The sequence below is a fragment of the Lactuca sativa genome, chromosome 3 (genome assembly GCF_002870075.4).
Source record: "Lactuca sativa cultivar Salinas chromosome 3, Lsat_Salinas_v11, whole genome shotgun sequence".
Classification (NCBI taxonomy): domain Eukaryota; kingdom Viridiplantae; phylum Streptophyta; class Magnoliopsida; order Asterales; family Asteraceae; genus Lactuca; species Lactuca sativa.
In genome coordinates, this window is record NC_056625.2 from 116026701 (window position 1) to 116098789 (window position 72089).

At 33.8% G+C, this 72089-nt stretch overlaps 2 protein-coding genes across 2 annotated transcripts; one reads left to right on the forward strand and one right to left on the reverse strand.

The window, feature by feature from the left end:
- The first annotated feature begins 18028 nt into the window (after positions 1–18028).
- On the forward strand, positions 18029–21725 carry LOC111892376 (uncharacterized). Its single transcript, XM_052769387.1, is given in 6 exon segments — positions 18029–18220; positions 18222–18253; positions 18426–18470; positions 18552–18812; positions 18888–19120; positions 21430–21725. Coding segments are annotated over 6 exon segments (858 nt in total). The 5' UTR covers positions 18029–18071; the 3' UTR covers positions 21568–21725.
- A 23182-nt stretch (positions 21726–44907) lies between these two features.
- On the reverse strand, positions 44908–45369 carry LOC122197148 (secreted RxLR effector protein 161-like). Its single transcript, XM_042900648.1, has 2 exons — positions 45217–45369; positions 44908–45135 (listed from the first exon to the last, which is right to left on the reverse strand). Exons 1-2 carry the CDS (start codon positions 45367–45369, stop codon positions 44908–44910), a joined length of 381 nt encoding a protein of 126 aa, XP_042756582.1.
- Between the last annotated feature and the right edge of the window lie 26720 nt (positions 45370–72089).

The following is a 72089-nucleotide window of genomic DNA, read 5'->3' on the forward strand; positions in this document are numbered from 1 at the left end:
AAGACAGGGGCGGAGTTGGTAGGAGTAGGAGTAACAATCGCCTTACCCTTAAGACCACTTTCCGCGGTCTTTAAGAGTCCTTGAAGTTTGCTGAGTGTGACCTCTTCCTTGTTCATGTGGTATGTCATGCGGAATTGATCATAACATGAAGGTAAGGAGTGCAAAATGATATCTATTGCAAGCTCCTCCGGGAAGTTCACATTAAGCTTCAACAAACGGTCCACAAATCTTTGCATTTTCTACATGTGGCCCATGATGGGTTCACCATCTTTCATGCGAGTTGTTATCATGGAGGAGATGATTTCATACCTCTCTTGACGAGCACTTTGATGGTATCTTTCCATCAAGTCTTGGTGCATCTCATAGGGGTAGAAATCTTCATAGGATTTTTGGAGATCCGCGGTCATAGTGGCCATCATGATGCATGCCACCTTGGTGGCATCCCTTTCATGTGCCCTAAACTCAGTGATCTCTTGAGGAGTAGCAACTGTCTCATCAATCTCCTTAAGCTCCTTATCGAGGACATATTCCTTGTCCTCGTAGCGAGTGATCATTCTGATGTTTCTGATCCATTCATTAAAGTTGGATCCATCAAAAGTGACTTTCCCACACAAGTTCATAAGAGAAAAGGAGTCATTAGGATTAGAGCCAGAAGCAGCAGTTTTTGCAGACATCTGAAAAGAAGAAAAGTTTAGTTTAGATATAGAGATAGTCCTTAATAAAACACCCAAATGTAATATTAAGGCTAGGACCCAATCACCATATATTATACTTAGAAGAGGTATGCCGTAATCTAAGTAAGAACATATTTGAAAGGTAGGTGAATGACGGTTCACCAATTTCCACCAAAAACGAAATATTAAATATTAAGTTTTAATTTGGTACTTAGAAATTCCTAGATTCTTTTTGAGATTCAATGAACCTTTCAAAGGCATGTTTCAATCTCGAGTGTGCCCTCCAAGTTTTGTGACTGGGATGCCGAGGATCACAAAACGAGGTGTGAAGTAACCATGCAAATTACTGGGTACCCTTAATGTATAACCCTTCAATCGATGTGCCGGTTAACCACACACGCTCCATCGATACTATGATAAACATTAAGTCACCCTTTACCTACCTTGTTAAGTTCAAGTTGGTGTGCCGGTTAACCACACACGCTCCACTAATGACTTAGACAAAGTGTAAAGTGTAATTTCATGGATTAGCACCTTATTCACATTTTTCCTAAAGTAACTAAGATTGGGAATTTAATAAAACATTTAGTTACTTTATAATATTCATCATACTTTTAATGAGAATTTATAAGTCCTTGTCCTACCCGTTCGGCTAACGACCCTCCACCAGTCAAGCAAGCGGTGGGTGAGAGTGGACACCCATTAACTTGCCATTTTATAGGCAACAACCTTATACCCACCTTATAGACTAGCTTTGTGAATGAGGCATACTAGCGGTAAGACGACTTTGATCTTATACATATATATATATATATATATATATATATATATATATATATATATATATATATTATTAACTTATAATATTATAAGTATAAGGGTTGAATTTTAACTTTTAAAATTCTAAGGGTTGGAACTAAAGTTTTTAATATGACTTTACTTGTTCCGAAACTTGAGGGAATGTTTTGTAAACTTTCAAAACTTTTCATTTCTTGTAACTTATGAGTTAAATAGAGTAATAAAAATGAAGACTCTTCATTTTTCTAACTCTTGTGTTCTTTTAATGGTTTTAATTCAAGTGTGACTCTTGGTTTTTCCATAACTTGAGGACAAGTTATGGACTCCATTAAAACACATTATGATCAAGAATTAAACTACCAAGTAGGTTACAAGTAATTCCTATGATCATCTAAATTCATAAGATCAAGAACATGAATATCCATATCAAAGTTTCAAGATCATATGAACAGATATAATCATGAAAAATTGATATTAGCCATTGTAAATGGATTAGAACAAACATTACACCATCTAAAACAAGTTTTATAACACCAAAACAGTTTAGGGTAATGTTACTAGTCCATTTCCAGCAGCAAAAGTCGAAAATCTGCATTCTGTGGCTCCTACTTGTCGAGTGCATGAACCTACTCGCCGAGTAGGATGAAGATACACATGAACTCGTCGAGTCCCCCCATGGACTCGGCGAGTTCATCAGGCAGACAACAAGTTTTTCGACTTTTTCCAATATTTTGTCTCAAGTATCAAACAAACAAGCCTAGTCTCTGATACCACTGATGGGTTTTGAGCATTCTAACACTTCCTAAGTGTACATGCAACCCTAATAAACCTTGGATCTATGTTTGTCTAAGATACATGCAAATATTTATTTTTCCAAGGTTCATATCCTAACTAGCATGACATGGGGAACTTGAATCAAATAAAGCTAGTAGAAATACTTACCTTGTAGTTGTAGTTGATTCCTTGGAGTTTTAGAGCCTAGCACCAATAGTGTGGATGCCTCAAATGGAAATCACAAATCACCACAAACTTGGAACTTTGAGAGAATAGTCACTACTATCTTGAAATCGGCCCTCTTGCTTTACTCACTCAACTAGTGTGATTTGAAGAACCAAAGCCTCCTTTATATAGTGTGGTGGATTAGGGTTACATCCATGTAAACCCTAATACCCATGTCTCTTCATTTCCATGAGATCCATGGGTTAAAGCTCCATTGAGTATCCATGGACTTTCCATGCAAGCCTAGCCCATTCCAAATAAGCATTAGCCCACACTATATAAATGTAGAAGCCCATATTTAATTAGTAATACTTTTGATCTCTAAATTAATCCTATATTAATTATAGATCAATACTAATTAAATAATATGATCTTATATTAATATATTAGAACTTATAATATATTAATAAATCATAACTTATACTATTCTCAAAAGATTATCCATAAATTGTTGGGGTGAAATGCAACCCAAATGGACCATGACGGGTCGGGTCAAGCACATACCAAATATAGTTATGGACTTAGACACTATATCCAACAGTTACAGGCTTAGACACTAATCCAATAGTCTCCCACTTGGATAAGTCTAGTAACTATATATAAGCAAAATCCAATTAACAATCGTAGCTCTCAAAGACGCTATCAAACTCTGATCTTATCAGTAACCTGTACTTTAGTTAAGGGATCGTATAGTCCTCTGTTCTAGATATCGTGCGGACAATCACATGGAACATAGTCATACTTATTGTCCAACAGTTTGTTTCTTGATCTCAGATTCATTTGACATAGAAATTAATTGAACACATCAATTCAGTCCTGATTGGGCCCTGCACATAAGTCAAATCCAATCATCGAGGGGCCCTGATATCGCTTTTATCCTCTTAGGATAAAAGGAACAAATAAACTTCGACTTATATGCATTTACTATTTACTAATCAAATCATACACAACAATGTGTTTTATGAAATCAAGTTACTGATGTGTTTTCGCATTATCAATGCACAACCAATCAGCAAACAATAAACCATATATCTATGTTTTAATACCACATGATATTATCGTCTTGCGATCACTCGTGATAAATTCCATGAAGTGATTCCAACAAGTGTGGGTTTATTCTAATGCTCAAAACTTTTTCATAAGCACTCATGAACGTTATAGCAAACCTTTGATATGTCTAATACCTTTTAGACAATCTACACACCTATTCATCACAGTCTTCATTCATACCTACTTCCAACATATGAACGACTGTGGACCGTTCGAATAATTCGATTATTCCCAAATAATTCAATTATTCAGGAAGTCAAAACATGCAAAGTGAACAATAGTTAAACAATTAACATAAGACAATAACTTTACTTATAAACGATACTCCTTTATTTAATCATCAAATTTCAATTACATTTATCTATTACATGTTTCTAAACTATCTAATCTAAACTAATATCGTCCTTCAGCCCAATGCTCCTAGCGTGCTGCAAGTGCTTAACCCTACTCAGTCCCTTCGTTAGCGGATCTAGTGGGTTATCCTCTAACGATATCCTCTTCACTACGAGGAGTACTTCTTTTACCTGATGTCGAATAAAGTGATATTTTCTGTCGGTATGTCGAGATCTACCATGATCCCTTGGTTCGTTGGTCAAGACAACCGCTGCTTCATTATCACAGAAAATTTCCATGGGCTCCTTTATGGCAGGCACAACTCCAAGGTCTCCAATGATGTTCTTCAAGTATATCGCCTCCTTTGACGCTTTGCTCGCTGCAATGTACTCTGATTCACACATTGAATCAGCTACAGTTTCTTGCTTGGAACTTTTCCAAGTCAGTGCTCCTCCATTAAGGGTAAAGACCCAGCCCGACTGCGAACGGTAGTTGTCTCTATCAGTCTGAAAATTGGCGTCACTATAGCCTCGCACCTTTAAGTCATCACTCCCACCGAGGACTAGAAACCATTCCTTGGTCCTCTGAAGGTACTTAAGTATGTTCTTGACTGTGGTCCAATGTGCTTTGCTAGGGTTCCCTTGATATCTACTGACCATGCACAAGGCGAAGGCCACATCAGGGCGAGTACAAGTCATAGCATACATGATCGAGCCAACTGTGGAAGCGTAAGGTACTCATCTCATCTCTACTATCTCGGCTTTGGTACTTGGACTTTGAGTCTTACTCAACTTGGCATTACTTTGGATTGGTAACTCTCCCTTCTTTGAGTTTTCCATACTAAAATTTTTTAGTACTTTGTCCAAGTAAGTATTCTGACTAAGTCCTATTAGGCTCTTACTTCTGTCTCTCACTATCCTTATTCCCAAAATATAGGAAGCCTCTCCGAGGTCCTTCATAGCAAAGCACTTTCCGAGTCAGGACTTAACCTCCTGTAGTGTCGGGATGTCGTTTCCTATGAGTAGTATGTCATCGACATACAATACGAGGAAGCTAACTATACTCCCACTGGCTTTTACCTACACACATGACTCATCCTCGCTTTGCAGAAAACCAAACTCTTTGACTTTCTCGTCGAAACAAAGATTCCATCTGCGAGACGCTTGCTTAAGTCCATAAATGGACTTCTCAAGTTTGCACACTCTATTGGGATGCTTCGCATTGACAAAACCCTATGGACGAGCCATGTAAACATCTCCAGTCAAATTCCCATTAAGGAAAGCGGTTTTGAAATCCATTTGCCATATTTCATAATCATTAAATGCAGCAATGGCCAGCATCACCCTAATAGACTTTATTTTCGCAACTGGTGAGAATGTCTCATCATAGTCAACTCCGGGAGTTTGAGTAAATCCCTTCGCAACCAATCGCGCCTTATACGTGTGCACATTCCCATCCATGTCGGTCTTCTTCTTGAAGATCCACTTGTACCCGACCATCTTACGTCCGGGCACATGGTCAACCAAATTCCAAACTTGGTTGTCGTACATGGACTGAATCACGCTGTCCATCGCCTCTTTCCATTTTGCAGACTCCGGGCCTACCATGGCTTCCTTATAGCTGTTAGTTTCGTCTAAATTTATTAGTGTACTATCACTAATATACGTGTCCCCTTCTGTAGTAATATGAAAACCATACAACTAGGGTTGAACTCTAACTCTTTCGGAACGTCTTAGAGGTAAGGACTCGTCAATCGGTTCAACCGAAGTTTCCTCCTCGGGTTGAGCGCCAGCGTTAGAGGTTCCTTCATTGCCCGACTCTTGAATCTCTACAAGCTCGATTTGCCTCACACTATCCCCTTGGCTTATGAGTTCTCTCTCTCGGAAAACCCCTCTCCTCGCAACGAAGAAAACATTATCACTCGGTCTATAGAAGAGATATCCAAAGGATTTATATGGGTAGCCAATGAAAATACATCGCTCACTATGAGGTTCAACTTGTCGTGAGTCTCACGTCTTACGAAAGCCTCACAACCCCAAACCTTGATATGTGCCAACGAGGGAGCTTTCCCTGTCCACATCTCGTGAGGTGTTTTGGCAACCTTCTTCGTAGGGACTAAGTTAAGGATATGGGCGACAGTCTCTAAGGAATACCCCCAGAATGAGATAGGTAGTGAAGCATGACTCATCATAGAACGAACCATGTCTAAAAAGGTTCGATTACGCCTGTCAGCCACACCGTTCAACTGCGGTGTCCTAGGTGGCATCAATTGCAAAACTATTCCGCATTCCTTGAGGTAGTCATGGAATTCAAGACTTAGGTACTCTCCTCCTCGATCGGATCGAAGCATCTTGATTTTCCTGCCTAATTGATTCTCCACTTCTTGTTTAAACTCTTTGAACTTTTCAAAGGTTTCTGACTTGTGCTTGATTAAGTAGATATACCCATATCTACTATAATCATCGGTGAAAGTCACATAGAAGCGGTTTGCATCCCTTGTGGTGGATCTAAAGGGCCCACACACATCGGTGTGTATGAGATCCAGTAGACCCTCACCTGTTTCACAAGTGCCAGTAAAGGGTGACTTGGTCATCTTTCCAAGTAAACAAGACTCGCACATGTCATCTTCCCTAAGGTCGAATGACTCCAACACTCCATCCTTTTGGAGTTGGGCTATGCGTTTCTAGTTGACATGTCCAAGACGACAATTTCACAAGCATGCTTTATCTATACTATTGGAAGAATCCACACACAACACATCATTTCCTAAGTTATCTACAACCATGACAGTTTCATAAATTCCATTACAAGGCAATGCTTCGAAATATAAAACACTATTTAGAGAAGCATAAATAGAACCTTTCTCATTATCAAATTAATATCTAAATCCTTGTCTAGACAAACCATGAAATGAAATGATGTTTCTTGCCATATCTGGCGAATAGAAACAATTATTTAAATCTAATCCTAATACATTACTAAGCGCTAGAAAATACACTCCAATCTTGGTGACAGGCGACGATCTTCTGTTCCCTATGATTAGATTTATGCTTCCACGCTCCACATCCTTATCTCTTCTTAGTCCCTGCAAATCAGAACATATGTGAAAACCATATAATGTATCAAGAACCCAAGAAATAACATGTGATGAATCATTAGATTTAATCGTGTAAATACCTACGAAAGATGGCTTGATCTTCCCATCCTTGATGGCTTGCAGATATTCCGGGCAACTTCTCTTCCAATGCCCTATATTGTGGCAGTGGTGGCACTCTGCCTCCTTCGGGTTAGAGTTGGGCTTAGCATAACCAACTTTGGTTCCACTAGAAGAGGTACCATCTTGGGATTTTCCCTTGTCGTGGCTCTTTGAAGGAGCCTTCCTCTTCTTACCCCTCCCTTGCCCAATGGCCAAAATAGGAGCAGCGGTTGGAGTGGGAGTTGATGCAAAAGACTTGTCCTTGAGATTTCTCTTAGCAATCCTAAGCAATCCTTGAAGCTTGCTTAAGGTGACCGCTTCCTTATTCATGTGGTAGGTCATGCAGAACTGGTTAAAGCAGGGAAGCAAGGAGTGAAGGATAATGTCAATTTCTAGCTCTTCATCGAAGTTAACATTCAACTTCAGCAAGCGATCAACATATCTCTGCATCTTTTGCAGATGAGCGGTAAGGGACTCTCCATTACCCATTTTAACAGTGATCATCGAAGTGATGATCTCATACCTTTCATGCCTCGCACTTTGGTGGTACTAGTCCACCAAGTCTTGATGCATCTCGTAGGGATAGGAGTCCTCAAAGGACTTTTGTAGTTCAGCAGTCATGGTCGCCAGCATGATGCAATGGAATTTCGTGGCATCATACTCATGGGCCTCAAAGGCAGCGATTTCTTTGGGAGTAGCAATGTTGACGTTCACCTCCTTCAGCTCCTTATCGAGGACATACTCTTTGTCCTCGTAACGAGTGACCGTTCGGATGTTACGGATCCAATCATTGAAATTGGACCCGTCAAAGATAACCCTCCCACACAAGTTCATGAGTGAGAACGAGCTGGATGAGGTGTAATCTAATTAAACACCCAAAATGAGAAATTAGGGCTAGGATCCTATAACATTATTTACATATTAGAAAAGGGATGCTGTAATCTAACATGCAAATAATTTAAAGGTAAGTGAATGGCGATTCACTAATTCTCCACCATGGAAAAACAAACAATAAAATTCAGTTTTAAATGTATTGAAAACTCCTAGATTCCTTTGAGATTCATTGAACTTTTCAATGGCATGTTTCAATCTCGATATGCCCCTCAAGTTTGTGACTGGGATGCCAAGGATCACAAAACGGGTGTGAATAACCATGAAAATGTACATGGTTCCCTCATTGTTATAGTCACCTATTCGATGTGTTGGTTAACCACACACGCTCCATCGAACTATGACAAATAACAAGTCACCCTTTGCCACCTTTGCTTAGAACCAATTAGTGTGCCGATTAACCACACACGCTCGAATAACTTCTTAGCAAGGGTACAAAGTGTAATTTCATGGGATTGCATCAATTCACTTTGCCTAAAGTAACTAACATTGGGAATTTTGTAAAAACGTTTACTTACTTTATATTATACTTTTAATGAGGAAAGGTTTGCCCTATCCTACCCGTTCGGCTAACAACCCTCCACCAATCAAGGAAGCGGTGGTTAAGAGTGGACACCCATTAAATGACCATTTTATAGGCCATAACCTTATATCCCCCTTATAGATCGGCTTCGTGAATGAGGCCTACTAACGGTAAGACTAGCATTTAAGTTATATATATATATATATATATATATATATATATATATATATATATATATATATATATATATATATATATATATATATATATATATATATATATAGGATGAGGTTCAATAGAGAACCATAATTAACCAAGGAACCAATCTTTTTTTCAACTTTTAGAACTTATTTTTTATAAGAAAAAAAAACTAAAAATACAGAAATTTATAAATTTTTATCATTTTTTCAATGATATAAAATTCGAATTTTTTTACCTCAAATTCACAATGTGAATCTTCGAAAATTCACAACGTGAATCCGGATTCACACGGTGAATACGAAAAATATTTTTCACATTCACAATGTTAATATATGAATTTAGATATTTTTAGATTTTTTTTTTCGATAAAGAATAAGTTCTAGAAATTGAAAAAAATATTTGGTTCCTTGAAGAACCCGTAATTATGGTTCTCTATTGAACTTTTCCTTATATATATATATATATATATATATATATATATATATATATATATATATATATATATATATATATATATATTAATCTTATAATATTATAAAGTATAAGGTTGAATTATAAACTTTTAAAATTCTAGGTTTGAAATTTAAATATTTCAAATTAAACATTTTAATCATAAAATTTAAATTTCAAAACCTGAGGACAAGTTTTGAACTTTTTCAAAAACACAAAGATCAAATAGAAAATAATTTTCAATTAAGCATTTAATTTAATAATTATCTAAATTTGACCTAGTCAATATTACTTGCAAGATAATTCAACAATTAATTTAAATAATCAAGTATTATCAAATAAGGAAAATATTATTTAAACAATTGGTAATTATCTTTTGTTTTGATGAGGATACTTATAAAAAGGTAATAAAATTCGGATTTTATTAGTCTAAAACAATTTAGGTAGTTATCCTTAATCAAAACAGCAAGAAATCCCGAAATTCCCTCTGTCTGACGCTCCGACTCGCCGAGTCCCCATATGGACTCGTCGAGTTCATCAGGCAGAGAGCAAGAAAACGATTTATTAAGCAAGAATTAAAGCACAAAGCATCAAATTCAAGAGACGCCAATCAAGGCTCTGATACCACTGATGGGTTTGAGCCATAAGAACATTCCTATGTGCACATACAAACCCAAAAGCTTGGATCTAGGTTTCTCTAATGAACATGATTTCATCCAAGACTTGCAAATCCTAGATCTATAATATAGAATTCGAAATTGACAATCTAAAAGAGATCTAGATGATTACCTCTTCTTGGAAGCTTGAATCTTGTTATCCTTGGAGCTTAGAGTCACAATTGTCACTCCTCTAATGGCTTACAAACACCAACTAGCAAGAGGGTAGTATTTGAGAGAGGGAGGAGGCACACAAAGTCGGCTCTAAGGTTATAGGAAAGCAAGTGGCCGACTTCTGTAACCTAGGGGGTCTATTTATACTGTGAGTAGCTAGGGTTTCAGTCAAAACCCTACTGGACAATTTAAACATTAAGCAGCCCATAGAACCTTCTGGAATTAGGCCATGGACGAAAATATGATGGACTCCCATCATAATTTCGTTCACCCCTTAGTCCATTAGGTTTCCCAACCCAAAAGACAACTATCAAACATTTGACAGTTTAAGTCCCCTGTATTCAATTAATCTCTCTTAGTCACCAAATTAATTCCTTATTAATCTATGACTAATATTAATTAAATAATATGATTTCTCCTTTAATATACTATTCTTATAATATATTAATAACCATAATATCTTCTCTCTCTCTCTCTCTCTCTCTCTCTCTCCATAAATTACCCTGTCAAGTTGCTGCTGGATATAGTGTCTAAGTCCGTAACTATATTTGGTATGTAATTGACCCGACCCGGCATGGTCCATTTGGGTTGCACTTCACCCGAAGAATTTGGATAATCTTTTGAGAATAGTATAAGTTATGATTTATTAATATATTATAAGTTCTAATATATTAATATAAAATCATATTATTTAATTAGTATTTATCTATAATTAATCTAGAACTAATTTAGAGATCAAAAGTATGACTAATTAAATATGGGCTCTTGTATTTATATAGTGTGGGATAATGCTTATTTGGAATGGGCTAGGCTTGCATGGAAAGTCCATGGATACTCCATGGAGCTTTAACCCACGGATCTCATGGAAATAAAAGACATGGGTATTAGGGTTTACATGGATGTAACCCTAATCCACCACACTATATAAAGGAGGCTTTGGTTCTTGAAATCACACTAGTTGTGGTGAGTAAAGGAAGAGGGCCGATTTCAAGAAAGGTGATTACTATTCTCTCAAAGTTCCAAGTTTGTGGTGATTTGTGATTTCCATTTGAGGCATCCACACTATTGGTGCTAGGCTCTAAAACTCCAAGCAATCAACTACAACTACAAGGTAAGTAATTCTACTAGCTTTATTTGATTCAAGTTCCCCATGCCATGCTAGATAGGATAAGAACCTTGGAAAAATAATTATTTGCATGTATCTTAGTCAAACATAGATCCAAGGTTTCTAGGGTTGCATATACATCATAGGAGTGTTAGAATGCTCAAAACCCATCAGTTGCTATGGTGAAGGCAACCCAAAAGGACCATGCACAACCGGGTCAAGTACTTACCAATTATAGTTACGGGCTTAGACATTAATCCGACAAAATTATGTCATCGAGTGATATGTTTTTTGTATGATTTATTGGAACTATATGATAAAAGCTTTTGGTTTTTTAGTGATGGATATATGTGTGCACACGAACTCACTAGGCCCTAGGCTTACCCTTTTAGAGACTTTAATGTGCGCAACCTAGAAAACTATTTAACAAGTGGCAGAGAAAATTCCAAGGAGAAGGATTGATCTAGAAGACGATAGAGGAATTCTGCAAAAACGTAACACCCGAAGTTGTTCAATTGAAGACTATATTTTATTATATTTTGCTTCCTCTATAGTTTAGTCTATAAGTAAGTTCAGAATTGATCTTGGGAGATGTTCAAACGATTATTTTTCATTTAATCCATATTTGAAAATTGGGGTGTTACAAGTTGGTATCAGAGCGATGTTTAAGTAGATTAGGTGTTTGCATAACAACTTAAGCTTAGACGGAAGGAATAAGAGGTAATCAAACGACTAAATTAGACCACATATCGCTTTTAGGTATCATATCTTCAAGGAAATCTGGAAGCTTTGTTAGGGTCACCCCAGAGGAAGAACGTATCCTAGTTGGAGCTTATGTTAGAGCACTTGGAGATGTACAGGAAATTCTGTTGATCCCTAATGCGAGTCGTGGACGTGGCCAAGGAAGAGGAGGAGGGAGGGGTAGAGGAAGAGGGTGAGGAGCTGTAATAACACCGATAGATGCACCGTCTGGCCAGGGTGAATCCGGCTCCCACCGCAGTCGAGGTCGAGGTCGCGGAAGGGGTCGTGCGACAAACATGATCACTATAGAAGAGTTGGTTGATGAGAATGCTCGGGCGATACGCGCCACCTTGCCAAATGTAGTTGCTCAGGCATGAGATGTAATAATGAGTGAGTACCAGGGTAACTTAGGCGGAGGTGAAGAAGACTACGAGTATAGTACACCAAATTCAAATCCTGACCCAAGCATTGCACAACCCTTAAGGCATAACGACAACCACGATCGGCGGGGTTGTAGTTACAATACATCCATGAATTGTAGGCCACCTACATTTAATGGAGAAATTGATCCCATTTTTTCATCAACATGGATCATGGAGATTGAGGGAGCATTTGATACTAGCAAATGTGCGGATAAGGACAAGGTAATTTATGGTGCGACAATGTTAAAATTGGAGGCAATACAATTGTGGGGCTTGGTGAAGGAGGTTAGGGGCGTGAGGCTGCCAAGAAGATGTCTTGGGATGAGTTTCTAAGAATCTTTAAAGAAACGTTTTGCCCTCGAACGACAGTTAAATAGCTGGAGGAAAAATTCTTGAGGTTGTAACAAGGGAATATGACTATGGGAGAGTACACCACTAAGTTCACAGAGAAAGAAAGTTTTGCTGAATTTTACGTGTTTACGGAAGAAAGGAGGGTGGAGAGGTATATTTGGGGACTAAAATCTGCCATTCGTGGATTCGTAGAAATTCAGAAACCAGGTACCTTCCAGTCTGTTGTAGACGCCGCAGAAGGTCGAGAGCGGGAAAAGAATCGTCAGGGTGAGAATAAGGATTCGGGAAAAAGGAAATTGGAAAGTCTAAATACAGAATCAAAGAAAGGCAAGACTCCTATTTCAGATCATAACTATGAGCAACAGTCTGGGATAGAACAACATAATTAATGCAAATGATTCCATAATGGGGAGTGTAATATGAACCAAAGAACTTGCTACAAATGTGGAAAGATAGGACATGTCGCTTCATATTGTAAAATAGGGAAATTATGTTACGGGTATGGGTCCCCAGATCACATCAGGTCAAACTGTCCTCAGAATAAAGGTAACAATAACAAACGCATGATGTCAGAGAAAGGGAATCGGTCGGGAGAAGAAAAGGCGGAAATGGCAAGAACAAAAGGAAGAGTTTGCCATATGATAGCTCAGGAAGCTTAGGATACCCCGATATAGTGGCATGTACTTTCTTAGTAACTCTATATTATAGGTGCTATTGGATGTAGTTGTAAACATTTTTTTCATTACTTTTTGTAAGTGCCTAAATATGAGTGCAAAAGCTTTACAAATAAAGACTAATGATGTCAATTGTGTAATCGTAAGAACGAAATTTGATGGTTACTTGATTTAAATAGATAGTTGTTTAGCACCACTAATACTAATACCCATAACACTATGAGATTTTGATATTGTAGTAGGAATGGATTGGTTGTTGAAAACCAAGCTAACATAGATTATAATAAGAAAGATATCCAGGCGTGGGTACAAACTAGGAGAACATGATATGACACATATGCCAGTTGTAAGGGGATTCTCAAGAGTACTATTGGTTAGCACCAACAAGGATGAAAGGGTTTTTTTTAATAGTTGTAGGACCTGATTGAAAAGGATGGGACGTTGTAGATGTGCATGGATTACCAAGAGTCAAAGAAGGTGTAAGATCTTTACTGATTATGGAAGGTTAACGTTGTCACTTATACACCAAGTCATAAGCTAAGGAAGGAATCAAGTAAGATTCCAAATGTTGAGAAATGATGTAATTGTCAAGTTATTGGGTGGACCGAAGAAGAGTAAGAAAGAATCTATCGCAGAGGATAAGTGGAAAGTTTTGAGATTTGTTTAACTGGTGTATGATGACACATTTAATGGGGACATAGATGTATGATAGTCGGAAACATAACATCTGTGTTGTGACCGACGGGGATAGGATTTGATATGTTACTCATTTCCTTGGATATTTAAATGCTTGAACACAAAGGAAAAGTGGTGCCAAGTGGGAAGGGAAGCAGAACATTGGTTCTCTTTCTGGATATCTAAAATGTTCCCTTATATTGTGTCATTGGGTGAAACATACTTGTGGGAAAGTTATTAATGAGATTGTTCGCTTGTTTATTTATCATCAGAACCTTAGTTTTATGTCATCATTTTGGAAAAGTTTACAATGAGAAATGGATTATCTGGTCAAGAAGTTAAGGAATGTGGAGATACAACTCATGAAAGCTCAGTAAAAGTAACATAAAGGGTCAAAGGTGACATGGGAAAACGTATGAGATAAGAAGACCAAATACCCTTAATATGTTGTTTAGTTCAAATTCCGAGGATGAAATTTTTCGAAGGGGGGAAGTTTGTGATAACTCAAATTAAAATAAATATATAAATATATGGTCTAAATGTATTATTATAATTATGATTAAAGAATTAATTAGGAGTAAATAGAGAAATTATGGAATTTTAATTCCAAAACCCATCACTTTGATTGGAGTCATAAATTTAGACTTTTGGGTTAACTAGAAAGATTACAAACTTGGGTATTATAAAAGGCATGAGAAATAGAGTGGAATGCCCACAAAAATTGCAAGAAAGGTTGGAGAAACAAGGTATAAATCGGGGTTTGAAGTTCGTGAAGGTTTTCAGAGTTATTTTAGAAATTAAGGTATGTCTCTTTGATTTGAGCTTGATTAAGTTGTTTGAGTAGATTTATATGAACCCATTACGTATTTTGGTTCAGTCATAAGTCTCTCTTCAGCCAAGGAATAATTGAATTTGATGAAAAACAAATGTTATGTTTTGATAAAAGAAATGGTGAATTTAAACTAGCTTTATAATAAATTATTCAATATTTAGTATATGAATATTTAGAATGAAATTCAGATGATTAATGGTGGTTTTATAAATTTTATTTGGCAACAGGTTTTAAGTTTTATTGTGAAAAAATGGCCAAAAATGTTTTACTGTTCGGGTAAAGAAGAAAAGAATTCAAATCTTTCTGCTGAAACGGTTTTTTTGATGTTTCAATTGATTAAAATGATATTTACGTAAATGGTCCCACTATTGTTGATAAGTTGGAAATTTTAGTTTTCACAAATAGGTAACAAATGTGTTACTTGTGAATAATAACAAAAGATATAAAAATAGCCCCTTCAGTATTTATAATTTGGCAGTTTATAATTTTCTACACCATCACATAAATGGTCGTTATTTTAAATTTGCTACTTATTGATGTTAATATTACTTATTGGTATTATTCAAACAAAGTCTTTCTTTTAAGGTTTAGTTATTTTGACATTTAAGTATTAAATCTTTTACGGGTTAAACCTCATTAAATGGGAACGATGACATGAAAGAAAAGAAAAAAAGAAAAGATAATAATATTTTTATTAAAATTGTTACGAACATTTTAATTAACATGATGAAATAACTATTGGTTGGCCGAAGGAAACATATGTGTGATGGAACCGAAACGAGTACGTAACATGTTTTCTAGGACGATTGCCTTAGAAAATTTGTTCGTGGAATGTATGATGCAAATTAATAATAAAGCTTCGGTTAAGACTTATCTGTTGCACAGTGAGTTTTTTCGTGTTCTATAATTGCTCGCACATAAATGTTTATTACGTGTTTATTATGTGGTTTTTTATTTATTTATAGACATTATGTTTTATGATAAATATGGTTGCGTGCAAATGTTATTTTGAACCTATTATCTACTGTGTGTGTTTTTAGGTGACATGTTTAGTGGAAATGGGGTAGGGTGTTTAATCGCTGTGAGCATGACGGATGTGTATGATCGACAAGGATGAGAATTGAGAATTATACTCATTTCCTTAAATATTTAAACTACTTGAGTATAATGAATGATGAGTTGTCTAAAGGAGAAAGGAAATAAACTTTTGGTTTTTTCTCTGGATAATTAATTGTTCCCCTAAATTATCGGGTGATATGTTTACTGTATGATTTATTGAAACTATATATATATATATATATATATATATATATATATATATATATATATATATATATATATATATATATATATATATATATATATATATATATATATATATATATATATATATATAGGTTCAGGTTCATTTGAGACCATTCTAATTTTGTGAGACCGTGAGACCAAATCTAAAAATAATTTTAAAATGCAAAATAAATGGAAAAATCCAAAAATTCTTTTTTTAAATGTTATTTTCGGAACTTGAATTAACTAAAAAAAATATTAAAAAAATATAAAAAAAATAAAAAAAAAAATAAAAAAAAAATCCGTTTTTTTTTGAAAAATACGTGAAATATTCTAAATAAAATATTTCACTGACATATTCTAAAAAATAATTTTAAAATGCAAAATAAATGGAAAAATCTAAAAATTCTTTTTTTAAATATTATTTTCGGAACTTGAATTAACTAAAAAAAATAAAAAAATAAAATAAAAAAAAAATTCTATTTTTTTTGAAAAATACGTGAAATATTCTAAATAGAATATTACACTGTACATATTCTAAAAATAATTTTAAAATGCAAAATAAATGGAAAAATCAAAAAATTCTTTTTTTAAATATTATTTTCGGAACATGAATTAACTAAAAAAAATAAAAATAAATAAAAAAAATAAACAAATGCGTCTCACGGTCTCACAAAATATAAGTGGTCTCAAATGAACCTAACCCTATATATATATATATATATATATATATATATATATATATATATATATATATATATATATATATATATATATATATATATATATATATATATATATATATATATAAACATGTTCAATGTTATTGTATTACTAGCTAAAGAGATTGTATTATTTTTTTAATGTATGAATTATGATAACTTCTTAAAATATATATTTTGTGTTGCTACAACAAAAGTAAAGAGAGTTTTTCCTAGAATGAAATATATCAAAAATAATTTGTGGAATAGTATGTATGATCAAATTTTAAACAATTGTTTAGTTATTTTTATTGAAAGTAATTTGTTTCTACAATTTCTTTTATGATATGATTAATCCATTTCAAGACATGGTGGATAGAAGGATTCAATTTTTGCTTAAATTATAATTTTTTTTTGATTTACGACTTTAAATATTAAAAAACTATTTACACTTACTATTTTGAATATTGACAATCTTTATAACCCTATATCAAAATTTTAGACTTGGCCATTGCCATTGGTTGTGATGGTTCTTTGTGTTTATCACCAAAGGGCATGATCCAGCAACTTTTTTTCTTCTCTTTTCCTGACTCTTTTTCTTTATTCCTTTCTCTTCGTTACACGTACGGCATTGAAGAAGATGGTAGTAAGATGTGGAGAAACCACTTGCTTGTCCCATAACGCATGGCCTAATGCAATGGTATAAACTTTGATTGTATCTTAACATTAATTGGTATGTTGCTCCATTTATGAAGTTTGTACGGAAACATGAATTGTTATCATTTATTTCTGAAATCCCAATAATCCGCATGACATGACATCATATCTATTCAAATACTGACACTACACGACATGTCTCTTAACTCTCTATTAATTTCAAAAGTTAATTTTTTAAGACAATTAATTTATGAGTTTTCTGTTTTTAAAAACATATTCGTTTACTTAGAAATAAACTTCAGTATTATCAAGCATACGAGTGATGAATCTCCGTCAGGTTTTAAGTAGAAAGGAGACATAATTTGATTAGTTATAAGTCGAACGACTTCTATCTTTCTTTTATTTCTCTTTGATAAGCTTTCCAGATCTTTATTAATTCTTCTCTATAGAATATTATATTATAAAAATAAATGGACACAACAGTAAAGTTACATATGCTTTCGATTATTACAGTTTGATTAAGTTGAATCAAACCATTTAAAATAGAGACATTAAATGATATTCATGGAGGGAAAATTCACTACACTCCGACCAACATTCAAATAGTTGTCATCGGGTCCACCCTTATAATAACAAGCCCTCTTGCCATTTCAAGCACATTAACACCTTCATTTCTTTTCTCCCATGGCCATGGAAACTCAATCTTCTTTAAATTCTCAAACAAAACAAGATCAAAGCTTCAAAGAAGTTGGTGTCAAAGCCCGAATGATAAGCCGTGACAACACAATCTCCAGACGCTTCTCGTCTTCACGGATCACAAGCTTCAGGGAGGATGCATGCATCCTCCCCTGGCTACACCCTCAAAGGTATAACCATACTGATCAATCTTTTAACTTGAATTAACATCCCGTTGTAATTTTAATTACAACCGGTTGTTGATTCAATCTATCTGGTTGTAACCGTAACTGTCAGTTACAGCCAGGTAGGATATTTATCCTATTCTTTTTTTTATCTAACGAGTGAATTATCCATCCACAGAGGAGATAGACCCGTCGACTTACTCGTTTACTAACGCGCTCAAAGGTGAATGTTTTACCATCTTTCTTTTAAAATTACTTGGTTTCTTGAAATAAAAGTGGACTAATTTGTTTTGAAAACTTGTAGCATTACAATTGAGGTCAATAAACACATGGGAGTACTTATCACCAGAAGGGTTTGCTCTAAACTCGAAATGGAATGAAGCAGAAAGATATATATGTAATCCACTTTCTGGTGAAGTCCCGGTTGAGTGTTTATCTTCAAAAACACTCATGAATGGACGATCTTTCAGAAACATAGCCAATAGAATGACCATGTCTGCACCTTTAATCCACCATTCTTCAAGAATCTTGCCTCATAAACTTGCAAATATTCACCCGATTCAAGGTTCTACAACATCCGTTTTGCTAACTTTTTTTGTTTCTTTTTCTTTTTGGTGATAACATTTTAATGATTAAACAGACGAAAATGAGGCTAAAGACAATAAGATCGAAGAGAGGTTGATGATGATGATGATGAAACGTGATGTTGGAATTCAAAGTAATCTTGTTGAGAGTAGTACTGTGAGCCCGACTTCTACTCCTTCGATTCAAGAAAGGTCGATGAAATTCAATATGAACTTAGATTCGTCAAATTCAAGCTCAAAGTCAGAATCAGAATCTAAATCCAATTCCAATTCAAATTTCAAATTCAAGGTAAATTTCTTATCTACATACTTTGTTTATTTGTGTAAATAAATATAAATGCTAGTTACAAAATTGTGTTTTGATTTTCAAAAATTTGAAAGTTGGCGATATTTTTATGAAAATTATGGCTGTCTTTTTAAACATATATGGGTTTGATAGGAACGTATAGTATTTCAAATTTTTTATCGGGTTCTTTTTTGGATATTTTTAGAATCTTTTCAAGATATGGACAATATAAAAGTTTTAACCGATTGAGATAGCTGTAAGTGTTAGGTCTATATGCTGATCAAAGATTTGTTATTTTGTTTCTTTTTTTGGATGGTGGAATCTCCATTTAATTATTTGGATATTATCCTTTAAAAATAGATAAAATGAAGATTTATTGTTATTATAATCGTGAAAATGAAATCAGAATTGGAAGAATATAACCCATTAGGATTGAAATTACAAATTATTTAAAATATTTTGAAAATAAAATTGTAAAAAAAAAAAAATATGAAATAACTAGAGAAAACAAAATAAAAATTTCGTGGGACCATTTTATTTGAAAGGAAGAGGGTAAACCGAAGGAAATCGTGCATAGTAGGGTACTTTACCCATTCACATTCTGCAGAGCCAGCTTTCATCTGGGGTATATTCAACACTTGCTAAACTCAAATGTGTTACAATCATTACTTACATATCCAACAATTAAAATAAACATAATCTTTTCTAATATTTTTTTTGGTATAAATAGTAGGATATGTTATATTAAAAGAAATTGTTAGATTATTTGTGTCTCTTGATCTATATGATGAAAATTTTAAAGATCGTTTTAATACCATAAAACTACATCATTTTAATGAATTATCAGAGTTTGTTTTCTTTGCTAATAATAGCATAGTTGTAAAAAAGAGGTGATCCATATACAAGAGTTTATCTCTAAACATGTGTTTTAAAATGTTTTATATTTGTGTATGGGTCACGTCCCATTAGAAAAAAATACCAAAAAGACGAGATGGAGTTTCACAAATTAGTTATAATAGTTTTTTTTTTTACTATTGTTATAAAATCTTTTAAGAATTTTATTAAATAAACTAATTCCACGATCCACACTCTTAAACAATAAGTCATACTAAGAAAGTCTTATTTAAAAATTATCAACCAAGTTGAATGTTTTTATTAGCTTATGCACATACGTTATAAGTCATGAACTTATATAATAACATACAAACATTTGATCATATTACATAATAATTTCAACAGTTTTATCAATTTATGGATGAATAATTGAATATGTAACAAAAACAAGTTATGTAACTACATAAATTAATAAAAATATATGGTTGGTTACATATACTATTCAAGACAATATAAATTTGTTTCATAAACGTTTATCTTAGAAACAGAATAAAAGAAGAAGATTGCTTTATTATAAAGATGAAAGCAGCTTTTCCAAAACGACACCTAGACATGACATATTTTGGGAAGAAGAACCAACATATGAAACAAAAGGGTTCAATCAACAACCAGAAGATATTTGAAAATAATGGCATCTTTTCTTCCCTCTTTTCACCATCATTTATCGATTTCCAGTTTTATGTCTTCTCTTAATCATTGCCCTTTTCCTCCTTATATATGACTTTTACCATTTTCTTCGTGATTCTTATACATATGCACACCCAAACATACACACATATATACACACGCACGCATATGAATTGTACAAAAAACACATACACACATACATACATACATATATATGTACGTAGTGTGTACAAACTATAATTTAAATTTATGTACATTTTTTTTACATATGTTACAATCACATGAGTTTATATCACGAAAAAGGTGCCTTGCTGTTCCACTACCACGTCTTTTTAGATTGAAAAGATACACATTATTACAAGAAAAGTCATGAAAATGTTAAAAGTTATATGATTCAATATTCTTTAAATGGCAAAAAATATAATTTTAACTATTTGTATATAAAGACAAAAAGAACACTTAAAATGATCATAAAAAGTTAATTCAACATCTTGGTAGAAACAAATATGATCCATTTTTACTGATCACATGGCGTGACTTAGACAAGTCATAGAGACTTTTTGTTGAAGAAAGCCTCTGCTACCGATAAAAAGAGTCATAATTTTAGAAATTTTAAAATAAACAAACTAGTAATTAAAACTAGTGTTATTTCTATTGTTGTGACGTTAAGTCAATTAAATAAGACGTAATATTGTTGTAATAACTTGTTCTTTAGATATTAGATATTCAAATTTTGGTGAAATGAAAAGCATGCATGTGACAGTAACGTGAGTTGTACCTATCATGCACAGGAGGAAGATGTGGGGGGAAAAGAAGAAACAAAAGAAGATGATGAGGATGAAGTGAAGAGATATGGTTGCATGTGCAAGCGAACGAGTGGGTGTTTCTCCTTCAAGAATGTGTGGCCAACAAGAAAACAATTAAACTAATTTATTACTGTAGTAATTACAAGAGTAATTAGTAGTTTTAAAAAAAATAAAATAATGATTTATGTATGAAATATGGTATGGATTAAGGTTTGATCCAAGTCTTTCGATTTTGCAAGGATGAAATCAATATAAGTAATTAGTTTAAAGGCGTTTTTTAATGTTTGTGTGGGTGTATTACTTGCATATTTGTTTTTATTTCGTGAAGTTTGTAGTAATCATTAAACTTTTACTAGTTCTAATCATTATTTGTTTATATTATCCAAATGTGATAATTCAGTCCAGGTTAATATCCGTATAAAGTATAATCAACAACCCTCGCAATGACTATTTTAAATAACCCATTTTAAAATATTCATTTCAAATTTGTGAGATAATTTAAGCAGCGGAGTAAGGTAAAAAACGAAGGGGTAATTTTGTGTATATATTTTTTAATTAAGGCGTCAATATTTGTCTGATTTTAAATTTAAATATCATATCATATATATATATATATCTTTTTTTACGTTTAAAATATTATCTTTGTCCAAAAAAAAATTATATTTATTATAATTTTTTAATTATTTTTCAGATTTGATAATATTTTAATTAAAAAATAAGAGTAATTGACCAAATTGCTTTTTAATCTTAAAACATTTTTACTTTATCCGATAGACAGTCCACTACTAGAATATAGACCATTAATGACATGTAAACTATAGCATATATTGGTTTTATGATACGCAAAATTATGTGTCTTAAAAAAACAAAGAGGACATTTATCATAAAATGCGTGTCGTGTAAGCATGTCGTTTTATAATTCTTCAAATTAACGCAAATTGACCATTATTTGTATCACAAAAACACAGGGACCATTTTGGGGCTTTTTTCAAGAACCATTGAAAACGTACAAGTGCTCTCTGCTCACCACGCCTGTCGGTGACCTTGACTCATCTCTTCTCGTCGGCGACCTCGGGCTCACCTCACCTCGTCGGAGACTGCGACGATTTCTCGAGTTTACAAGTCCTATGTCCGATTAAGATATGTTTTGGTTCGTCTCTCTTCCTATTTTTTTCATTCGTCTATTAGAAAATTATGATTAACAATGAAACACTAGATTCGTTTGGGCCAAGAAGGATCCTCACCTCCCAATAATTTATAAAGCATAAAGCTTCCCGAAAAATGGATCGAATGAGATGGGATTTCCGTTCTAGAGGATTCCAAAGAATTCAACTCGATCTTCTTTCTTGCAACTTCTTTCAGTGACAAAATTTTCTTCTTTACACCTCACCCTCATTCCACCCATCCTTGTTTAATAGCAGGATGATGGATAGTTTTACCCCCGATGTTTATACTCCCAGTTCATATCATATTGTGGTTATTCGATAGTATCGTGAGTGTGGCATCAGGTGCTTTAGTAAGTTTGTGGGTTGCTATAGTATGGATTTACCATCCTATACAATATTTATCTTCAATAGTGTTCGACAATATGCTAATAAGTGGTTTGAGATATTATGATTGATAACTAATAACAACATCTTTATACAATGTTTATCTTCAATATGATAGATTACTAAAAATCAATACTAATGTATTCTTACAAACTTAAATTAAATGCTTGACTTTATCTGGAGTGAATTCTAGTGACACTTGCTTAATTTCTTGGGTTGAATTTCTTAAAATAGTCAGATGTTATTATTCCACCTCCATATTGAACCTATAGACCACCTTTATTCACTACTCATACTTACTTCAAATTGATATGGTTTTAAGCCTTAGATTCTTTAGAAACACAAGTTTTAGATGAGGTTCTTCTTAGTTCCCTCCTTTGTAGAATAAACAACTCAAAATCATTTGGTTAAAGTAAAAACAAAATTTTGAATAGTTAATTTATTAAAACAATTTCTCCATCTTGGTTAATTTATTTTAATGCCAATTAGGTTCAGTTCCATGTATAAAAGCTTTTTTTTGGTTAGATAATAAATAAATTGTCTGGTGGTTAAACCAAAAAAAATAAAAAAAAAAAAAACAAAAGCCAACCATATAGTAGTTTTATATAATCCCCTTAATCAGAGTGTTATAGAGAAAATAAGATTATCCAAGTTAGGGTTTCTTTCCGATATAACATTGAGTTTCTTTTTTGCTTACAAATCATGTCATGTGATATCAATGATTGCTTCAATCATTGTCTATATATTTTTAATATGTAAGAAGTGGATTTTTACTTTTGGGGTTGTAATAATTAAGCATATGCATCATTTAAAAATGAGCCTAAGAATGTTCTCATCATATCTAGTACCTATTTCATGAATTGTTTTATGATGCTCTTATTGGTTTTTCTTAAAGTTGATTATAACTACTTGATTGGTTTAGGTACTTAATCTCTCTTAGTTAAGATTAATAAGTGGTTTAATTGCAGTTAAGTAGTAGCCATGTCAATGGATGTTGTGGCTGAAACAACATCTTTTTATGACTTGGCCCTTCATCTGAAAGATGTTGATATTATTGATCATCATAATTCTTCTTTATTAGGCATATTCACTTCACTTCATTTTTTTGTATATATTTTGTTTCTTATAATATTTTGTAACATTCATGAGGTAATAGGAAGCGTGGGGCCTAGAAGGGTTATATGTGTTACATCTGGCGGGACAATTGCTCCTTTAAAATAACATTTTGTATGTTACATCGATAACTTTAGCTTTAGACATAGAGGAGCAACATATACTGAGTATACCCCTACTCTAACTATACAAAACTTTTCTTACTATTTAATTTCAAACTTCAAAAAATATTGTGGATTTGCATATCATATGTAGGTACTTTTTGAAATCTGGATATTTAGTCATTTTTTCTATATAAGAGGTGAATATATATACCCGTTCTACTTCCAATTTGACAAAAAATTATGTATATGACATTCATTACATGATAATTAAGAAACTGTTTATGAAGGCGAAAATGCCATCCATTTTGTAGATCACTTATGGATGATGCATTACTCGAATGTTTTGAGCTTACTGATGATTCATGCATAAAAGGTCATACTTTTTTTAGTAAATCATTTTGGTCAAATTTTTGATTGGATATGATTAGTTAAGAGTCTTGTATCATAAATAAATGAATACAAATCATTTATGATCCACTTTGTATTACAGAGCAAGAGTCACAGTCTTAAGAAGTTAAGAGGGAAATTAAGGAACATTATGTTGTAGGAGTCATGTCTCTTTTTTAAAGTTGTGTGTGTAATATACAATTATACATATATTTATTACATACATTCTTAAAATATTTTATTTGGTATGTCATGAACATAACCTAATGATATAGAGTACTGTAGAAAAGGACTTGCATCTCGTATAGTTAATTCTTATAAATATTAATATGACAATATGCTTTCTTCCTTCACCAAGATTTTATTTTGTTATCATGTTTACTCATATGTAATAAATATGAATTCTTTGTTCCTTTTTCTTTCTATACATATAGGTCTTTAAATCCCCAATTTGTAGATAAGACCATGTCGGGTTTTCTATGCATCTTTATACTAGATTTAGGTAATGGATGCATTCAATAATAATCCCAACTGTATATGCACCCTAGATCTAGGTTTTATGATTATAGAAACCTACTTTGAAAACTATGAAATTAAACTAACAACTGGGATAAGATTACCAACCTTTCAAGTATAGTCTTATATACTTATAATCCACTTAAAGATCTCGAACTCTTGAAATCACTTGGAAGGACTAGCACCCAAAGTAGGAATTCCTTTTAATGGTTCACACCCAAATGACTAAAACCCTAGACTATTTAGGAGAGAGGAGAAAGTGCATGAAAAAATTGGATTCACAAAGTATTAGCAAGATTAGTAACGAAAATAATGAAGGCGAAAGGGTCTATTTTTAGCATATGTAACTTGCAGAAAAAGTTGATTTGAATCAATTAAATAATCAGATGTAATCCAGATTTAAATATTTTATTTATCGGTTATTAGGAACAATTCTAGAACCCTTCTAGATATCTCAAAACCGTCCACCCCCTTAAGGGGTTCTAGAATGTTTCTCTTGGTCAACTTTTGAACAATTAGCATTCACTTCCTACATCTTTAATGATATTATGATTAATTCTAATTAATGCTAAATTGTTTTAATAAGTTTATAATTAATTTTTTAACATGTAATAATTTAATAAACTATTTTCCTCACTCTCTTAAAATCTATTCTAGCTAATTTAGCTCTTGTGGGTAACCCAAAAAGGACTTTGTTGTTATTCCCGAAATTATAATACCAGTTTAGTTATGACAATGGACACATATTTCCAACAGTCTCTCACTTGAATAATTCATTAACTACTATTAGTCAAATAATCTTCGAATAATCAACAAAGTGTGCCTTCTAAAACAACTATTGAACTCTAATCTTATCAAGTATCATCTGTAAGATAAGTGATCAATTATTCCTATATTTCTACAAGATATCTTTGTGAACTGAGTCATAGATTATGAATCAACCTAACAGTTCAACATTATGTTTTTTGAATTCAGCTTTTTGGTGATCAAATCAAACTGCTAATTAAACACATCAATTTAGTCCGGAAACGACCAGGGAGTTGATATATCAGCACGAAATCATCGAGGGGCCCATGGATATCATTTTTCCTGTTAAAGCAAAGGGAACATATAAACTTTGATTACATAGTTCTGTCTACTTTTCAAATCATGCATGGACTTACTCATTATAACCATTAGTTATGGAATACGTTTGAGCATGACCAATACACAACCAACTTGTATGCAAAGAACTCAAGGTGTCTCCATTTTCAGAATAAAAGATATTTTCATCTCATAATTACTCATGATTGAATCCATGAAGTAATCTCTCTGAGCGTGGGTTGTTCCAATATTAAAAATCACCATTTCAAGTACTCAAGATTGTTAACACAAACTCCATTGTATGTCAAATCTCAATGGAAAATCCACTAACCTCATGACAGTCCTAATTCCCATGCTTACTCCCAAGAGTATGAACTGATGGGTTTTGGTCATAAGACATCCTATGTGCTCATGCAAACCCTAATGCTTGGATCTAGGTTTCTCTATTGTACATGCAAGTTATCCAAGACTATAAACCCTAATTCTAGCATTCAAATAATCATATTAACATGAGAATAGGTTTATAATATTACCTTGATTGTTATGTAGCAATAACAATCCCAATTCCTCCTTGAATTGACTTTGGAAGGCTTAGAGTCACAAGTGTCACTCCTCTAATGGTTTACAAACACCATAAGCAAGAGGATGAAGAGGAGAGAGGATGGAGGCTGCCAAAACCGTGTGAAAACCCTAGAAGGTTGCTTGTCCACGTTTTTTGTCCTTAAGGGATATATATATAGTGAGGCAATTAGGGTTATCTAATAAGGAAACCCTAATTTGGATGCTTAAGCCCTAAGCAACCCATGGAGCCCTTTCCATAAGGCCTTGGACGATTTCATATGGGCTTCCCCATAGAATTCGTCCACCTTATAATAAAAGGCAATCCATGGCCCAAATTGCAATTATCTTCTAATTACAATTCCAGTCCCTTAAGTTTAATTAATCTCTTTTAGTCACAAAACTAATTACCAATTAATTATTGACTAATATTAATTAAACAATATGATTTCTCCTTTAATATATTATTCCCATAATATATTAATAAATCATATTTAATCCTTTCTCTCCATAATTCATCCTATCAAGTTGCTTTGGTGAAGGTAACCCAAAAGGACCATGCACCATCGGGTCAAGTACATACCAAAATAGTTATGGACTTAGACACCAATCCAACAGTCTCCCACTTGGATAAGTCTAATAACTATTATGCGTATGACTTCAGATCATGATCTGCAATTGTAGCTTTCCAAAGCCGCTGTCAACTCTGATCCTATCAGATACGCGTGTCCTTAGATAAGGGATCATATATTCCTCCATTCTAGATATCATATGAGATATGATTTCAAATCATTCTCTTTGTACTATATCTCGATTCCGATTTATGAAGAATGACTAATTGAACAAATCAAATTAGCCCTTGCCCGGCCGAGCATTTACGTTTGTCATCATTAAATCATCGAGGGGTCCAAAGATATCGCTTTTATCCTACTTTGGATAAAAGGAACGGATAAACTTTGATACAATGCTTGCTTGCACTCACTTACCGAATCACACACAACAATATGTTTTATAACACCAAGTTACTAGGGCGTTTACATATTATCAACGTGCAACCGATTCGCAAGATACAACTCACACATCTCGGTTTCAAGAATATAAGATGTTATCGTCTCACCAATCACTCGTGATACAATTCATGGAGTGATCCAAGTGAGCGTGGGTTTAATCCAATGCTCAAATCATATTCATAAGCACTCATGAACATTGCAGCAAACATTTGCTTATGTCTAATACTCTTTTAGACAATCCACACACCAATTCACGACAGTCTTCATTCATATCTACTTCCAACATATGAACGACTGTGACCCGTTCGAATAATTCGATTATTCTTAATAAATTCAATTATTCTGGAAGTCAAAACATGCAAATGTGAAACACAAGAATAATACTAATCCCATATGGCCTCAACCCTTTGAGCATAAATAAAACACCTTTTAATTATCACCATATTGATTACTCATTATTTGTCGTTTCGGGTAATCAACTTCTTACTTGAATTATTACACTTGTCCCATGCTCTTAGCATGCACACAATGTTTACCTATGGTTCTTACTTTTGTGAAATAGATCAAATTGAACACATTTCCATCCATTCTCATTTCACAACTCCAAATCCTTTTTCATAAGTGTAAGAACATCAAATACTTGCCACTTATAGAATGTGCTAGATTCTAACATTTTATGCAATGATCCTTTCGTAATATCACTGCACCAAAGTCACAAAGACTATTGCCAATGATATTACAAAGTCCTCTATCGGAAATTGTTACAATACAATTCCTTAGATATGATGTCTCTCACTCAAAGAACATTCCTTTGAACATCCTTTTGCATAAAAGTTTCTAATCTAGACATAGATTTTTCAATATTCAATTCCCAATATGGATACGCTTCCATATTTTCCATACGACAACTTATTCTTAATAGAATCTTATATATTCGTAATAATGTCGATATTGTCCATCCAATATGGAAACATTTCCATATTTTCCATATGACAACTTATTCTTAATAGAATCTTTTCTATTCATAATAATGTCAATATGGTCCATCCAATACCATGCTTCCAACTACTCACAAGCGACCAATCCTCGTCGAACTTTGGATTGTCCTTTGATAGTTGTTTAATTATTTTAGTCAAAACCGATTCTAGTCCCTTTTCCCTCTAAATGCGCTAGACATTTGGAAAATTTTAGAATGGTAAAACATTAAAGCATTTGCAATCGATCCTATACCCGAAGCGTATGGGACACGACGCACAATGTTTTATTTGCTATGTTCTCAAAATTTGAATTGTGAAGAGAAATGACGTAATCATAATCGAAATTTTAAGAACACACTATGTACCTTTGACTAAATTTATTAACATTCCACAACCTAAGCCTTTAGATTTCAAATGAAGCATAATATTCTCTCCCTTAATTATAGCAAAACAACTTTTCAACTATTGCGACTTTGCAAAGTATGACTCTTGTTTTCTATAATTAATATTGCTAACCTTGCAATACTTTCCTTAATAATCGTACAATCATAACATTTATGCTCCCACTATCATGATGATTATTATAAACATAACACTTATGCTCCCACTAGCTTCGACATGTATTCATAAACATCTTAACTTTCAAAAAACAATACCTATTGAATTTCTTAAGTTCATGTTTCTAATACTTAGTGCTTTGATAATATTTTATCAAGGCTTCTTGAACTTGTACACCTTTGCCTTAGATAGTTCATATGTGTGTCTAAACAATTAAGACTAATTGCCAAACCTCACAATTCAAATCATGGAAAGGGATACCGTAACCATGATCGAATTCGAGAATGCAATTTTACAATCACTATCTTCTTAAAATCTTTCTTAGTGAAAGCATTTCCTCACAATCATTTTCATGAAGGAGGAAATCTTATGACACTTAGATTTAAACGGTGTATTTGTTCCTATCCATGTGAATTTGTCAAAACCAAAGTTTACGACAAATTCAAACTCATATGGATCGAACTTTCTTAATCTCGATTTCTTGCCTTATGGTAACACAGCTGCCCACCATGACTTCCAAGTAGTTAAGCAGCTCACCCTTTCCTATCAATGTACCTTTCATTGATTAAGGTGCTTTGCCTTTTATGCGTTCAAAATGAGAACTCATAGAACTCACATGCATAATTAACTCGATTGGATTGGCACGGAAACAAAATAATGTCATCACGATAGGTTGTAAACCTCAACTCGTGTGCTAGTGATGATCAATAAGGTTTATTTGATTTGTTCTTGAAACCTTTCAAGACCATTAAGACTCATACTGACTCCTTGACATATAAGATTCTCTTGTCAATAAACATTTCTTGACAAACAAATATTCAAGAGTTAGTGTAGCTTTTATCAAAACACTTCATAAATTGGTCCTAGTTGGTCTTTGTCTTATCCAAGACATCACAACTTTCCAAATTTGATGAATGTTATAGACCTTTTTAATAATTATCACTCAATTTCACAATCTTAACTCTAAGACTTGTTTTTGGAACGAAGTATGATTGACTTCTTGATTTAACCATTTCTTCAATCCTTGATTCCTCTTCTTAAACATACAATTGTCCTAAGACTTACTTAGATGGATCAATTGAGATATGGTTCTTAATCACTAAGACCTATCATAAAGCATAAAAGCTACTCTCCCTTCTTCTTAGAATGGAGAAACTTTTATCTTTCTGTCTACTTGATTCTTCTTATTCGTTCTGCTATTGATTTAAACTTTTTCAATCAATTCAGAATTACACTTAATCTTGTAAGTATAATCATATTTACTAAACTTTTAGTAAATCATGACGAATATCTTTGTTACTCTTATGGTGTCATGACGAATATCTTTGTTACTCTTATGGTGGACTTGATCAACACACACCTTTGTGTACTCGATCTCCTAGTCTGTCCCTTGACACTTTGTCAATGAATTAGTCTAATTTCCAAATATGAAATTTCTCATTCATCGTGCAACCAAGTTGCATGATTCCAAGTTTCTGTCCAATTGAAACTTGGGCGATGAGAAACTCTCCCTATTTGGTAAACTCTCGACTTTCCATAAATAACATAATAAGAACCAAATCCATTATTGCTAATAATAGAAACATTCAAACATCAATTTTTTATATACGCCATTGCAAGGATAAATAAATAATATAAAATCAAAATTTATTTTATTCCGGAAAAATTTTGTCCTTACAATGCAATTCATTGAAAAACTATGCTAATACATCTTTCTTAGCAATCTAATTCTAACTCTAAGTAGTAGCTCAAGAATCTAATCTTCGAGAAATGCGATCGAAATCCATTCCTTCACGGTTAGATTCTGCTCAGTTCTTCCCTTAAGCTTCCTTCTTTTCTTCGATCCTACAAAACATCAATTGTAATCTTATTACATTATGTATCAAGAATCTAGCATAGAAGCTTAAAAGAGTTAGTCAATGGGTTTTACCTATATTAGAGCCATACGTTTCGACTCTCCCATCTCTTAGATCTCTTAGGTAAATGGGGCAACTTCGTCTCTAATGCCCCTTCTATTGGCAATAAAAGCAAATTGACTCTATCGGAACAGGACATGGAACTGCTTCAAAGATCGCCTTTCTCTTATGATCAAAATTTTCAATCATTGCATGTCTTTCGTTGCCATTGTCTACATCCATAGAGCTCTCGAAGGCAGATTCACCAATCAACATTGCTTTTCTATTGCGCCAAACCATTTCTGATTCAGCAGCAATAAGCATATAGGTGAGATCTATAAGGGTCACGTCGCGGTTCATCATATAGTACTCTCTTATGAACTCGCTATATGAGTTAGGAAGTGACTAAAGAACCCAATCAACAGCCATCTCCTCACAGACAACGGATCCCAACATTCTTAACCTATCAATGTGTGACTTCATCCCTAGGACGTGTGCACACACTGACTTTCCTTCTTTATGTTTAGTTGCCAAAAGGGCTTGAGTGATCTTGAACTTTTCTATTCTTCGATCTTGTGGGTTGGGGAGAACAATAGGAGGAGTAGGAGGAAGTGAAGCATGATTTCTCATTCCTCGATTGAATCGTGGAATACCATCTTCATGTGGAATGCTTGTTCCACGGGATTTGGGAAGACCGTAGTTGTCAAACTTTGACATCTACAAAACAGGAGAAAACGAATTCAAGTTAGTTGATTGATTGAGTCCTTAGTAAATCACCTAAATGAGATACTAAGGCTAGGACCCAACACAATATTCTACAACTCGGGAGAGGGATGCTGTAACCCTAATTGCAGAATATTTGAAGGTAAGTGAATGACGATTCACTAATTTCCACCACGAAAAAACGAAAAAGAAATTTAAGTTTTAAATCTATGAAAACTCCTAGATCCTTTGAGATTCATTGAACTTTCAATGGCATGTTTAAATCTCGATATGCCCCTCTTGTTTGTGACTGGGATGCCGAGGATCACAAAGCGGGTGTGAATAACCATGCAAACTTACATGGTGCCCTCACATGTTACAGTCACCTATTCGATGTGCTGGTAAACCACACACGCTCCACCGAACTATGACAAACATTGAGTCACCCTTTGCTACCTTTGCTTAGAACCATTTAGTGTGTCGGCAAACCACACACGCTCCACTAACGTCTTTGCAAAGGCACAAAGTGTAATTTCATGGAATTGCATCAATTCACTTTTGCCTAAGTAACTAAGATTGGGAATTTTATGAAAACATTTAGTTACTTTTATACTTCACTATACTTATAATGGAAGGTTTCGTCCTATCCTACCCGTTCGAATAACGACCCTCCACTAGTCAAGAGTGCGGTGGGTAAGAGTGGATACCCATTCAATCGCCATTTTATAGGTAATTTCCTTAAACACCCCTTATAGACCAGCTTCGTGAATGAGGCCTACTAACTGTAAGACTGACTTTAACTCATACATATATATATATATATATATATATATATATATATATATACATATATATATATATATATATATATATATATATATATATAATGTTAGACTTTTAATGTTATATATAGTATAGGGTGTATTTTACACTTTTAAAATATTATGTGGTCAAATTTAACAATTATACTTTTAATTCAATTAAATTTTAAACCAAAACTTTATGGATTTATTAAACCTCTTTTAATTATATACCTTAATTAATTAATAAAACCATAAGGGTGTGATTTGAACTTTTTCAAAACAATACTAGAGTTTTAGAATTTAACATTCCTAATTAAACTTTTAATCAACTTTTAAATTCCAAAACTTGAGGGCAAGTTTTGAAACATTTCAAACATTAGGGTTTAGAATTTAAATATACATCAAAATTAAACTATTAATTCAAAATTTAAATTCCAAAACTTGAGGGCAAGTTTTGAAACCTATTTCAAAACATTAGGGTTTCAACTATTTAAATTTCAAAACAACAAAACTTTTGGGTTCAAATTTAAACTATAAAACCTAAGGGGAAAATATGAAACTTTTTATAACAACAAGGATCAAATAACAAATAATCTAAATTAACAATTAATCACATAATTATCCATATTTGATTTATTTAATGATTTCTTGCAAAACAATTTATCAATTTAGTCAAAATAACTAATCAATTATCACGTAAGGAAACAATTATCTTATTAATTAATAAATATCTTCAATTAGATCAATAATATAGTCAAATATATCATAAAATCGGATTTATATTGATCTAATATGATAAGGTAACTATCCATAAGCAAAAACAGCAAGAAATCGTGAAATACCCTCCATCTGACGAGTCAACTCGTCGAGTCAGGCTTGGACTCGTCGAGTCTGCATGGACTCGGCGAGTTCAGCTACGGACTTGGCGAGTCCAGCCTCCAGAATCCAAAAAATCAAAATTTTCAAACATATTAAGCATCAATACAATTGAAACCAGTCTAGGCTCTGATACCACTGATGGGTTTTGGTCATAAGACATCCTATGTGCTCATACAAACCCTAATGCTTGGATCTAGGTTTCTCTATTGTACATGCAAGTTATCCAAGACTATAAACCCTAATTCTAGCATTCAAATAATCATATTAACATGAGAATAGGTTTATAATATTACCTTGATTGTTATGTAGCAATAACAATCCCAATTCCTCCTTGAATTGACTTTGGAAGGCTTAGAGTCACAAGTGTCACTCCTCTAATGGTTCACAAACACCATAAGCAAGAGGATGAAGAGGAGAGAGGATGGAGGCTGCCAAAACCGTGTGAAAACCCTAGAAGGTTGCTTGTCCACGTTTTTTGTCCTTAAGGGATCTGTATATAGTGAGGCAATTAGGGTTATCTAACAAGGAAACCCTAATTTGGATGGTTAAGCCCTAAGCAACCCATGGAGCCCTTTCCATAAGGCCTTGGACGATTTCATATGGGCTTCCCCATAGAATTCGTCCACCTTATAATAAAAGGTAATCCATGGCCCAAATTGCAATTATCTTATAATTACAATTCCAGTTCCTTAAGTTTAATTAATCTCTTTTAGTCACAAAACTAATTACCAATTAATTATTAACTAATATTAATTAAACAATATGATTTCTCCTTTAATATATTATTCCCATAATATATTAATAAATCATATTTAATCCTTTCTCTCCATAATTCATCCTATCAAGTTGCTTTGGTGAAGGCAACCCAAAAGGACCATGCACCATCGGGTCAAGTACATACCAAAATAGTTATGGACTTAGACACCAATCCAACATGAACGACTATGGATTTTTGAATATATTAATATTCAGGATGTGGGTTCTAAACATGCAAAAGGAGAACACAGTGATAAATTAACTGAATTGACTGATCACCATCATATATTAAGACATCTACTTAATAATCGCCAAATCATATTAAGACTTTATACTTCTTAGGTTCTCAAATCTAAAACAAACTATTTCAAGTGGGCTATAGTCAAATCATTTCAAATCAATTGCCTTATGATCAAGTTTCACTGTCAGCCTGACTTAGTGAAAGGATTGATAAGAGTTTCTTTCGATATGACTCTACTGACTATGATGTGTTTCACATTCAAACAACTATCAAATGTGACGGTTCTTACTAAGTATACACCATATGAGCTTGATTGACTTTAGGATCCATACTCGAGTTAAATCCTTTTCAATCACAAGAACTTTCATAAGGATCATCAATGATTGAAATTCTTCAATAAAGACTTCACTAATACACAAGAACTTTCATAAGGATCATCAATGATTGAAATTCTTCAATAAAGACTTCACTAATAAATCTCTTGAAGTCATATAGATTCCCTTTGCATTTAACTGGTTGAAATATACTCTAATTTTATTATTAAATCCACCATGGTTTATCAATTGGTACTCTTTCAAGCAAGTACTTCACCATTCAGTAAAATGCATAAATTTCTACTGTAATTGGAACTGTCTTTAGTAGTGTGAAACTAAGCATCAGTGTAACATTTACATATAAGGAACGTTATAGATTTTGATTCATCGATTCTCACCAAGTTCATCTTATCTTATCTACAATGCTCGAGGCATTTAAGTCATCAGATCTTCTATATGTTATGACATACATGATTGATCCTATAAGCACAACAACATGGAACACGGTTCATTTCTAGCTCAATGCTAGAACTAGGACATTAGCTTAATGTAATGCCACACATTATGAACTATTTCAAGTTACCTTGAAGCTTCATGTACTTTGGCTTATCATAATGAATTACCTAGATCTATCTCAGTAGATCAACAAATATAGTATGCATACTATTTCTCCTACTAGCATTCATACTATTTCTCCTTGAACTTTTCTCATTGAAACAAAGATCTGAGTTACTTCCATTAGCATAACTTATCATCCTTTATCAAAATTCAAACTCTTTAAACTTTCTTATTTAAACAAAGATCCTAATTTCTCCCACTAGCATTAATATATGGGTAAGTTACACGAATCGTCCCTATGGTTTGGGGAAGTCTGCACTCTTGGTCCCTATAAATAATTTTTAACTCAGACGGTCCTTGGAGTTTGTATTTGTTTCGAATTTGGTACCTAATCTAGTTGAAATGACTCTTTTACCTTTGATGATATATTTTTTAATATGTTTAAACTCTTTTTTTTATAATTATTATATGGAATAAATTATTAAACAAACACACTCTACCTCTTCCCTTTATCCCTCCCTAACCTTCATATTCCCTGCATCTCTCCATAGACTCGTCGGCACTACCGATCACATCCATCCACCATTTATCTAAAGTCTGTAAAAACCTCGCTAGCAAGAAATCCTACTACTACCTTGATATCTCACCCTGCAAGATTCTCAATCATCAACTTGCAACTCTGCAATCTGAACATCCATGGATATGTACAATCGGTCAAGAAATTCCCCCTTACAATTTCAGAAGTGTATTCCTATCTGATCGATCCAATTACCGGACTGATTGACCTTTGCTCACGGTGATGAAATGGTTAGTGATGGGATGTCAAGTCCACCAAGCAAATTACACCCTTTGTTTGCAAATAAAACATAATATAATGGTAAAAAGGGGTATCGATCCTCGAGGAAATGGTTGTATTCAATTACCAATGCAATCCAATAGAACTAGTGTAAATAAACTAACTAAATACAATTAAACTAAAATGGGGGGGGGGGGGGGGTGTTACGATTGCTTAAAACTAAAAGACCTGAATAAATAGAAACCTTGCAATTAAGCAAGATGCTGAGATGCTCAAATATTGGAGAGAATTGGTTAATCAAGGCAATTCAACACAATGAACATTTGTGTGTTTATCATTAGGATTCAATATGAATCTTATCATTCATCCCATATTAGTTATAGCAATCATGAAGCATGATATGCCAAGATTCCTCATAGGTAGTATGGAGGTTAGGGAAGCCCACAACACACCTTATTAATCAAAATCAAGGATCCAATTGAAGCAATTGAACCCAATAAGTTGATTAGCCTTAAGAACGAAGGAATCCCTAATTCCTAGAGGATGTCAATGCTTAGACATCTGATTCATAAGCTAGAGATGATTTCTACCATCATAAAGCCCTTATTCTAAGTAAATTCAATGATTCAATACTAAACCAAAGAAATAAACCAACAATTGCTCATTCAAGTACCAAGCTCCTGATAAAAGTATTAAACAAGCATAAAAAATATGAACTAGAATCATAAACATAAGATAAATGAAAATTAAGCATGAACCCTTCAAAAACCCACAAACATCCAAGGGTTTTAGCTAAAGTTAACCAAAATAGAGAAATTAGCCACTCACGGAAACAAAATAACAATCACAAAAGTGTTTTTGCATCAAAAATCTACCAATTACTTAGAAAGATGAGATGAATGAGTATCCAAGCTCCCAAAATTGCCTTCTCCAAGTCTCTAACTGTGTAAATCGAAGTGTCTCTGAAAGATCCAACCCCAAGGTAAATGGTAAACAAAATGACCAAAATGCCCAAAAGTGTGCAGTTACGCGGGTACCCGCGCATTTGTTACGCGACTGAGACTCCACCCTCGCAAGTGTTGTCGGAATGATGTTGGTCCATTTTTCTCCACTACCCACTCCACCACCCAAAATTTCCTTGGTACCCTCCATGACTCACATGATTTGAATTTGGCCAATCATCTTCAAACTTTAAATATAGATAGTTCATGCCCAAATTAAGAATCCATGACCCGTCTTCAAAAGTTCACTTCATCCAAATCTTTAACTTTTTAAGCCCAATTCTCATTTGATCGATATGTAAAGCCCAATAATGCATCGAAATCCCACCAAGCCCAACTCCAGTCAAACCGCAACCGCAATGAGCTCCAAAACCCTACAAAAAAAACTCATGCAAAATAGAAAGTACCTGACACGATCCATGATAAAGAAAATAAAGAATATATAATGCAATATTAATAAAAATAGCTAAAAATACTAAAATAAACTAATAAAAGTAAGGAAATAAAATAAGCTATCAGTTAGGGTGTTCAAAAGATCGAGAAAGGCAGGTCTCCGACCGCAAAGATATGAAACCGAAAGGGAAAGGGTTTAGTTAGGGTTTCTAGTAAACCACTATCTACCTATGCTGGACCGTTGCATAGTGGAGGAATGATTGCTTGATCTGTCTTCCTTCAGTGGTGTATTGGTATTCTTTTGGGTGGAGAGATAGGGGAAGATAGGGGGCGTGATAATGTGACAGGTTTGAATGGCATCATAAGGGCAACATAGTGGAAGTTTGGCATATCGTCTACTTTCGAGTTGTAATCGACGAAGAGGAAGGTACAGGTGTTTGTTAAAAAGGAGAGGGGGAAGGGTGGGTGGAGGTGACGACAAAGGATATCGGTGATGATATTAGCATAAGATACTTTCTACAATCAATGAAGTGATGGTGGCGCGAGGAAGGTGTTAGATTGAAGATCGGTAGAATTTAGAAGAGGGATGGATGATAAATCAAACAGAGAGAAATCATTAGGGGTAGGGATGGGGCGCACATATACTTTTATTTAAATATTTTTTTTAAAAATATAATAATAAACAAATAAAAAGAGCATAAATGTCATTTCCTGTCTTGTAGGGACCAACCCCGAAACAAATGCAAACCACGGGGACGGTTCGAGTTAAAAATTCTTTGTATGGACCAAGCATGCTGACTATCCAAAACCACAGGGACCATTCATGTAATTTACCCTTAATATATATACATATATATACATATATATATATATATATATATATATATATATACACACACACACACCTTATTTTCTTTTCTCAAAAGTTCAAACTCTTTGAACTTTCTCATTGAAACGAGAATCCCAATAACTCCCACTATCCTTGACATATTTTATAGTCCATATTCCTTTCTCAGAAATCATAGTCTTCGAATTCTTTCATTAAAGCAAGGATTTCATCTTGTGTGATGCTTCTTTAGTTCATAAATGAAGTTCATAAGCTTATACATTCTTATAACCTATCTTGGTTTTACTATTTGTTAGTTCCCATCCATGTTTGTCATTTTCTTGAAGATTGACTAACAGTTATGATTTAATGCAAAGTGTTAGATCAATGAAGTCTTCCAAACTTTCATGGACTGAATATCGCACTTTGTATCCTTCTTTCTTACATCCTTATAGGGCCTACCATTGATTCCATTGGATGGCATACTCTGATTACTGTCTTCTAGTAACTCATATAGCCTCAATCTATATGACTATATATATATATATATATATATATATATATATATATATATATATATATATATATATATATATATATATATATATATTCTTCTTTCAAGTCTTTTATCAAGAGTTGGAGGTATGTCAGTTTCCTTAATTTCCCTTTCAATCTCGAATTGAATGATAGGAACAACTTAAGGTTCTTCATTGGTTGGGTCTTGAATCATATCAAGATCAGTGTGGCTCCTACTAAATCATTTGGATAACAACTCCATCTCTTGGAAGACAATCCTTCGAGTAAAAAACATTTTGTTCTCAAAAGCTTTACAAAAAAATTATCCAAAATGTTGGTTGGGGTGTCCAACGATACAAGGAATCTCTAAGCTAAGTCTTAGATTTTTGAGTCCTTGATGAAGAATGTAAGCCTCCAAATCATAGACTTCTGAATGCACTTAGTGAGGGATGAACCCTCACTCTACATCTTAGAGGGCGTCTCAAAACCTTCTAAATTGGTACAAGACCAAGGACGCATGTAACACATTCATGGTAAAATCCATGAACTGTTCTGTTAAGCATAATTCGACTCATTAATCATCAAATCAAACAATGACTTGTTTATATTTCCAACAACACTCTTAGTGATAGTGTTGGAGATAATTTATGAAACATTTTCATAATTCCTTAGATTATCAATTTGGTTTTTGACTAAGATGGTCACTAACCTTGTTGAATCTCAGTATTTTATCCTTTTGCCTAGTTGATTCTTAACCTCGTTTTATGAGAACTCTGAATACCTAGAAGGTTCCAGACTCAGTGATTAATAAAAATTTTCGCACGAAGTTAGTTTTACTATGTATTGTGGTTTATTTGAACGGTCCATTAATGCAAACTTATTCTAACAAATATTCGCATTATCAAATATTGTAATTATCATTTATCTTGATAAACATGATTTATAGTTACCATAAGACTTGCAATCAAATGATATCCATGATTTGATCCAATTATATACTTGGTAATGCATTTTATGTTTACATGTTCAATAAAATGAATCCACAATATATTCGAATTAGTTTGTATTGTGGATAGCATGAATGGACTATTAGTCAAAACTAATTCCAACATACATTCACAATATAACGTAGTGCTTTATGATCTGTCTTGACCAATAAAACTTGCATTTATCATAAGACTTGTGGTCAAATGAATTCCAAATTCCTATCCAATTGGATCTTTGTCAATGCAGTTCCCATTTTTAAGAATATGATTCCTTAATATTATATCTCATTCAAATATTTGAATCAACCTTTTGAACTATTGTCAACCTACAAGTTTCATAGACTTCATGCATTTTCTTTTAAATACAAAATATATGAAACATTCTATGTTTAAATGAGTCACAATAATCTCATGAAATTTGTATAAACAGTTTTGAATCATAAGACCATAAACTAAATATTTAGGATATGTGTCCTTTCATCCTATGAATAGTAGCAAGAACCTGGTATTTATGATCAACTTTCTTTCTCCTTGTTTTATTCCTCTTTACTCCCTTTTTTGTCGCTACACATTCTTGTGAATGCCAGTACTTTATCCCTAGTAAAAATACTAAATATTGGAAGTAATATTCCAATGGTGTATAAATTTATATATTCGATTGTTGACTAAATATTTGTCAGAATGAGTTGTCTTTTTATCCTATGGATAGTAACATGGGCTTGTAATCCATGATCAAATTATTTTTCTACGTTTTAGTCTTACCTATAAAACATATTGGTCTTTAATGCTTTATTAGTCCTTCTTCTTATTTTCGAAATGATAGTTTATCAGAAAAACTATCAAAATAAGTCTTCCTATTATCCTTGGCATTTGAGGACTAATTAGGTATCTAAAAACTTATCACCTTTCACGCATGGGCAACAAATTTATTCTTCTTGACACTTCTATTTATGATAATGAATTTGGTACTATCAAAGTTGGACTTTCTATGATTGGCTAAGTTATACCCAAAGGGTGTCTACATCTATTCAACTCCTTAATGAACATTTTCAAGTTGTTCATATCAAAATCAGAATGAGCTGATTATATATACATGGTTAGATTAATTTATAACCATAGTCAACTCCTAACTAAATGAAACTCATGTTAATTTAATAACAATTGTTAACAGTTTTGGAATGTAGTGGTTGGAGAAACCTTAGGAAAAGCTAAGACATGATCTTTCTATTTAGAAATGACAACTATTCCAAAATACAAATTTGATCATCCTTCCAGGTAATCATTTTGAGAGGTTTTTATTGTAGTATATTTTAGTGGATTATCTTTTTGACATTATTCAATTTAATTTCTATTCTTGTGTTCGTTTTATTGATCCTCAAAATAATTTTCTCAACCCTAATTTATTATTTACTTAGGCTAGGATCCATATTTAGTTTTGTGCTGCGTAGAGGGTTGTTGTCGACATACCACGAAGTTATTTACGTTAGCAATGAAAAATCCTAGATCTTTTAAGATTCATTAAAACTATTTAATGGCATGCTAATCTCAGATTTATACATCCTATATTTGTGCCAGGGATACCATGTTCTCACAAATAAGGTGTTGAACCAACCATGCAAAAACATGTGATCCTTGATTATGTCATGGATCTGGAATTGACGTGTCGGTTAACCACATATGTTCCACCAACAAACCACAACGACAAGTGTAACATCATATTTTTCTTACGTCTCAAGTTTATGTTCGGTTAACCACACATACTCCATAAATAGACAATAATGTATAATGTGCATTTTCATGGATTAGCAATTATTCATATTTTCCTAAATTAAATAAGAAAAAGAATTTTGTTTTTAGTACTTTTACTTGTTATACCTTTAATGAGACATTGTCCTATCGAATCCTTTTGACTAATGACAATCCACCGCACAAAGACACCGTGAGAGAAAAGGACACTAATTCAATGGCCATATAGGTTTTTTCCTTATACATGTCTTATAACATGGCTTTATGAATGGGGCCAAGTCTTGATTCGAATAACGATCATTTATTAAACATGTGAGGACACATGTCATTTAGTAATATTATATATAATATATAATATATTATATACATATACATATATATATATATATATATATATAAGGGTGTATTTTTAAAAAATTTAAAAATTTATGTTTTATTCACATTATCTTTAATTGACTTTTAATTAATTAACTTTAAATCGATCATCACTAACTTCAAATAAATTACACATATTTATCCTCCTAGTTGAATTATCTAGTTTTAAATAGATTAAGACAATAAGTTAAACTATAGATAAATCCCATGTTTGAAATTTTAGCAAAAAACTTTAAACTTAAAAAGACAGGCAGGGTGCACCACACCAGGCATATGTAGGCTGCGTCCTGCGATTAAACAGGTTCTTCGATTTTTGACATTTAACTTTAGTCCAGATAACTAAAACCTATTAGCTCTGATACCACTTCTAGATATTCTATGCATCTTTATACTAGATTTAGGCAACGAAAGTATTCAATAATAATCCAATGTGTACACGCACCCTAGATATTGGTTTTATTATTATAGAAACCTACTTTCAAAACTGTGAAATTAAATTACAAGAGGGATAAGATTACCAACCTTTTAAGTATAATCATATATACTTGTAATCTACTTGAAGATCTCGACCTCTTGTAATAAGTTGGAAGGACTAGCACTGAATGTATGAATGCCTCTAATGGCTCACACCTAACAGACTAAAACCCTATAATATTTAGGAGAAAGGAGAAAGTACTTGAGAAAATTGGATTCTCAAAGTATTAGGAAGATTAGGAACAAAAATAATGAAGGCCAAAATGGTCTATTTTTAGCTGACGTAACTTGTAGATAGAGCTAATTTAAATTGATTAAATAATATGATTTAACCCATATTCAAATCACTTCCTTATCAGCGATATGGATCAATTCTAGAACCCTTCTAGAGCTCCTAAAACTGCCATCCCCTTTAAGGGGTTCAACAATGTTGCTCTTGTTGGGTTTTATTTAAAAACTAGTTTAAAAAACTACAAATAATGGCAAACGGAAGACTTGAGTTTTATAAAATAACATAAACATTTTATCACTCACCAATGATCGTCTTGCAAGTAAAGGAAAGATTTAAAACACAACCATAGAAGAAAGAAGTGGTAACAACCTTTGAAGCAATTTAAGTCCTTTAGGGGAGGCTTGGAAGTTGATGGAGTGGGGATGAAACCTTGAGAAACCAACAATGTGCTAACTTGATGTAATACTAGTTACAACTCTTAAGCTTTTAAGCCAAAACAATATTATGACTTAAAGAGAGAATGCAAGCAACAAAAATCTCCATGTTCAAGACTTTAGAGAGAACATGGGGAAGAAGAAAGAGCTCTCGGCCAAGGAGAGTGGATTGAAGAAAAATGAAAGCACTCACCTCTTATTTATAATGGAATTCTGGTCCAAGAGTTATTAACCATTAGACAACTTTGTCCCCTATGTCATGAACACATCTTCCTAGGTCTGATTCTTTTGCATTATACCAATTAAAATGTATTTTCTTTTCATCTCATGTTTCCAAGAAGAAAAGACAAGTCAAGAGTTTATATTTTATAAACTCAAAGTTTATAATATATAAACTTTGTCCTTTTGCTAAAAGACAAAAGGTTTATTAGGTCCAAAAAGATGTATGTGACATATTATATTCATACCATATGAAATATTTTGTTACTTGTATTGTAAAATAAATATTTTCCCAATTATTATAAGAGTTTATGAATATTTATTAAAATCAATTTCTAATAAATAATCATTTGTGTCAATTTGTTGTTAGTGTGACCCTTAGGATCATATGCTATTTAGCAATATCATTTTAATATGACTCTTGAGCATACTAGAACTTTCAATCTCCCACTTGCACAAGACTCATATCAAACTGATATAGACCGTGGTGAACGTCTAGCAACATTTCATTGCCCCCAACAACATATGATATAGTGCCATTCCATTAACGCCCAATTCCCCAAATGCCCCAAGGCTACAAATGGTGAGTAAGGTAAGTTTATCGGTAATCCTTTTGCTACAGACATCATCTTGAATCAAGAGATATAGATCGCAATCAATCTCATATAGGTTGTCAACTTTACATCATGCCTTAGATGTCTACATGGTTTACATCATGCCTGATAATAGCTTTTATAACTGCCTAACAAAAGAATAGCTTTTGACTACATCAAATCATAATGTTTCCACACTCAAGTCCCAAATATGTATCTCAGGTGTTAAGGATATACAGATATTACCTTTTATCAAGTATCATTCATGAAAAAGATCCATGAAGTGATCTTGAACGGGTCACTCCAATACTTACTCTCTAGTAAGTATCTATGAAACTGGTTACAACGCTTTGTCAACCATCCTATTTCATATTAGTCTTATTTCATTTTTGCTCCCATAATAACAACTGACTATCGAGTTTTAGAGTGAATAAATTCACTCAAGGATTAAACATGTTAATAAATAACACAACAAATATTTAATGAAAAGATCATATGCCATATATATCATAGCCATTACAATAGATGATGTTATATAATGTTCCAATATTCAATACTAATACATAGATCAATCCAATCACTAGAATAGCAAAGCCCTATTCCTCGAGCATATCCCTCAAATTTTGCTTGAGGAAGAGGCTTCATGAAAGGATCCGCCAAATTTTGATCAGTGTCAACTTTGCGAATACTAATTTCTCCTTCTTCAACTTTATACTGGATGAATTTGAATCTATGGCTAATAAGGATGGTCTTCTTGTGTGCTCGAGGGTCTTTTGCCAAAGCAACAGCACACTCATTGTCACAGAAAACGTCTAGGGGGTCCTGAATGGTAGGGACTACCCCTAGATCCCCCAATGAATTTCTTCATCTAGACAGCCTCTTGTGCAGCTTCAGAAGCAGCAATGTATTCTGACTCTCTAGTAGATTGTGCAACAACACTTTTCTTGGAGATTTTCCAAGATACCACAGCCCCATTGATAATGAACACAGATCCTGATTGTGATTTGCAATCATCTCGATCAGTTGTGAAAGAAGCATCAGTGTAGCACCTTACACTTAAGCTTTTTTCCACGCCTCCATGGACGAGAAACAAATCCTTAGTTCTTTGTAAATACTTTAGGATGTTCTTCATAGTTCTCTAATGACTCTCCTATGGATTTTGTTGGAACTTTCTTACCATGCTCATAGCATAAGCAAGATCAGGTCTTGCACAATTCATAACATACATGATGGATCCAATTGTAGAAGCATATGGAATATCTTTCATCTTGTCTAGCTCAACCTTTTTGCTAGGACATTGAGATGAACTTAGTATAGTGCCATGTGCCATGGGTACAAATACTCTCTTAGAGTTTTCCATATTGAACCACTTGAATACTTTCTCAATATATGTACCTTGGCTTAGACCTATTAATCATTTTGATCTATCTTTATAGATTTTGATTCTAATAATATATTATGCCTCCCCTAGGTCCTTCATTGACAAACACTTTCCAAGCCAAGTCTTTACACCTTGTAAAGTTGGAATGTGATTTCCCATGATCAATATGTCGTCCACATATAGGACCAATAATGTCACCAAGCTCCCACTAGTTTTTATGTAAGCACAAGATTCATCTTCATTTCTAATAAAACCATACTTTGTGATTTCATCATCAAAACGATGATTCTAATTACGAGATGCTTGCTTTAACCCATAAATACATCTCTTGAGTTTATACACTTTATTAGGATGCTTTTGGTCGAAAAAGCCTTCGGGTTGATCCATATAGACATCTTCTTCTAAGTGTCCATTCAGAAAAGCAGTTTTGACATCCGTTTGCCATATCTCATATTCATAATTAGCAGCTATGGCAAATATTATCTGAATTGATTTACTCATAGCGACTGGTGAAAAGGTTTCATCGTAATCTACCATATGAGTTTAAGTGAATCCTTTAGCAACCAATCTTGCTTTGAATGTGTGTAAGTTTCCATCCATGTGAATCTTCTTCTTGAAGACCCACTTACTTCCAACAGTCTTGTTATTGGGAAGAAGATCAACCAAGTCCCAGACTTGATTTTCTCTCATGGATTGCATCTCAGTGTTCATGGCTTCAAGCCATTTGGTAGATTCAAGATCTGTCATTACATACTGGTGGCTGACCGGCTCATCAACATTCGTCATTACGAAGCAGTCGTCAATGAAAAATCCATATCTCTCAGGTTCATGACGAATTCTACCAACTCTGTGAACGCCTTCTGTTTCAGTAGGTTGAAGGATAATGATCTCTTCATCTTCAACAACCTCTTGTTCAGTACTAGTGCCAACTAAAGATGCATCGGTTTGAGGTTCTTGATGTTCTTCAAGTTCCATATGCCTCCCACTTGCCTCATCCATTAGAAACTTGCTTTCTAAGAATTTAGCCTTTCGTGAAATAAAGATCTTATTCTCACTAGGGATGTAGAAGTAATATCCTAAACAATCTTTAGGATATCCTATAAAGATGCATTTGGTAGATCTAGGCTCAAGTTTGCTAGAAGTCTCTTGTCTAACATAAGCTTCACGTCCCCAAACTTTCATATAAGAAAAGGATGGAGGGCTTCCATACCACATCTCATAAGGTTTTTTCTCTACCCTCTTAGTTGGTGCCATATTTAAGATACGGGTTGTGGTGAGTAAAGCATAACTCCAAAAAGATAAAAGAAGGGTACTTCGACTCATCATAGATCGAACCGTATCAAGTAAGGTCCGATTTCTCCTCTCAAAAACACCATTAAGCTGTGGTGTTCTAGGTGGGGTGAGTTGTGAGATGATCCCATGACTCCTTAGATGGTCTTGGAACTCTTGGCTCAAGTACTTGCCTCTTCTATCCGAACGAAGGATTTTGATTGTTTTTCCGAGTTAATTTTCAACTACACTTTGAAACAATTTAAACTTTTCAAATGCTTCATGTTTATTTTTCATCAAATGCACATAACTAAAATGACTGAAGTCGTCAATGAAGGTGATATAATATCTCTCACCATATCTAGACATTATTTTAAAAGGTCCACATACATCCGTGTGTATGATGCCTAATAAAACACTTGCCTTTTCACTTGTTCCAAAGAAAGGGAATTTTGTCATCTTGCCATATCAAGAAGATTCACATATTCCAAATGACTTAGTGTCATTTGCCCCCAAAAGTCCACTCTTTTGGAGTTGAGATATGCGTTTCATGTTTACATGTCCAAGGCGACAATGCCAAAGATATGTTTGGTTCAAATCTGGTTTGAGCCTTTTGGTGTTGACATGATAAAGGGGCTTATTGCTTGATATGTTATCTAGATTTAGTTCATAAATTCCTTTTATTTGTCTAGCCTTAAAATAGAAGATTCCTTTCAGGAAGGAGTGAATGTTATCATCAACATATTTGAAATCATAACCAAATTTTCTCACACGTGAAACTAAAATGATATTTCTAGTAATAGAAATAATTAAGCACACATTGTCTAGTGTCAAATACAGACCAGATGGTAAACATAAATCAAAATGTCCTATTGCTTTGACTGCAACCCATGCTTCATTGCCCACATGTTATACCATCTCATAGGCTTTTAGTTCCTTACTCTTTCTGAACCCCTATAACGAATTATAAATATGAGCTCCACAACTTGTATCTAATACCCAACTGTTTAATGAAAAACTAAATAATCTCATTTCAATCATGACAATGGATATACCTGAAGGGCTATCCCCGACCTTCTTGTTTTTCAACTCTACAAGGTACTTAGGACAATTCCTTTTCCAATGCCCCACAACTCCACATTCAAAGCATGTGTCATCTTTGGCAACCTTTTTCCTTCTTCTTGGGTGGTGGATTTTGAGGACCTTTCTTCCCTTTGCCCTTGCCAGCTTGTTTCTTTCCCTTGAAGTTCTTGCCTTTGTTCTTCTTGACTTTTCCTTCCCTAATCGTGAGCATTTGGGGAGTTTTACTTAGGATATTCTTCTCTACAGTTTTTAGCATCCCGTGCAACTTAGAGATTGGTTTCTCCCACCCATTCATGTTATAGTTCATGATGAGAGCATTGTAAGACTTTGACAAAGAGTTCAGGATGATATCTGTAGCCAAGTCTTGTGGATATAGAGAGCCCAATCTCTCCAATTGATCCATGTAGATTTTCATATTGAGAACATGCGTGCTCATATTCCCATTCTCCTTCATTTTCATGGCATGAAGTGCTCTCACAATGTCAAACCTTTCGGTTCTAGATTGTTTTCCAAACATCTCCTTGAGATGTTCAATCATGTCAAAGGCAGTGTAGTGTTCCAGATCCCGCTAAAGATCAGGAACCATAGAGGAAAGCATGAGACATGAAACATCAAGTGAATCATCTACATGCTTTAGCCATGCATCATGTGCAGCCTTTGGGAGAGCAGGTGGTTCATTAGGAGTTTGGTTTTCTACGACATAGTCTTTTTTTTCTTGTTTCAAAACGATTCTTAAATTTTTGCGCCAGTCCAAAAATTTGGAGTGGTTGAGTTTTTCTTTGTCAAGAATTGATCGAATGTTCATTGGGCGATGTGTTACAGTAATTGGTGGAGCCATCTATAAAAGTTTAGCAAAGTTTTCATTTAGTATTTAATTCTTTAAATAATAATACCCTTTTGTTTCCAAAAATATTATTTATTTAAAGTCTAGGATCTAAGTTACAAATCAAATAAATGGTTAGGTATCCTTTATCCCATTTACCCAATTTTAACAAGGTAAAAACCTTATATTAATTACACCATTTGTAATTCCTACATTTATGAGACACTTAAAAATCCATTTGTTAATTTGACATGTTTGGTCCCATCTATGCCTTGGAACACTCTTGCTTAGGTAACCTTTATCACAAGAGGTTTCCAATCAAGTCATCCAATTAGAGAAACTTGTACAATTGGCCTATAACTTGGTTATAGAAATCGCAAAAATACTTTGGCCATCAAAAGATAATACTAATGGTTAGGTATCCTTTATCTCACTAACATTACACAAGTGATGTACAAATGTTTATAAAATTGGATGGCATAGACTTGTATTTTGAAAAAGGGATTTGTATGTTTTATTATTCTATTTAAAAGATGTGATATCATGACAATTGCATGCATCCAATATGTCATGGTATCAATTTTTTAAAAATCACTTTTAAGGTTCTTATAAAAAACCTGGTTTTTTATATTTCGGTTTGGTTCAATTTTAAAATTAACAACTAGTATTAAGTTTGTATTTGAGCCATGTAGAACCCTTTTAATATTGTTTAATAAAACTTCCGTTCATTAAATAATACTTTGGAGTTTGAATAAGTTATAAAAACATGATTTTTACAACAATAATTCAATATTTCAAAAGTTGTCGTAATTAACAATTTTATAAAACCAGTTTTTATTTTATGGCTAAAATATGTCACAACTAATGTCCATATTTTACATTTTGAAATTCAAAACCCATGTGACGTTTATTTTGTTAAAAAAATAAATAGTTTGGGTTTGTGAAAAACTAAATTATCAACCACATCAATATTTAATTGAAAAATAAACAACACAAACATGCATTTGACATAAACAAGCCTTAAATTATGTAACACTTTTGTGAGCCAGCACAAAAGGGTTAAGTCCTTTCCTAAGGGGCAAGGGGACCAAATATTACAACTTGTTCTTCAAGTGATCTTCAAGCTCCCACTTGAATTGACAACCAACTTTGTTGCAATTTTATAAAACCTTTTATAAAAGTTATAAACTTTAATAAAATCTTTATAAAATCGTGGGTCTCCATGGTTCTTCAAGAAATGGCCTCCATCTTCATCTTGTTACATTTTTCATAAAATAAATCTAGTCTAAAACTAATCTATTACATAAAAATAATAAGAATAAAACTAGTTACTTTTATTATATACTTTATGAATAAAAGAATATTACAAACCATTTTCAACCAAATCACACAAACAACAACACAAATGGTCCAAAGCTTGTTTATGCACTCTAAAATACATTTAAACATAAAACAACATTTATTTTTCTAAGACAACTTTAAGTGACAAAAATGCATGTAAGTTTTATAAAATAGCAATTATAAAATTTTCAAAGAAAATATGTATGAACTTGTTTTTATACAAAAACAAGTTATTCATATTGTGACAACTCGAAGTTTGCTCCATCGCCGTAACCCGTTTCCGTCCATAAAATTCATCTTTTTCGAATTGTTTCCGTTTAAGTTTTTAAATTAAGTCATTATTTTTTTTGAGACTTCTATTATGACTTAATGGGTATCCAAACACGTTAGAAACTCATGAAAACACCCCAATTTAGTAATTGAAAATTTTTTAGTTTCGACCATATCGGGTTACGACAACTTAATCGGGTGCGACCAAAAGCCCTGTTTAACGTCGGTATCGGGTAGATTTCCACCGTGTCTCAAATTCAAACCATATTTAAAGTTGAGTGGGATTCATTTGAAGCCTTTCCACTCTCTCTCCTCAAATCCAAGTTCTAGGTCCCAAAATTACTCAATTCAAGCTCCAAATCGGTAAGATAACTATCCTAACTCATAGTATAACCTCTTTAGCTTTCAAATTTGTGCTTAAATCATGAAATAGGACCATAATCATGTGTTTACGGCCCTGGAACAGTCCTAGGTCGCAAACACACACAGATGGGGTTTTAGAGCCCCAAAACCCTTCCAAACCACCTTTGGAGCTTAGATATGACTTAGGGGCTTTCAAGACTGGACTTAGAACACCAAAAACTTATCAATTGAGGGATTAATATGAGTTTACAGCCCAAGAACATGATTGGACCGTAAACACCCTTTCATGGGCAGTAAACACCTTTTAAGGTGTTAAGATACCCCTTAAACACCTCCTAAGCCTTGAATTAATGTCTAAAAGCAACCACAAATGAGTTAGGGGACTTAAACTTGATAAAAAAACCACCCCCTTAGGAGTTCACGGCCGTAAACCCCCCAAGGAAAGATTCCTGGGCCGTAAACTCCTAAAACTTAGTCAAATGATGCCGTAATTTCATTCCATGGCTTGTATAATGACTTAGAATCACATGTGATTAATCTAGGACCACCAAAACACATAAGGAAGGGGTATGAGGAAGCTTACGGCCGTAAACTCCTAGTTTACATCCGTAAACTCCTTGTAATGGTCCATGTGTTGATTTAATCCCTTTCCAATGCCCTATAACCAAACCTAGCATCATCCCTCAAGTGTTATAAGGCCAATTAGCACCCATGAGTTTACGGCTGTAAACTCATGGGGATGTGGTGTTTAGGGCCGAAAACTCCTCTAATAGTTTACTCTTGAAGAGCAAACTCCATATTTATGCCCTATACATCCGTAGATACCACCCGGGTCACTTTGAACACTTGATTTGAAGTGTCTTCACGTCTTGGAGTGTAAATTCATATCTAATTAGTGGTTCAAGATCTAATTAGATACAATTGTGTATTTCTTCATATTACGTAGGAACCTCGCGCGTTCTCAAGCCCGGAACTGACGTTTAGCACCCAAACCGACACGTTTCTCGACCGGTGAGTTCATAGCCCTACTCCTTTTTCCGTGTTTTTCAAATGTTTTCAGGGGGAATACAAGCAAAAGTACAAGGAAATCTTATACTCAAACTTATTATTTCAGTTCAAATGTTTCAAATTTTGTATGCTTTTAATATCGAAAATCGTATTAACCAACAGTTTGACTTGCAGAGTTAGCTTTCAGACTAATTGTAGATTTCATTATAAAATGTTATAATCTATGTTACATTTTATAATATACGAAGGATTCATGCTAATTATAATTTAGGTTTATTACTAATAAGATACGCCTTCGAATAGTACCAGGACTTCGAAAATATAGTTAGTGCATGCCTTTGGATATCGACAAAGTCTCGAAATAATTCGAATGTACGTCTTGGATATTGTTAGGGTTCGAAAACACGTCTATTATACGCGTTTGGATATCGACAGAGTTTTGAAAAATATGTTTAATATACGTCTTTGGATATCGACCAAGTTTCAGAATAATTCGAAAGTACGCCTTTGGATATCGACAGAGTTTCGAAGATATACGCCTTTGGATATCGACATAGCTTCGAAAATACGTCTAAAATACGCCTTTGGATGTCACCAGAACTTCGAATATATAGCTTATGTACGCCTCTGAGTGTCTCCAAAGATTCGAAATTTCGAACAAGTATAGTAGATATTCAACATTCGTGTATAGGATAACTAGGCTTTCAGAATACTTATCTAATATTACAAGTATGGTAGATAACTATTACATTGCATTCCGAACCAAGAACTAACCAAGAATTTTAGGAAAATAAGGGTTTTTCCTGGGATAACATAACTGCTCTTAATCAAACTGTGTAACGAATGGATAACAAAACTGTTTTTATAAGAAAATATGGGATTTTCTTGGATAACAACTTTTTCAAAAAATCAAAGGAAACTTGTTCTTTTTCGAAAATAAACCGCTTATGAACTCAACAGCTTTATGCTGATTTTCAAACTGCTTGTATTCTCAGGTCCACATTAGACAGGTACCCCGCGATCTTTTGGAGAATACGGAGCGTATAGAAGACTCGTCTTAGATTTTGTTCATAATATACATACGTATAGAACTTGTGTTACTTTAATTTTGAAACAAATTTAATGATTCTATGTAATGTAATGTTTTGTGTTTACTACGCTTACTATGTACATTGGTTGCGATACTACATGACGTCCTCCGCCCCGAAACGTTTCTGCCATCGGTTTCGGGGTGTGACACATATTCTCCAAAAACTAAAATTTCCATACATCAAAAATCTAACCAAACTTTCAAGGTGGCTCTGATACCAATTGTTGGGTTTTATTTAAAAATTAGTTTCAAAAACTACAAATAATGGCAAACGAAAGACTTGGGTTTTCTAAAATAACATACACATTTTATCACCCACCAAGGATCATCCTGCAAGTAAATGAAAGATATAATAAACAACTATAGAAAGAAGAAGTGGTAACAACCTTTGAAGCACTTTGAGTCCTTTAGGGGAGGCTTGGAAGTTGATGGAGTGAGGATGAACCCTTGAGACACCAACAATGTGCCAGCTTGATGTAATGCTAGTTACAACTATTAAGCTTTTAAGCTAAAACAAGATTATGACTTAAAGAGAGATTGCAAGCAACAAAAATCTCCAAGTTCAAGACTTTAGAGAGAAGATAGGGAAAAAGAAAGAGCTCTTGGCCAAGGAGAGTGGAGTGAAGAAAAATGAGAACACTCACCTCTTATTTATAATGGAATTATGGTCCAAGAGTTATTAACCACTAGACAACTTTGCCCCCTATTTCATGAACACATCTTCCTAGGTTTGATTCTTTTGTATTATACCAATACAAATGTTATTTCTTTTCATCTCATGTTTCCAAGAAGAAAAGACAAGTCAAGAGTTTATATTTTATAAACTCAAAGTTTATAAGAAATAAACTTTGTAAAATATAAACTTTGTCTTTTCGCTAAAAGACAAAAGGTTTATTAGGTCCAAAAAGATGTACATGACATATTATATTCATACCATATGAAATAATTTGTTGCTTATATTGTAAAATAAATATTTCCTTGAAATAAATATTTTCCCAATTATTATAAGAGTTTATGAATATTTATTAAAATCAATTTCTAATAAATAATCATTTGTATCAATATGTTGTGAGTGTGACCCTTAGGATCATATATTATTTAACAATATCATTTTAATATGACTCTTGAGCATACTAGATTTCTCAGCTCCTGCTCAACCTTTGAACATTTAACATTAAATCTCTACACCTTTAATGATTAATTCTAATTAATTCTAAATTACTTTTAACAAACTTCTAATTAATCTATTAATATGTAATAAATTAATAAGCTATTTTCCTCACTCTCTTAAAATCTGATGTAGCTATTTTAGATCTTGAGGGTAACCAAAAGGACTTTGTTATTATTCCTAAAGTTATACAAATTTAGTTATGACATTAGACACCTAGTTTCAACAGACCACTCCTAAATACAAACCCAATTTTTGGGCATATGTCATAAATCCAACTTTACATAAAAAGAAGTTTGGGTTTTTTTTTGGTTTTTAGAGTTCGTGTTATTGTTTGATTGGTTGAAGCATAAATGAATTGTTAAATTACAGTTGGTGGAATTAAAAGAGCTAAGCAGATATCCCTTAAGGAATCTGAAAGATTGGAAAAAAAATTGTAGATGTCCAGGATTTGAAGGTTATATATATATATATATATATATATATATATATATATATATATATATATATATATATATATATATATATATATATATATAATATGACAAAATTTCATGATTGATCCTAGTTGTTGCAAAATATCTCATTTTGAGGAGTTTCAAGGAAAACATCACGCCACTAGTCCCTGTGGTTTGCAAAATTAAATGAAAGGACTCCCTATCATAATAAAATTTAACTTTTCAGCTGTTAGATTTTAATGAAAAAGACTATTTTGCCTCTGTACCAAATTTGCAATATACTAAAAACCTCAAGGACCATTTGTTTAATTTTGTAAATTTAAAATTTTGTATATATATAAATTATAAATATAAATTTTATATAAATATAAATTATAAATATAATATATATATATATATATATATATATATATATATATATATATATATATATATATATATAATTTCAACAATTTGATAACTTTTTTTTTAATATTTTTGACAATTTGTTTTTTTATATTATTTTATAATTTCAATTATTTATGGTTTTTTAGTGTTTTTATTTATTTTGATTTAGGTAAATAAACTTAAATTAGATAAACCATATCGAAACCGTTTTTTATTTATGTTGTTACAGTTCATGTTTTTTTTACCTCGATGCTTCATAGTTCATATCGTTAGCAACTTTACGTTTGCATTTATCATTATCGTTATTCTACCTTTTGTTTTCTAATTTTTTTAATTTTAGTTATTTATTATTCTTAAATTGTTTTTATTTATTTTGATCCAAGCAATAAAAAAATAGAAAAACAAAAAAACAAAAACTCAAACGCCAAAATTGTCATTTACTCTAGTATATTAATTAATTTTACACTTTTCATATATTTTTTTTGGTTCTTTTTGTATTTTTTTTTAATTTTTTCATATTACTTTATTAATTTTTTGGAATTATGTTTAAGTTTTTTTTTTTCCAATTTTTAGTTTTTTCAGTTTTTCATTTTATTTTTCATCAATTTGATAAAAAAAATTGACTTTTTTTTTTCTAAAAGTGTAAAATGTATGAATATATTAGAGTATATTATAATTTTTCTGGTAGAGTTTTTTTGGTTTTCTATTTTTTAAAATAATTTTGGTTATTTATGGTTTTTGTAACTTTTATTTTATTTTGATTCGAGTAAATAAAAAGGTTATGTTTATTTTCTTTATTTATATTTGTAAATATAACTATTTTATTTACTCCAATCAAAATAAAAAAAAAGTTACAAAAGCCATAAATAACCTAAATATACAAAAATAGAAAACCAAAAAAACTCAAACACCAAAATTGTAATATACTCTATTATATTCATATACTTTATATAATTTTTTGGAAAAGGTTAAAAAAAAGTTATCAAATTGATAAAAAAAATAATAAAAAAAATAAAAAACGAAAAAATTTAAAAATAATATGAAAACGTTAAAAAAATACGAAAAAAAAATCAAAAAAGATTAAAAGTGTAAAATGTATTAATATATTAGAGTATATTACAATTTTGGTGTTTGAGTTTTTGTTTATTGTTTTTCTATTTTTCATTACTTGAATCAAAATAAATAAAAACAATAGAAGAATAATAAATAATTAAAATGATAAAAAAAATAGAAAACAAAAGGTGAAATATAATGATAAACACAAACATAAAGTTGCTAACAATATTAACTATCAAGCATCAGAGTAACAAAAAAACATCAACCGTAACAGCATAAAATTAAATAAAAAAATCATTAACACTTCAATCCACAAATAAGAAAAATTAAAGAAAAACCAATTTCGACATGGTTTATCAAATTTAAGTTTATTTATTTGAATAAAAAAAATAAAAACTTTAAAAAATTATAAAATAAAAATAGAAAACAAAATGTCAAAATGAATAAAAAAGTTATCAAATTGTTGAAATTCAATATATATATATATATATATATATATATATATATATATATATATATATATATATATATATATATACACACACGCACACAAACAAAATTTCAAATATACAAAATTATAAAAATGGTCCTTGAGGTTTGTAGTATATTGCAAATTTGGTACAAGGGCAAAAAGTCTTTTTCATTAAAATCTAACAGCTGAAATGTAAGATTTAACGGCAATTGAACTTTTCATGTAATTTTGAAAACCATAGGGACTAATTATGAAATTTTATATATATATATATATATATATATATATATATATATATATATATATATATATATATATATATATATATATATATATATATATATATATATATATATATATATATATATATATATATAAAGTAATTTATACAAGTGGTTGTGTGTGAAATGATTATGTTGTAACTTAGCACCATGACAATAGATGAATAAAAACAAGATGAAATTAGAAATGATTATTAGGAATATTGAATTGTTAGGGAGAAGCCATTTTAAATAGTTCATTTATGTTTGATATTTAAGATTTCAGAATTTGGAAAATAAAAACAAGATGAACCAGCAAACAAAAACAAGATGTTGTATATCCATCCATTCAAAAGGTAATGTAACTTTATGTTTTGATATGATGAAGGGCACGACCAAATGCATGAATTTCAAACTTTTTTTCTTCATGTATTATTTGATATATATATATATATATATATATATATATATATATATATATATATATATATATATATATATATATATATATATATATATATATATATATATATATATATATATATATATATATATATTGAGAAAAGATATGTTTAGATTTTTCAAACGGAATATATATATTAAAAAATTAGGTTTTTGTTAGTTAATAACTTTATGGATTAAGATGTTCCACAAAGCTTGGATATGTAGTTTAGACATCTACTTGCAAGCTTTAAGTGCTTAAGAGGAAAAAGTGCTTAATGGGCGTGTACGCTGGGCGAACGTTGTGCGTACGCGTTCGAGTCCCCGATCAGGCATGCCGCCTAGTACGTCGGGCGTACGTCTGGTACGTGCACCGTATCAGGCCTAGTCTTGGGCTTTGCGGTTTGGGTCATATTTGGACTATTGGGGTTTTGGGCCTTGTCGGGCCTTTAGCCTTTTTGAGTTTGGGCCATTGTTAGGCTTTGGACCTTTTTGGATTTGTGTCCATATTGGGGCTTTAGGTAACCTCTAGGAATTTGGGCCACTATTGGGCTTTTAGTGCCATTGGGTTAGGCCTCAGATAGTAGACCAAATGAGAAAAGTGTAAAATGGTCTTTTACCCTGGGTGTTAGACATATGAACTAGATTAACAGTTATGGTTTATAGCCTAATAATTAATTGGAGTTTTATTTGATTGGTTAGTATGGTGATTTTCCAATTCAACAACCTGATCATTTGTTCGACGGCCAACTGACTGAGGTGAGTTTGTGTCACACCCCAAAACCATAGAACGGCGGAAACGTTCTGGGGTGGAGGACGTCATGTATGGTATCACAACAATGAATAGTAGTAAACAAGAAACAATATCATCCATTGCATTAATAATATAATTTTAATACTAGTATGTTCTGACATGTTTAATTGAAACTAAAGTATAAATCAAAATGAAAGATGAGTCTTGAACGAGCTCCATCTTCTCTAAACCTTACATCGGTACCTGTCTATTGTTGACCTGAGGATACAAGTTATTTTGAAAGGGAGTATCAGCTTTAAAGCTGGTGAGATCATAAGTATTTTAGTGTCTGAATTTGTAAGAAAGTATTTGTAAGTATGTAAAAGTGTTGTACCTCCTAGAAAACCCTATGTTTCCTACTAAAACTAGCCTTCTACCAAGGCATCTAGTATCTGTTTGTGTCTCTTGTAAGTGTCTGTATTTTCCCAAATCCGACTATCATTAACCAAAAATATAGTTTTTACATTACCGTGCATCGTATGAATGTTCACGAACTGAATGTAATGGGAAAAATATTATAGTACTGTAGTATTGTAATAAGTAACTACTGTTGTACTAACTGCCTTAAACCAATTGTAATTTAAAGTACCATGTGATCGCCCTGTATCCTGCTACCGACTTTAGTAAAATGATGATGTAAGACGTCGTAAGAAATGACATTTGGCACCCGTGGACTTGCAAGTCCCACTGTAGCGAGTAGCAAGGTGTAGGATAGTCAATCTAGTATAGATCTATACGCAAACTCATACGCTCCCCAATTAAGGAGATTCTGGATACAAAAACGGTCATGGCAGGTAGTGCCATGCCCCATTTAGTGGCTCACATAACTGCATGAATGTGTATGTAATGAATGTGCTAGCTGTATTGTATGTTCTCCCTCTGTCAAGCCTGTATGTATTGTAATGTTCTGCGTGTACTAGCTGTATTGTGTGTTCTCTCGCTCTCTAGCAAGTATTGAAATGTACTGTGTGTACTAGCTGTATTGCGTGCTCTCTCTATCTAGCAAGTATTGAAATGTATTGTGTGTACTAGCTGTATTGTGTGCTCTCTCTATCTAGAAAGTATTGACTCATGAATGAACTGACTCATTGTATGATTCTTTTTTCTAGTAATAGTATTAGTAACTTCCTAAACTATGCATATCGTAGTTTACTAGTAATATGACCTGTACGTATGAACATGAACGTATACCCTTGCTACCTAAGGGTATTGAATTGACTGATAGAACTATTATGTCTATATATGTATACATAATATATAACTAATATTTAGACGACCTTCGGATGGATAACCGATGCCCTAAAGCCACATCCCAATGAGGAAAAGGAGATAAAGCGAGCTAGCCTTCCTAAGTCCATTAAACATTACTTATATAACTATACATACATAGGCATGCATTTGACAATATAAAAGTATAAAAGAAGTTTTGTAAAACCATTCAAAAGTTTACTAACTAAGAAAGGATGACTTGATGCCAGTTTGTAAAACGATTTGAAAGCAGTTTGTTTTATAAGAACAGTTTAAAGTATAAGGAAACCTTTGTTTGAAACACAATTGTAACAGAGTTTGAAAAGAAACATTCAGTATGTAAGACAGTTTGATAAAGAGTTTTAAACAAGTAAAAATATTTTGGAAAGCCATTTGAAGTGATCTGTCTGGTAAAATAGCTAAAGAGTAGTAAATCCATTTGTATGCTACTTGTTAATCACATGTGATTGATATAATAACTAGCATGATTCAACTTGTATCCCCCCCCCCCCATAAAAGCATTTAAAAACATTTAAAATATTGATGAAGGGGGTATGAACTCACCTATAGTGAGTGGTTTGGATGAACGAATTGTATAGAATGCTAAGTGTCAAGTGAAGACTTTAGCACACACGAGGATCCTATTTAACATATAATGATACATATATAAATATAATTAGTGCTTATAACAACTAATTATTGAATTGAAACCACCTTAGGGGCTAGTAAACACTTATTTTTAAGTGGTACAACCATATAAGATTGTATATAAGGGGTATATGGCTATACAAGGGAGTGTATGGTCAAAATACACACTATTTATGTGTGTGCGGCCAGGGTGTGCAGCCGCACACACCTTGTTTGGTGTGTTTGGCCCGATTTTGTGATGCTACACACATACTAACCCATTCTACGACTCATATCTCAATTATACTAAGTCTCAAGCACTCCTATAGACCCAAAACTTCATTATAAAATAGCAAAACGAGGCTCACTTTGATAAAAATGAAGAATGTATAAGTTAGAAATTTCGGGTTGTCATGTCATCCCCCTGTTAGAAGGAATTTTATCTCGAAATTAGGATTTAGGTAAAGAAGTAGGCATGAATAATCGAGACAAGAAGTGGGGATACTCCCTAAACGATTGATTCTCGCGCTCCCAAGTGAATTCAAGTCCTCGGTTGGCATTCCAGCGAACTTTCACTAATGGGAAGCGGCTCTGATTCGTTCGCATGACCTCTCGGTCTATGGTCACTACGGTTCTTTCATGAAGGAGAGGCTCTTGTTGGAACTGATCTCGTCGAGTGGGATTACAAGAGTCTCGTTGGACGGATACTTTTCCAAGTTTAAGATGTGAGGGTAAAACATACGTTACTGAGTTCGCAGGGTAAGCTGGGTCGTGGATGCTTTTATTCTCATCCTTACTAAAAAGTTAGATAAGAAGGTCATTCGCAAGGATCATGACGAACTGATCCCGGTAAGGATGGCATACCCTATCCATTAAGTTTATGAATACTACGGGCGTATTGGTCTTATCCGAGGGGTATCACTACGGACTCATCGTGTCCGCATCGAGTTTGGAAGAGTGTCCTCGGGACATCCTTCACTAACACTCGTAACCGGTGATATTCGGATCTCAGGTCTATTTCTGAAAGGTGAATAGTTCCTTGTTGTTGGTCAACCGACTCATCTATGCGAGGCAGTGGGTAATGATTTCTAATGGAAATCTTGTCAGGGTCTCTGAAGTCGATGGACTTACGAAACAATCCGTCTACCTTCTTGAAGAATAAGACTGGAGTTCTCCAGGGTGAGGAGCTTGGTCTTCAATTCTGTTGCTGAGTAGTCATTAAGTTGTCCGGACGGTTCTTGTATCTCCGTAGGTGTTAGGCTGTAGGGCGATCTGGTTACAGGAGTTGTATTGGGTTCTAAGTTTGTTCGCATGACAATGCGATTACTCGTATTCTTGGGCTGTCTCTGTCCTGAAGTTCATATTAGAATTCATACATGGTTCATCAATCACAGTCTCGTGTATACGAGTCATATATAATTAAGATTGAAAAGGTAGTCGAATAAATGATTCTTCTTTAAGCTCACGTCCCAACGAGGAAAAGAAGTTAAAGTGGAATCATTAGTTCTAAACCTATAGAACCTTGATTATATACCACTCTTGTGTATACATTCTTCCGTGATAGATCAATCGTATGGGTCTTTAGATTGAACTTGACGTACTATACGAGTGGTACTCTGGGGAGGCTTGCTGAAGTTTCTTCGAAAAGGATAAGAAGCATGAGGTACTCTACGCATGAGTACTTCAGAGTTCTGAAATGAGGCTTCTCTAGAAAGACGTTTACGGTGAAAGAGATGTACGTACGAAACTGGTATTTGTGCAGATCGAATTGAATCAAGTTGTATGATAATATCGGATTCACTTGGAAATAAAGACATTAGACTTGATCATAAAGGCGTCACAGACAAAACACAACAGCGCAACTTTTAACAGAGTTACAGTACTATAGATTTACTACAAGACTATTGTTGCGTACTAGGTATACTACAAAAGGCAAGTATACGCAGCACGAGGGTCCCTTAACTGATGGGATCTCGCAAAAGATAAGACTCAAGTTGCACTAGTTTTAAACATGTTTAAACACATACTTTATACTGACGAAAAGGAAGTGAATCTATACTATAGTAGGGTCCTTAACTGTCTTTTGTTGTTCTGGGGTCAAACTCCTCATGTTCCCCCGTCACCCTTCTTTGTTGGGCGGTCCCTTTTTAAATGTCCCATTACGCCACACAGATGGCATATCTAAGAAATTTCAACATTGGTGATTGGAGTAAGGTGTTGAATCCGAGTCCTGCAGAAGCGGGTAGTGTGTCCCTTTTTGTTGCAGTTCCTACAGTGCAACAAATGACAACTACCTAGATGATGGAAGCTATATTTATTTCCCTTTGGGAGGTTACCAGCATACTGTATGTCTGGGTTAGGGATATCCGGGATGCTAGTAGGGATGGTGGTAGGAGTTGCAGACGTCGTGGCCGCGAAGGCTACCACCGGTGACTGTTTCTTGTTCGTCCCTCGGGGTGATTTGCCTTTAACTCTATCCCAGAATTTTCGTTTATTGCTCTTTGGTTTGAGGTTTAGAGTGTCGTGGTAGTTTGTTACTCGTGAGTGTACTTGGTTATTACTTGGATTGGAATTATTGAAAACCATCCTGCTAACATTTGCGTTGTTAGCGTTAAGGTGAGTCAGAACAGCTGTCACGGCAGCTGAGACTGCAGCTTAAAAGGTAGCTGCATCAATCTGAAGAGTTGGTGTTTGGCCGATGGGTTGATTACTTTTCTTCGACGACATGATTCTGTAACACGAAAGAAAAGGAGTTCGTGAGTGATTATGGTTGACCCTAGATGTATTTCGATCGTTGATGTAAAGAGTAGAAGTACGTTATCGAAGGTTTGACTTACATCCCTATGATGCAGTCCTAGTACAGAGTAAAAGTAAGTTCGTAGAATGGTCACAAGATGCTTGACGTCTAAAACAGGGTACCATCGGTTGATAAATAACATGATCCAACCCTTGAAAAAGAAATGGGAATGATCCCTGAGCTAAATTACCCTAGTCTAATAACTTGACTAGACTGGGTCTTTGGTAGACTCCTAGGATGGCATGATGAAAGTATTTGAACAATGAATGACTCAGAAGTTAGCCGACTGTCAATATCTTGATATTCATGACGTAATAAGTTCGGGAAAAATTGACCTTGTGGAGGGTCTTACATCATATCCAGAGTAGAAAGGTTTTGGCCACATAAAGGCCTAACTAAAAGTACCTACAGTACAAGATAGTCTCATAGAAAAATGCCACATAGGACATAGACAGGAAATACGATTCCATTTAACATGGAAATAAAGTAAGGCATCTACTATTGGTGACGACAATCCCTCTGGTGAACCCTTAGTTCAGCCAGTTGGCGTTCCATATCAAGCAGGAGCCTTTCGTACACCCTCTAGCATACTCGGAGTTCTATGACTTCGGCTCGTGACTCAGGCAGTGCTTGCAGTAGGGTTTCATGGTCTCTCTCGGATCTCTCACGAGCATCTTCCAGACGAATGGTGCGGAGGGTATGCATTCTCGCATTGGCGACAACTTTCGTGATTTGATGTAGGGTTGTCCTGCCTTGAATCTCATTTCGGGCCACTCTGCTGACCAGGATTGGCAAGACTCTGTCTGCTGAGCCCCCTTCACTCATGTCATAAAAGCTTCGGTCTCCATTAAATGGCATGGGCTAATCCTGCCGTTGGCTCCATGTTTCCAAACTTTCCACCCACAGAGGCATCGGGCCTTGAAAAGCCGGACGAGGGTTAGGAATTGGGACAAGAGCCATCGGGGGTAGATTCTCTACTTCAGGCTCGGAGTTGAAACCATCTCTTAAGCCTTCAGCCTGGTGACCATCCACAGGGATTGGGTGGTCATTTCTTGGATCAGCTTCAAACCCGCCTTCATTACCTTGGTTAGGGAAGTACAAGTTGTCGTAGGGATGGAATTCAGCCATATTATCTACGCGAGAAAAGAGATATAAGAATCTAGCACATAAGTAGCTCATAGTAACACAAAATACTCCTATAGTATTTTAGGTTTAGGTCCTATTGTTCTCGTTGTGGTATTGTGGGTAAGTTTTTAGACTTTTTGCAACTTCACAACCACATTTAGGCACATGCTAGTCAACCCTCGGATAATATAGTTGATCAGGCTATATCTTCCCAGTTTTGACTATATGTCTCTAAGTCTACTTATGCTGCCCAACAATCGTAATACTTTTGTACTGTCCTAGTGACACTGATTTTAGTATGAATGCAGGCACGTATACTTAATTAAATATTTTATTATTTAAAGTATAAACTCTTGGTCATAGTATTTTAATCCCATTGTATTTATAGTCTGTATATCTTTTATGGGTTGATATACTCAATTAACGATAAACAATGCTCTGATACCAATCTGTCACACCCCAAAACCATAGAACGACGGAAACGTTCTGGGGCGGAGGACGTCATGTACAGTATCACAACAATGAATAGTAGTAAAACAAGCAACAACATCATCCATTTCATTAACAATATAATTTTAATACAAGTCTGTTCTGACATGTTTAATAGACACTAAAGTATAAATCAAAATTAAAGATGACTGTTGACCTGAGGATACAAGTTATTTTGAAAGGGAGTATCAGCTTTAAAGCTGGTGAGATCATAAGTATTTTAGTGTCTGAATTTGTAAGAAAGTCTTTGTAAGTATGTGAAACGTAAGTATGTAAAAGTGTTGTACCTCTTAGAAAACCCTATGTTTCCTCCTAAAAGCAGCCTTCTATCAAGGCATCTAGTATCGGTGTGTGTCTCTTGTAAGTGTGTGTATTTTCCCAAATCCGACTATCATTAACCAAAAATATAGTTTTTACATTACTGTGCATCGTGTGAATGTTCACGAAGTGAATGTAATGGGAAAAATATTATAGTATAGTAGTATTGTAATAAGTAACTACTGCTATACTAACTACGTTAAACCAATTGTAATTTAAAGTACCATGTGATCGGCTTGTATCCTGCTACCGACTCTAGTAAAACGACGATGTAAGACGCCGTAAGAAATGACATTTGGCACCCGTGGACTTGCAAGTCCCACTGTAGCGAGAAGTAAGGTGTAGGATAGTCCATCCACTATAGAGCTATATGCAAACTCATACGATCCCCAATTAAGGAGATTCTGGATACAAAAATGGTCATGGCAGGTAGTGCCATGCCCTGTTTAGTGGCTCACATAACTGCATGAATGTATATGTAATGAATGTGCTAGATGTATTGTATGTTCTCCCTCTGTCTAGCCTATATGTATTGTAATGTTCTGCGTGTACTAGTTGTATTGTGTGGTCTCTCGCTATCTAGAAAGTATTGAAATGTACTGTGTGTACTAGCTGTATTGCGTGCTCTCTTTATCTAGCAAGTATTGAAATGTACTGTGTGTACTAGCTGTATTGTGTGCTCTCTCTATCTAGAAAGTATTGACTCATGAATGAACTGACTCATTGTATGATTCTTTTTTCTAGTAATAGTATTAATAACTTCCTAAACTATGCCTATCGTAGTTTACTAGTAATATGACTTGTACGTATGAACATGAATGTATACCCTTACTACCCAAGGGTATTGAATTGACTGATAGAACTATTATGTCTATATATGTATACATAATATATAAATAATATTTAGACGACCTTCGGACGTATAACCGATGCCCTAAAGCCACATCCCAACAAGGAAAAGGAGATAAAGCGAGCTAGCCTTCCTAAGTCCTTTAAACATTACTTATATAACTATACATACATAGGCATGCATTTGATAATATAAAAGTATAAAAGAAGTTTCGTAAAACCATTGAAAAGTATAGTAACTAAGAAAGGATGACTCGATGTTAGTTTGTAAAACGATTTGAAAGCAGTTTGTTTGATAAGAATAGTTTAAAGTATAAGGAAACCTTTGTTTGAAACACAATTATAACAGAGTTTGAAAAGAAACATTCAATATGTAAGACAGTTTGATAAAGAGTTTTAAACAAGTAAAAACGTTTTGGAAAGCCATTTGAAGTGATCTGTCTGGTAAAATAGCTAAAAGAGTAGTAAATCCATTTGTATGCTATTTATTAATCACATATGATTGATATAATAACTAGCATGATTTAACTTGTATCCCCCCATAAAAGCATTTAAAAACATTTAAAATATTTATGAAGGGGGTATGAATTCACCTGTAGTGAGTGGTTTGGATGAACGGATTGTATAGAATGCTAAGTGTCAAGTGAAGACTTGAGCACACACGCGGATCCTATTTGTGAAAACTCGAAATTTTCATTCATTCAAACCGTAAAAGTCAATCACTTCGATTTATAAGTCAATTACATTATTTCTTATTTTTAGCAAATTTAAGGTTCGTTTGATTATTTTAATTTTATTCTTTAAACGAACAGGTGAAAGGAAGTGTCGTCTCGAGTCTTGAAATTTCAAAGCCGCAAACACCTCGTGCCTTAGACGTTCACGGCCAAACTTTTATGTTTGGGCCGAAAAATCTTCCCAATAACGTAAACTCATGCTTAAACATGAGTTTACTCCGCAAATTATCACACTTCTCATTTCCACCCTAAAACAATAAACTCCAAACTCTCTCAAGTATCATCCCGGTTTTTGCCCGATTTCCCGAAAACGTAAGTGTTTCTCGACTTGATTAGTTGATATAACATAACATCTAGTGATTATACATCCTTTAATCCATCCATTTATTTTTTTTGACTAGTTTTCCAAAACACCAAGAACACACACTAGTGTTCTTGGACTTTTAGTTCATTACAAGCTTCCACAAAATAAGTGCTTCTATCCTAGAGTCATTTAAAGCTTGCTATACATGTTAATATCAAAGAAAAGTCCCAAGAACACCAAGAACAAGGTGTTCACGGTTTTGGGAGGCTCCTAAAATCGTAAACACCAAGAATAGGTCCAAAGTGGTGTGTTAGGGTGCCTAGATGCTTCACAATGCTTTAGGGACTTGTCTAGATTCATCCTTGATGAGTTTATCATACAAAAAGCACCAAAAGCTTAAATTTTTATGTGTTTACGGTGTAGGGATCTCCCAGAACCGTAAACACCCCAAAAGGTGTATAAAAGTCCCATAAAAGTCTCATGGTTATTCCTTATGTCTAAATCTAACCTAGACTAGTGCCATGATTGAGCTAAGGACTTGAAAACCCCAAATACCATAAACTTATGAGTTTAAGGTAGTAAACTCATGAGTTTAAGGTAGTAAGCTCATGAGTTTAAGGTAGTAAACTCATGAAGAAATGGTCCTTAGACCGTAAACTCCATTTAGGAGTGTTTTGATGCCACACAACACTTCCTAAGGCTTAATCATGAAGTAGGAATGCTTGGAATAGCTTAGTAGTCTTCAAAACAACAAATGGTCATAAAGTGTAGAGTTTACGACCGTAAACCCTTGAGTTTGCTGCCGTAAACTCCTTGGGTAATGGTCATGAAAACCGTAAACTCCAAGGGAGTTTACCCTTGAACCCCAAACACACATGCCTTTCCCTACAACACTTAAATGCAACCCTTGAGACTTATAACACTTGTATAAGGTGTTTAGCATGTCCTAGAGTGTCTTAACTATGTTTATAGTTGTTTAGAGACTATTTGTTTATATACATATGTCTTTATATGTTATTAGGATCTTTGTGCGTGTCTAAGTCTTCACTTGACACCAAGCACTGCTCCGACACTTCCTTCCGACCCGTTCACTGCAGGTGAGTTCATACCCCTTGAATTAACCTTTTAAACGTTTTCAAATGTTTATAAATGCTTTATGGGGGGATACAGGTTGAATCATGATTAGTTATTATATAAATCACACGTGACTAATAACTAAACATGCAAATGACTTTACCTTACGTTAACTGTTTTGCCAATCAGTTTTCATCAAATGTTTATCTTAAACGTTTTTAAGTGTTTAAAACACTTTATTAAACTGTTTATTAAACACAGTATGTTTAATTTCAAACCCCGTTACATTTGTGGGTCAAACAAGGGTTCCTTTATACTTAATATGTTGTTATCATTTAAATACTTTCAAACCATTTTATAAATTGACATCAAGTCGATCTCGTCTTAGGTATTAATTTTCCTTTAAAGATTTTGCAAAACTTCTTATATACTTTTATATTGTCAATTGCATGTCGGTATATGTATAGTTATATAATTAATGTTTAAAGGACTTAGGAAGGCTAACCCGCTTTATTTACTTTTTCCTGTTGGGATGGGGTCTGGTAGGGTATCGGGTATCCGTCCGAAGGTCGTTTAACTAGCAATTATATATCATGTATACATATAAAGACATAAGAGTTGTCCTCAGTCACTTCAGTACCTTTGGGTAGCAAAGGCATTACTTCAGGTTATACACGTACATGGTTAGTAACTATTATAGGTTTAGTTAAGAGATACCACTTACCATTCCAAGAACAAGGAATCACACAAGAGTCAGTTCATTCATGAGTCTATACCAATACATTACATGATACATGAGTACGTTTACATAGACACGCTTACATGAGTACGTTTACATAGATACTCTTACATGAGTATGTTTACATATGGTTACATGATACATGAGTACGTTTACATATGCTTACATGATACATGAGTATGTTTACATATGCTTACATGATACATGAGTACGTTTACATAGAGACGCTTACATGAGAACGTTTACATAGAGACGCTTACATGGATACTTGTATGCACTTACATGGATACTTGTACCTAGCTTCACTAGGATGATTTACTGGTACATTATGTGTAAATTCTCCTGCCTATCCCAGTTCAATGGGATGTCTAGATGGGGCTAAACAATTCGGAACCCACCTGTTAGCAACAGTGGTAGATGAACATCTACGGATGCCTACGGTTATTACTTATATTAGGGGTACCTTTACGGGACTAACCATTCCTTTAACCTTCTGTTCGCTACAGAGGTAAATGACCATCTACGGATGCCTACGGTTAATACTTATATTAGGAGTACCTTTACAAGACTAACCATTCCTTAGACCTGCTGCAGCTACAGAGGAAAATTGAACCATCTATGGATGTTCAAAGGTTATACATTTCGCTAGTCGCGATGTCGTGTTAATCCTAATACAAAAGGACAACACTTACATGATTATATTTTTCCTTATTACCTTTATATTGTGACTCATACACAAAAACGATGAGGTATACTTTAGTTTTATACTAATAGTTAAACAGGGAAAAACCATCACATATACAGAGATGCGTACTTTCAAAACAGTAGGGTCTTGGTAAAAGACTTCTTTCATAGGGATCATAGGGATTTCTAGGGTTAATCAAACGCTTTCCATTACTTACAGACATTTACATACTTATATGAGCTTTCTTTCAAAACAATGTTAAGACTTTCACATCAAGTTTTACATATTAAAGAAACATTAATACTTATGAATTCACCAGCTTTTTGGCAAATACTCACTTTCAAAATAACTTGTATTCTCAGGTCACACATAGACAGGTACGACGACCAGTTTTGTGAAGACGGAGTAGTCCAGACTCGTCTTATTCTGATTATTCATCTTATTGTTGTACATTATGAACGAACACACATGTATATAAAATTCATACTATTAATGCAATGGATGATATTGTTGCTTGTTTACTACTTTACATGGTTGTGATACATTACATGACGTTGTAGTGTCAAAGAACATGGTTTGGCATGCGGAATTAAAGCTTGCAAAATTAAACATGTTGATTTGGGTGTTTAAGAGATATATTGAATGTATATGGCGTTACAAAAAAGATCTAGATCTAGACTACATAATTAACACACACTTACACACTCACTTCTACATCTCTCAAGCACACCTCTACAAGTGGACAAACCCACTATTTATAGAGGTGTTTACATGTCTCTCTCTCACTCTAACTAACAAATGGGTCTAAAGGCTAAAACACCACATGCAAGTGGGTTTTACAAAAGTCAAACATTTACAAAGTCATGAATGAATAACTTTGCACCCTAACAGACGTCCTCCGCCCCTGAACGTTTCCGCCGTTCTCGATTTTCGGGTGTGACACTATTTAACATATAATGATACACATATAAATATAATTAGTGCTTATAACAACTAATTATTGAATTGAAACCACCTTAGGGGCTAGTAAACACTTATTTTGAAATGGTACAACCATATAAGATTGTATATAAGGGGTATATGGCTATACAAGGGAGTGTATGGTCAAAATACACACTATATGTGTATGTGCAGCCAGGGGGTGTGTGCGGCCGCACACACCTTGTTTGGTGTGTTTGGCCCAATTTTGTGATGCTACACATATACAAACCCATTCTACGACTCATATCTTGATTATACTAAGTCTCAAGCACTCCTATAGACCCAAAACTTCATTATAAAACAGCAAAACGAGGCAAACTTTGATAAAATAAGTTAGAAATTTCGGGTTGTCACGGTTTGCTCTCTATACTTTAGGACACTAGGATATGTTATGTGCTTGTAGTCTTTATGACTCTTGATGTGTGTGATATATCCATGTGTGCTTGTTTACTTCATATATGTGGGGTGAAATAGATCCGGGAGTCAAATAGACCCGGTATAGCCTTGTGCTGACATATGGGTTGAAAACAAGGTTCTAAATAACGTAAGGCGTGACTTGGCGGGAATGTCAAGCCTCAAGCTTTTCCGAGCCTTGGCGAGTCACGATATTTGTAAGGCCTGACTTAAGGCGACAATTTTCTATATAATTAATATTTTTATATGTATTTTCAAGTATTATTCATTTTTATACACATATATGAGTTAAGGCGGCATTTTGGCAAAGCTTGGCGGCAGGTGCAAGCCTTGGAGTCGTGGCGCGCCATGGCAGAGCCATGGCAAGCTTTTTAGAACCTTGGTTGAAATAGACTCAGGGGTGAAATAGACCAGGGGTTGAAATAGACCCGGTTCGGCTTGGGCCAATGCATGAGTTTCAATAGACTCGGGGTGAAATAGACACGAAACAGCCTTGAGCTGACAGATACATGTGTGCGTTATTTTAGGGTACTCACTAAGCTTCATGCTTACGGTTTTTAGTTTATGTTTCAGTTACTTCTGAATCGAAGGGGAAGAGCTCGGGATTATCACATCACACACACCATGGCTTTTCACTCATTTGCCTCTGATGTGTTTTGGATACTTATGTGTAACACCAATAAAATTCATGAAAAATTTAAACTTTTAAAATAACCCCAAATCATCATTGTTTACGAATTATTTTCAAAATTAGTTTCACATCATAGTTTTCCCACAATCGTAAAAACAAAATATGAGGAGGTGCATGATCACGCCTTCACCTTCCCGCGATCTTCTGAAGTACCTGAAACATATCCAAAATTGTAAGCCCAAAGCTTAGTGAGTTTCCCGCAAAATAGCAATACATAACAAACAGTACAAATATAATATCAGCATGCAATGGGTCCATAGCTAACAGACTGGACTACCACTAAGCCCACAACATGAGTCTGGATTGCCCCTTTAGCCCACAGCTTATGTCTGGCTTGCTCCTCGACCCTCAGTACGAGTCTGTCATGCCCTTCCCGGCCCTCAGCTCGTATCTAGAATGCCCTTGAGCCCATAGTATGACTCTGGCATGCCCTTTTATGCCCTCAACTAATATCTGGTATGCTCCAAGGTTAGTTGGCTACAACACAAAGCAATACAACCTTAATCCAACCCACACAATATGTCGACATATAATAGATAATATCATAAGCCGATAAACAGACAATTCACAGGTAGTCATACAGATCTACCTTACTATCATAACAAGACTAGCATGCATAATTATATCATACTCAGCATATCAGAGATATCAGGTTATCAAACCAATGGGCCGGCCTTGGTGCCTTCGACCCGAAAGTATAGTGAGGAAGACTCACCTCACACTGACGTATCAAATAGAACCTCTAGCTTCTAGCTCACGAAAACCTCGAACTATCATAACAAATAAACCTCTAATTAATAACTGGATTATCACCTCAAATCTCATAACTCATAATTGTCCATTAACTCTTCCTTAACTGAGCTAAAGCCCAAGTCCAACCTTGATAAAAAGGTCCAAAATATATAAGGCCCATACTTGGCCCAATTTTCTAAATTTGGCCCAACCCCATAATTGACCTCATCCTCAGGCCCAATTCCCTTAACTCGCCCATAATAATTCTCCTTGGAAATTCCATTAAGGTGTAAGCCCAAACTGGCCCAAAACCGCAGCCCAACTCGCAAAGGCCCATTAGAAGACGTATGTTGGACATACTCTGAGGCTACACGGGGCATAGGCGAGCCTCGCATTGAGTGGAAACAGGGCGATGACTGCGTACGCGAGGTGTACTCCCCTTTACACGGGGTGTACCCTCGCAGAGTTCAAAACTTTAATAAGTTCTTAATTGTTAAAGCACTTAAGCCCAAATTCCAGACCATCGACCCAATGTATTTTAGAACCATAAAGTCTCAAACTTTAAGACTTTGGATGTCTA

Excerpts from the sequence above, each read along its gene's own strand:
- LOC122197148 (XM_042900648.1), bottom strand. The coding sequence starts at position 45,369 with ATGGCACATGGCACTATACTAAGTTCATCTCAATGTCCTAGCAAAAAG. Across the intron at positions 45,136-45,216 it reads TTGCTTATGCTATGAGCATG|GATTTGTTTCTCGTCCATGG; the intron begins GTAAGAAAGTTC and ends CAAAGAACTAAG.